Source organism: Acanthochromis polyacanthus, chromosome 2, assembly GCF_021347895.1.
Source record: "Acanthochromis polyacanthus isolate Apoly-LR-REF ecotype Palm Island chromosome 2, KAUST_Apoly_ChrSc, whole genome shotgun sequence".
NCBI classification, from domain to species: domain Eukaryota; kingdom Metazoa; phylum Chordata; class Actinopteri; family Pomacentridae; genus Acanthochromis; species Acanthochromis polyacanthus.
Window position 1 is genome coordinate 28768480 of NC_067114.1, and position 71694 is coordinate 28840173.

The window sequence follows — 71694 nt, forward strand, 5'->3', positions numbered from 1 at the left end:
TTTGTTCTAAGACAGAACCCTGATGATTAACTTTAGTATGCTCAAAAGAGTCACTGTTGACATGAACAAACTGGAACCTATCTGATAAGTAGGATTTAAACCAGTCCAGTGCTGCCCTTTATTGACAATACAATGCTCTAGTTGCTGTAATAAAAGTTTGTGGTCGATGGTGTCAAATATTGAACTAACGTCCAACAGCACATGTATAGAGACCAGCCCATTATCTGACGCTGTGAGAAGGCCATTAGTAACTTTCACCAGAGCTGTTTCTGTGCTATGACGTAGTCTGAAGCCTGTCTGAAATTCTTCAAACAAGCTGTTCCTTTGTAAATGTTTACATAATTGATTTATAATTGTTCTCTCAATTAATAAAGTGAGTACTCATGCTGTGGCCGTCTTCCATCATGGCGATAAATGCTGCTAATTCGTTTGGCATCAACTCAGCAGGTAACACAAACACCGGGGCCCTAGAAGAAGCAGGCAGCCCTACAAGTGCAGCTGCTGCCTCTTCAGACACATGCTATTGAAAAAATCATAGCCTGTGACCGAAGGGAACTGGAATTTATAAAAGATGGCAGCTCTGCTCCCACTGCCCGAATGACTTAGCAATGAGGCTCTGAGCATGTACCTGGATTTATCAAGGAATGGCATTCAAGCCCGAAACAGACCTTAAATGTGCTTCGTGGATATCACATTTCCTTAATGCTTTGCTTAAGTCTTGCAGGGCATTCAAGGTCAGAGAGAAGCTCTGGAACTGCTGCTTTGCATCCTGAGATGAGAGAAAGGTTTATCGGCTTGTAAAATCAGGCTGTAAGGAGGGACGCTGTCATGGTTGCTCTGCACGTCTGGTGTAGTGAATATAATCGAGAACTTCACACCTAAAAAGACCAAAATTCATCACAGGAGTTGATAAACAGCAAAAGGAGAGTGAAAAAGAGTGAAAATGGACTTCTGCCAGGTGGTTAGAAGTTGTATAGACTCACATATCTTATCTGACTCGCAGTATTTGTTGCATTCAAGCCCTAAACAGACCTAAATGTGCTTCGTGGATATCATGACATTTCCTTAATGCTTTGCTTAAGTCTTTAGTTCAGAGAGAAGCTCCAGACCTGCTGCTTTGCATCCTGAGATGAGAGAAAGATTTATCGGCTCGTAAAATCAGGACGTAAGGAGGAACGCTGTCATGGTTGCTCTGCATGTCTGGTGAGGTTTTGCATGATGATGTGACTGACCATCAGAGCTGTGATTGGTGCTGTCGGCCTCTGAAGTGAGCATGACATTAACTACAAACCCAGACTTTCACAGCTTGTTTCCCTGCTGCCGTCGCCTGAGGTAAGTTCTGCTGTAGAAACAGTTCTGCAGAGTCAAGTAAAGCAGGTCGCTGACTACTGGGGCTGCATGAAAGGTAGATGTTACTGGAAGGACTTGCACTAGTCATGTAGCCTGCATCATGGTGAATTTGTTTAATTTCCAATTAAATCTTGGACTGTATTCGAAAGTTAGACCGTCTGCTTCACTACTTGTATGCAAATCAGTTGTTTGCTGCTGGTTTTCAGTTCATTTGGTGTAGATGAAGGTTTAGTCCACAATTCTACAATTTCATTTAGGAGACAGTTTTATCCAAAGTGGCACACATCTGAGAGTCGAAAGAACACCAGCAAGGATCTAGTCAGAAGAAAACAACCCAGATTACAGCCATAAAACGAGTTCAAGTGTCTTTTGCACCATACTTCTTCATAATCCCTAAATATCATCCCATGTCACAGTTTCCAACTGAATTGGTAAAAATCCAGGTAAAAACCTGGTCTGGTTCAGAAAGGAAAGAAGAGACACACCAAAGCTTCATTTGCTTCTAGAGCAGAGTGACGATGGTTGACAGGAATGTAACTGCAGACAGAAATCAATGGCAAATGTTGTTTTTATGTTTAAAGAATGTGTGTGGAGTAAGAGTGTGTGGCGTTTATAAATGACAGTTGTAGTGTTTTAGCTTCATATATGGACTTCAGTCGTGCACTTTAGATGAAAACAGCTGTTTGTGTGATATTTTATTGGAATTAAACAGTAAACTGCTTCAGCTAAAAGTGGTGCAGAATGAAATTTGATCTGCACATGACAGCACATTGGAGGGTTTTTGTTTGTTTTTCAAAGCAGCTGTTAAAGACGATCCAATACAATTTAGAAGCGAGCTGAAAAAATCTTTTTTTGCTCTAATTTGTAACACACGATTGAATTAGGTTTATCCAAATTAAGTTAACAAGAAATTAATGCCAGTGGTTTTAGCTCCGTTCACTTAAATCATTTGATTCCAGTCCAAAGAGCAGCTCAAGTCAACTTGAAGTTTGAATTTTTCCAGTTTGCTTTACTCAGATCTAAAATGTAAAACATGGTTTTGTCATTACACATCTATCATGCCGTCTTTTGCTTGTAGAAGAAAACAGCAGTTCATTTGCAGCAGGGAATTTAGAATGTTGAACCATGCCAAAGGAGTAAACCTCTGCATTGACAATAAAATCAGAATACTCTTTTAAAGAAGTGAATACAATGTGATGAAATATGTAACAATGTTTGGGGCAACATCTAGTGGTTCAAAATTAATTTAACATTTCTGTGCTTGTTCTGACCAAAGTGTCCTCAGATTGCATGACAAAGTCGCAGCAGATGTTCGTCCAGAATTACAAACAAGCTCCATCAGTTGACTCTCATGTATCACTGCTGTATGTTTTGAAATAAACGCTGTACATGCAGGTAGATGTTAATCCTCCTGGAGACTTTATTTAATCCGTGCACATTTCTGAAAACAGGCGCAGATAAACAACACTGTAGTGTCAGCTCATAAAATGTACACGTGGAGTGGTTTCTATGGACAACGCTCTTTAAAAATTAAAGCTGTGAAGAATCCAGTGGTGTCCTGCTTTAACACTCTTTCTAGACCATAATATACAATTCAACATCACCTTACAGAGCATATTACACATCCAGGAGAGTTCCAGATGTTTTTACTTTAAGAGGCTTTTTAGATCTAATTATATACACTTTTTCTATGTTTTGTAGAGTCCTATTTGTTTCATTTTAGACAATATTTTTACAAAATATTTTCTTTCTTGAATTTGGAATTTTATGCTTTTTTTTATCTTACTAAAAATGTATTTATGAATTAAAATATATTGCATTTTGTGTGTGTTTTGGGGTGTTCGATGTTTCCTAACTTGATCATCTGTCCCAGATCATCATCGTTCAGAGATTTGTATGTGCAGGGGGACATTTTTAAATTATACAGTACATGTTTTAGAAGATCTTAAACAAAACACAGCAAATAGGAAAACATAGTGGGAGTGTGTCTTTCTCACTCTGAGGGTTTCTCTCTTTCTGTGTGTCTTTCATGGATGTGAATGTTTAGTTTCTCCTGCATCAGTCCGGCTGCAGAAGACACGATGAAGAAGATGTACATTCTTGTCCTCCTGCTGCTCCTCCTCAGTCCTGGATGTGGGAATGGGCTGAATTATATACTTTACACTGGCAGTAATATGATGAGCTGGGCTGAAGCACAGGACTTCTGCAGGACCCACCACACTGACCTGGTCACAATCAGAGACGCAACTGAGAATGAGAACTATTACTGGGGAGTAGGCTGGATTGGACTGTACCGAGAGGATGCAACAAGTCCATGGAAATGGTCCAGAAGAGACAAGATAGCCACCTTCACCAACTGGGAACAAGGTGAGCAGCACATATCTGACACTTATGTGGTACTGAGATGCAAACTATTGACTCTTGTTTGATATTAACTGCACCAAATTATTACTATTTCAGCAAGCCTTGTATCTATGAGGGGCGATCAAAAAGCTGGACCTGATTTGAATTTGGCTGCCACCCCAAAATGTTTGGTTGCCTTGTGCAATGATGCTGGAGTGTTTGCGTTGCTCCCCAAAAATCCTGTGATCAAAACACATCAAGAACCGTCTCCTAAACTGTGTCCTTCAACTTTAGTTTCCTGGTGCACTCAAACAGTCCCAAAACATTGTGAACACCACTTGTACTGTTACCTGCCGTGCATTTTTCAGACATTGTGAGATGTTTGGGTGCAAGATATAAGCTCTCAGAGTGAAGGGTGAATATTTTGACTTAATTTGAACCATAGACCACAATTTTCACCAACCACTGGCTTCAATGAGTGTATTAAAGCTGCTGTCCGGAGTTTCCGTTTGTTTTCAATTTATGTATCATTTTTTAACAAAGCTTAAATGTGTTAGTCTAGTTCGATACTATTATATAAAGTTATTATAACGCGATATGAAAATTTATTCCTGAGCTCCGCCTTCCTCTCATAGACCCCCATGTTATTCCAAAAAGCGCCGGTCGCTGCCGACCAATCAAGTTCGAGCTTCAGCTTTGTCATGCTGTCAATCAACGGTTACGCGCACAGCAAGCAAGCCCATGCAGAGGTGGGCGAGCTACGCACTACGCAACCGCGCGCACATTTGTTTTGCTTGTGGAGGAGAGAGCATCAGGGCTCAGCAACTTCCAGAAAAGTTACCAATCCCACGGCTTGTCAGGCCAAGAGACTGCAGGACGTTTTTTGGCTCGGGGTGCTCGCGTCGCTCCCCGACCACGGCCTCCATAGCCCGCCTGACGGCTTCGTTTAGATGCCCGACCTCTGGAGGAAGATGTTGGGGCGTCTGGGACATACTCTTCGTCAGAGGAGTCATGCAATTCTGAACTCTAGATAGAAATAAATAAACAATGTAACACATATACACGCGTAAATGCACTAAGTTTGATAAACAACGTCATTGAGAGGGATACACAAGTGTAATCACATATTGAAACTTTACTCGTTCGTCCTAGCAGATTCATGTTATTTTGGTATTAGGACAAGTTAGACTCAATACAGCATTCTAACGTAATTCCTTTATTATTTACTAAATGTACTAAATGTAGAAGAGGGGAAAACAGCAAAACAGGCGAGATGCTGCAGCACTCCGGGCACTTCTCTCATGTACTGCGCGCGTGCACAAATAAAGGGGCGAAATCAGAGGGAGGGACCACCAGTGTTTTGGGAGACGCTGCGATTCAAACTCCGGACAGCAGCTTTAAAGAGTCATAGTAGCCCAGACTATTACTGATTCTGACTCTTTAATGGTTCAAAGTCAGCAAGGATGTCTTGTGACGCACGTGGTGTCACCAACATGCTTCATTTTAGAGGATTTAATTACCTCTAAATCTTATTGATGTATGATTAATAACAAAGCACCTGTGTGATAAATGGCTTTGGGTGCCAGTCAACAGGAAACAATGGCAGGCCTTATTTTGAAACCCATCTAAGCACCTCTGGTATATCTTTACTCCTCCAACTTTTTACAGATCCACTCCCAAATGAAAACTGTGCTTTCAAGGCAAAAGGTTCAGAAAAATGGAAAACCCATGGATGTAATGTCAATCATTCCTTCATGTGTTCTGATGAGAAGATGTTCCTGGTGAAGGAGAGGAAGACATGGGAGGAGGCCTTAGAGTACTGCAGGTCTCTGGAGGCTGTGGACCCAAATGAGGCAACCGCTCCTTACCAGAACCACCTCTATGACCTGGCCACCCTGATCACTCCGGAAGACCACGCTCTCGCTCAAGAGATAGCACAAGAAGCTACCACTAGAGAGGTCAGGCAGTTTTCTACACTGTATTTGTGCTGTGGAGCAATTCACCCGTTGTTCTTACATGTGTCTGTCTGCTAAATGTTGCTAGGTGTGGACCGGTCTGCGTTACCTGGCCGATCAGTGGGTGTGGGTGAGCGGAGAACCGGTGACGTATGAGACGATTCCAAACTGTCCGGGTTCCAAGTCCTGTGGTGTCATGGAAAAGAATGGAAACGCATCTTTCGAGACAAGGAAGTGCCACCAGAGAAGGTACTTTCTTTGTTCTAGGAGGCCTTAAACAGTAGCGGCATGTTTCTAAGTACACTCACTCAAGTACTGACTTTAAGTACAAATTTGAGGTATCTTTCTGATATAAGATTCAGTACTTATCTGCTGCTACATGTCAGAGGCTAATATTAGACTTAATACTCCACTATGTTTGTCTAACTGCTATAGTTACTATGCAAATTAAGTTTTCTTAGACACAAAGCAGTACTCCCACATTCCCTCATTTGGTGTTTTGATGACGGTGGTGGAGAGTGATGTCTGACACATCAGTGACTCCTCAGTAGGTGGAGGTATTGTCATCTTGGAGGAGATCGGTTTAGGATGAAACTTTCCATACGTCTTTGCTTCTTATTTGTTCTCTACATTTTGAATGTTTAGTGTGACGTTTATATAATACTTCGTTGAAAGATTCTCACAAATAGTCACAATAAAGACCCAGTTTCACATCGAAACTTCTAATTATGAGGTATTTCCTTGGTATCTTCATATTTTCTTTAGATTGTTTTGATTTATTCCCTGAATACAGTGTGCTTCCATGCTGACCCACACAGCAAAAAGATTTCCACTAAAACTGTTGCCTAAAAAAAGTTGCAGTAAAAATGACATGATCACCGTACACGTGGTCATTTGTGGACCTGATCCCACCCAATCTGCTGCTTCTTCCTGAGCAGCCCGCATCAGTAGCTCTTTGTTTTGTGAGCTTCCTGGAACGTTACTGCTGATGTTAACTTTGTTTTATTCAAATATCTGTGAACTGTTTGAGACCATCCTTCCTGTAGCAGCTGTTCATTTTACATCATATTCATTATGTAGTGGGTCAGCATCACTCATAGTAACCAATGTCTTTGACTCTATACAAGGGTTTTGTTTTGACACCTAAGAATAGTTTAGTCAATTATGTCCTCTTTTACTCAAGTTTGGTTTTTCAACAAGGTAACTGTGATCATAAGTTGATAGAAAATCCGCTGTAGGTGAAATGATTTGACTTCTGCAGTAGCATATTGTCTTTGTCATTTTGTGTTTAGAATTAGATTTATAAACCTAACGATGGTCCTGAAAACAATAAGTGACATAAAATCAATGATTCTACTGATGCAATAGTTTTACGTGAGTCCTTGTTTCCCCAAATCTCGCAAACAGACGTAGCGAGAGCAAAGTTAGCATCACCAGCAGAGTTCCAAAGCAACATTTGTGGAAAATATGTATTGGAACATTTAAACAGACTGAATGCAATCTTTTAGTTGTGTAAAACTAATTTCCATGCATATAAACTGCTTTATTCCTTCTCTTCATGAACTTGAGATGAAAAAAATATTATGTGCAAATATATACATATTTAGTTATTTATTATTTTGTTTATTTTTTACAATTTGATTTATTTGATTTTATCGTGATAATTACAGAATTTCACCAATCATTTTATTCAGTCATTACGTATTTCTATTCTATCCTAAAGTCAAAAAGTAAAAAAAAAAAAAGACACAAGCACAATGTATTTTTGTTGATATATAACTGCAATGCCTGGCGAAAGGGTGGCATAGCCTGAGGCTAATGTAGCATTAGGCTAATGATGTTTGTGTTGTATTTCATGTCAACAGCTGAAGTGTATTGTGTTACTCTAAAGTGCTACATTTAATAAAGCAGTCAGTGGAGACGCTGAATCACGTTAATGTCATGTACAGAAAACCTAAATGTGATTAAAACAGTAACATTAAAGATCTGTGTTGTCAGTGGTCCTGAATATATGTTAAGACCCTGAAGTAAACTGGATAAAACAGTAAATCTACTCTCTAATCATTACTGTGCTGCTGTACAGCCAGATGTTTAATAACTGGTTCACGTGTTGTACTACTTCTTACTGCAGTGTCATTGGGTTTTATGGAGCCAGCCCCTGTCGGACGGAGAGGGACTGCAAGTTTTTGACACTTCTGGGTAGGCTTCATTTTTGGGCCGGTTGCTACGTCCATCTTTATTATACTTCTGCTCCTTTCTCCACCACGTTTGTTTAGATAACCAGCTGCTTGGAGGTCACACGACCTGGAAGCAGTCTTCTTTCAAAATACAAGCAGGCATCATGAATATAGCGCCTCCTGCTGGTCGGAGTTTTGAGCAACAGCATGTGAAGAAGAGAACCGGATATTGACTGGGCTTCAAAATATAGTCAACAATTTAAAATAAATTACATGAATGATTTTCAGATAGGTGGAAAGTTTTGCAAGCAGTGATGTACTCATATCAAGAGTATTCTCATGGATTCTCATTGGCAGAATGGGCCACTTTCTAAAACTTTGTCTTCTGGAAAAAAAACTGAATCATTTGAAAGCCTCAGCGTCCTCAGACTACAGCACACAGAAGAAACACATAATTTGATTCCATCTCAAATACAAAATGTTTTCGTTCTTTTTTTTTTTTTTTAGACATGTCAAAATAAGGCACACTTTTTTTCTGAAATTAAAAAAAGACAAATACGATGCGTGATGTCAACATTTTACATTTTCATATTACATTTCACATATTTTTGTTTAATTCAGAGACCCCAATCCTGTAGTAAAAATACAAATGACCTTTCATCACCTGTTGACCAGTAACCCATTCATTGCACAAAGCTAATTAGAAGGTAGCAACAGCACGTTTCATTAACCTTTGGTATAATGCTGAATAAAGAGATTTTAAGTAGGTAACTGAAACCAATAAGCCCGATCTCCATATTTTCTCATCTAACCATATCGGATACACTTTAGGTTGTTTTTGAAGAAGTGAAGCTGCAGTTTGTAGATAGTGTCATCCCTTCCAGGCGATCTGAAGCGGCTGTAGCGAGGATCCTTGTTTGCTTTTGTTTTGGGCTGATGGTCAATGGGCACATCACTACATGAGGCAACCAGCAGGGAGCCCAGGCCATCCATAAAAAACTCTAGAGTCAGAGTCAGACATTCATGATTTAAGATGAAAATCTTCAGCTAGGTTTGGACTTAGTGCTTCTGTTGAGGTTTGGACTTACCTGAATGCGCTACCCGCAAGAGCTTTGGATCAAATCCCACCTTTAGGGCTGAATCTGTACGAGCCATGAAGAAGTTGACCACGCCACTGGCCAGAGAGCATTGTGGGAAACCAGGCAGTGGATGCGACTTTGTGTTAGACCTCCGATTCAGGCAGCCACCGTCTATTTCGTCTCCTTCCTCATACTCAAGAACAAAATGAAACTGGCCCCCTTGTACAGAACCACCAACCTGATATGAGCAGAGAGACCAGAGAACAGATTATGTCTACAGTCTCCGTTTTGAAACAGGTAAAGTGATTCGATGCTCATTGTGCACGATACTAGAAATATTATATAGACGTTTGTGTAACATAGGTCTGGTTCTTGATAGCGTGATGTCACATGACTTCCTGTTTAATGACAGCTACTGTTATTCCTACTCTCTATGTACATCCACTGTGTACAGTCCTGGAACTTTAAAATAAAGCCATCCATAAACTGTAGCTAGTAAAAGAAATTAAATATGGGTGGAGTGTCACTGTAGAAGTAAAGGATTAGCATTCATTAGGAAACAAATGGGGTGGGAAACGGAGTGGGCAACCAAAGCCTGGAACGTCCACCAGCAACCAACTTTAGGGTGATGGGCAAATCACTTCATAATGTTCTAAGGCAATTAACACAAGCAGACTCCTTAGACATGAATGGTTTAATTCTCACCACATCCAGTTCAGGGATCGCCTCCATCACCTCCACAAGCTTTTCTAATTTCGTGTTTTTCGTGAACAGGAAGTCATCATCCACCCACACAAAGTACTTGGTGGTTACCTGGGAGATCGCCAGATTCCTGCCAGCAAACCAGCCCTGAAGGAGAAAACAGGTTTTCATATCTTTTGCAATCTTTTCTAAAGGTAATTTGAAAGCAGAGAACTGACAGAGGGAACAAAATAACTTGTCAATAATATGATAGTAGTAGTGTGCTATGATAATCCCTATCCTGAGAGAGAGAGACACAGAGAGTCATGAAATTAACTTTGAGCAGCTACAGATATCACGATCATTTTTGCAAAGGAATGTTTGTACATATAAAGTTCATGGTACAGTTGAGTCATTGCCACAGTCAGGAAGAGAACACAAACTATCACGTGCTGCTGAGAGACAACTAGTCAGGACAGTCAAGAGTCAAACAGGAATCACAATGAACTAGAAGCTTCTGGAACACAGGCGTCAGTGTCCACAGTCAAGTTTGTTTTACAGTCAGTGAACATGCAAGGAGGAAGCCTGTCGTCTACAACCTTAAAGCTTAAGCAAAAATTTAGCTATCTGGCTGCCAGTTAAACTAATGCTTTACACTAAGTAAATTAAATCATGACAGAGGAGGATTACTTCCACATCCTTCATTAAAACCTAAAATTATCATCATCCAGAAGGTTGGGTCTTTGGTGCAGCTGGATGTTTCCACAAGACAATAGCTCCAAACACACATTAAAAATGGTAAAGAAATGGTTAAACCAGGCTGGAATTAAGGGTTTAGACTGGTCTCCCCAAAGTCCTGACTTAAACCCCATCAAGAACCTGTGGACTGTGATGAAGAAACAAGTCTGTGCCAGAAAGCCAACAAACTGCATTAATTCTGTCATGATGAGTGGTCAGAGATACAACTAGAAGCTTGGAGATGGCTACCATAAGTGAGTAGTTGAGGTAAAAATCCCAGGCCCAGGCCGGGATTTGAACCAGGGATCTTCTTGCTGCAAGGCAAAAGTGCTAACCACTACACAACTGCGCAGCCCACTGATTCCCAGAAGACCTTTAAAAAAAACTATAGAAGAAGCAAATACATAATGACTTCTTTGGAACCAAAACACATGAGTTTCAGTGATTCCATCACAGAAAATTCAGAGCTATAGGAGTCACTGGAAACTCAAGACTGCCATGATGCTTACAGTCTTTTTTGGGTATGGAAACTTTTGTTCAGGACATTCAGATTGTAGTAAGAGGGAACCACTCACAAAACTTTATCGATTTAATATGTATTCAATATGATAGAACTGTTGTTATTTTACCCATAGAAAGTTTCTATTTATATCTATGATTCTACCAAACACAAGTTAAATTAACACAGTTAAAATACATAAACCCAATGTCAGAATTTGAAAAAGTCAGGAGTTTTAAATGTGTGTTAGGCTAGTAAATGACAGTGTTTGTGTGTGTGTGTGTGTGTGTGTGTGTGTGTGTGTGTACCTGTGATGGAGGCATGATGTAATGCTGGATGTTTTCTCCAGTAATTTTCTCTGGTTCCAAGCTGTCATCAGCAATAATGACTTTAATGTTTCTGTAGAATTGCCGGATGCTCTTCAACAGAACGTTCAGTTTGTCGTAACGCAGGAAGGTCTTGGTGGTGATGGTGACTTGAGAGCTGATGTCTGACAGACAGAGAGGTCAGCGCAATCATTTAAAGAACCAAGACGGAATGATGAGTTACCATATATGATTATGGAATGAATACTTTAGCATGAATTCTCCACACGGTTTAACATGAGCCTGCGGGCTACTTGTTGTAGTTTAGAATCAGGTGGTTTAATTTGTATAAATTCTCAGTGAAAGAGAAGACAGAAGGGCTGAGGTGATATTACGCCTGCTGGCTTACTATTGCAAGTTTCTTTAATTTAATGAATGTTTCATACAATTTCTTGTCAACTAAAATGTCTGTCTGGCATACTGTTGGGTCATTCTGCCTTAATTCACTGAATGCCCCACGCCTGACTGTCTTCATTTTGACTGATGCTTATTTTAAAGAGGCAAACATTGATTGAGTTGATCATGTGTAAAATCTAGGGTCCTAGGTGACATTGGTTTTTGAGTCTTAAAGAAGGTTGGGTCTCTCTAAATTTTGAATTTAAAGATGTTGAATTTCTAACTTTCAATTTTTTTGCATTGAAATTTATGTATGTGATTATTTTATGCCTGAATTTAGCTCATCATAATGTAATAAACTAATTAAAAATTCACTGCTCACATCCAGGGACGTAAATAATCGATCGTGGCCTGAATCGAACCAACACCCAGCCAATCATGTGACGCTCCTCTGGTCATGTGACGCCGGTTTGTGTCACTGTTGTATGTTTAAATTCAAAACCTGATGAGCCTGATTTGCTTCCATAGCGGGGTCTAGTCAATTTTTGTGTTGGGTTTTTTTTTTTGCGCCAATCTGTGGAGCAATGTCTGAAATGCCTTAACTTGAGAAATAATGCAGCTGGAGTCCTAAAGAAATGAAAACTACATTTTCAGTCTAATAAAAAGAGGAAATCTTCTTCTTGAACAGTTCTTTTTCTTGATGCTTGAACACTTTGACACACAGAACAGAGAAACAGAATCCAACCATAAATAGTTGAAAGTCAATATTGAACCTGTCATGAGGAGAGCGCTCCTACCTGTTCCCATGTCGTACAGGACTGGCAGGTGAGGTTGTCTGATTGCAATCGGAAACACAGCTTTGTGGTCTTCAAACTGGAAGGTTGCTAAGTACCAAAAAAAACAACAGTACGCTTTACTAAAGGTACACTGTAGGGAGACTCTTGTTTAGGCCGTTTCATGCATTTAATGTGTTTAATGAAATATGACTCTTTCTGGCTTACTTCTGATTTCTTGGACACATACCCAGATCTCCAGTGTTTATATGGTAGATGGTGCTGGCGTAGGACACTTTGGCCAGCAGGTCATTGAGGATCACCAGACTGCTGGACTCAAGGATCACTTCCTTCTCACCAGCGCCTGTCATTTACAAGCAGAGACGTTCACAAGAAGCAAACTAAGTCATTTTAGTCATCAACTAACTACGTGGTAATGCAAATAACATGACCAGTTTGTCTCGTGTTTGAGTGGCAAAACTCACCACAACACATTTTCATGTTGTATTAAAATGAAACCAATGGATTCCTGGAAAACAGTACAAACGTTCCAATATCTGAAGCACTGCAAATAGCCAGCAGCTATATTAAGATCACTAGCGTCTAAGAAATAGGCTGAAAATAATTAAAATCACTAGTTTGGCTGAGCATAGCCAAACTAGTCACAACAACTGCTTTGCTTAACCACATCAGGTGGATTCATATCCATCCAGCAGCTGCAGCCGTATGACGTGAATTTAGCTGTAACAGTGGAATCACCTTTCACTGTCACTCCTTCAGGTGGAGTCTCTGTAGTCAGGACGCCTTTGGACACACTCAGGGACACCTAAAGACACACATAAATAAACCACAAAGCAGTCACAGCATCCATAATACAATCATCTGCAGTTAGTTTTACAATCGCAAAAGAAAACTGTGCAACTCCTGCAAGAATCAGGCCACCAATCATCAGAAGATTCGGATCTAATATGCCAGATTAACGTGAATATGCCTCAGCTAGTCAGAAAGGTCAAAGTTTGTTTTAGGCACCAGAGGGGTGTACTACCCAGCAAGTTTGAAATGGTCAGACGTTTTCGTGTACGTTGGTTCGGGAAAAAAAAACACCCCAGTTTGAGATAATAGATATCACGATGGTGGTTCTTATTTGTTTTGTTAACCAGGCTTTTTTCCTCCTTGTTCTCTGTGCTCTCATAAAAGGAGACATTTGATGCTGGAACTGACTCTTTTTTTCTGTACAAAATGGCCAATGGTGTGTTGCTGACTTAGAAAACCATTAATAGTGTGTTAGTACATTAAAATGATGAAAGATATGTTGATATCACTTTAGGTTTTAGCCAAACCAAAGTGAAATTAATGTTACTGATTGAAAATTTCTGGGATAAATACCAACAATATAATACATGTTCTAATGTGTGTTCTATTAGCTGCAGCCCCAGCAGTCTAAAATGGACTTGGCAGACATATTTATGCATCTTCTAAAAACCTGCCCACCAGTGGTACTGATACTGGGAGAAAAATGGTGACTAATACAGATGCTTTTCTTTGTACATTTATAATTTGTTTCTGTACTTGTTTCCTATCTGCTTTGTCTAGGCACAGCCTGCAGTTCAGCTGAAAAGCCCCTGTTTTTGTTGTTGTTGTTGTCGTTTTTTACCACATAGCTTCTGCTTGCAGCTGAATCGCTAATGCTTCACGGTTACATCGATGAGTGTAGAAATGGTTTTTGACAGAATCTGGATTTGTTATTGGTAGTTTTTAAAAATCAGACCTATAGAAAGAAGATATTTTGATGGAATATCACAATTATAAGCTTAGATCTGATTGTGTTTCCAGATGGAACAGCATGTCACAGATGACTAGGTCAAGAAGCATCGGAAAACTGAAAACTTGATTATCCTATTTTGGGATTTTTTTTTTTCCAAGACCAACTTCCTCAACAAGGGTTCAGGAAAGATGTGCCTTTGTGACACTGAAAGCTCTGACTTTAGACCCAGTATTCTCTGCTAACCCACTGATCTTGCTTCACAGCAGACTCCTCACTGGTGCTAATTGGCCTTCAGTTTCTTACACAATTTTTCATTTTTTCATTCCTCAAGCTGAATGATGACCAGCCCCACACCACAGCTACGAAACCAGAAAATCAATGCAAGTCAGGACAGGCCCTGCTGTCAGGGCTTAAAAGAGCAGAATAGCCACTGCAGACCTTATTGTGTGCAGCAATCGATCACAATAAGCTGTGACACCACCGCACCCTCACAGTCACGTTTTACTGAATAGAAGCCCAGTCACACCAGAATGTGGCACACCTACATTCACCTGCATGTCTTTACAAAATACTTGGTTTTAGATGCTTGATGGCATGTTGTACACTTACAGACGTTTTAATCAGCACAAAGTTCTAATTAGGGAGAAAAAAGTTTGCCAATTTATGCAAAACACACATTTGGCACGTTTAAATACCTTGCTGTTGGTCAGTGGTGCAAATTTCCAAGTCAAACTGCACCAAAGTCATTAAACACAGGAAATTTGCACAGGGTTGCTTCTCGCCTGCCAAAGAAGCTCGCTGTTCTTAGTGGTTCTGTTGAAATGAATGGAGTTTGCAAGGAGCTGTGTCCATTTTTAATCGCTGGTGTGACCAGGCCTTCAGAAATGTGGAAAGTCATCACTGATCTTATTACATACGCCTTACCACAGTGGCTGTGTTTGGATGAGTATCTGATCTGAGACATGCATTATTACAACATGTAAAACCAGTAAAAAACAGAATTTCTATCCCATTTACAGTGAAGCTTCTGCCCCTTCCACCAAGGTTAACACCAAGAAGGCTGCTGAACAATGACAGAATATGATGTATCTGCCTGAACAATATTTACACAAAACAAAAAAAGTATTTCTGTGAGAGCATAAATGCAAATTCAGTGTCTTTTTTTTCTCAGAATCTCAACAAGGATTGCAGTCAGCAAAACCCTACAGGGTTACAGTGGTCACATTTAGGACACAAGTTGCACCAGATTAAAATACACTGAAACTTTATTGAAGTGTGTTAAGTTATATATCATACACACTGATCGATCTCTGAATTTAAAAAAATAAATCAGCAGCCATCTTGCATGAGAAACGAAACCTTTCTATCAGAGACATCTGAGTGAGAATGAGTAGTCAATCTGATCTTCAGGATCACACCAACCTTGTAGCTGTTTCTTTCTCCTGCATAGATCCCTAAACCTGAAATTGAAATGATCTAACACTTGCATGATGCAGTTTTATGGAAGTTTCAGGTTTTATTGACCATTAGAACAGATGGAAAGCAACTCACCAAGATAATGAAATAAGTCCTATAAATATTATTTACCTGGTTTGGATTGAGTGAACGCAGGTACATCTGGCTGCCGCTGCTCACTGGCAAATGTTCAAGTGTTTTATGGTTTTATGACTTGTGTAAAGTGTGTGTTTTGCATATTTGTGTGAGCATCTGTTCTCTTATAGAGCTACTCTGGCCTTACCCCTTCCAACCTCTCTGCTGATGATATTCATGTTTCAAACCACTTCCTCCTTACGTTTGACACTGCCCTCTGCCTTTCTGCCATCAAGTCCTCATGTCTCATCACTTTCCGGAACTTAAAGGACACTTATATGGACACACTTCTCTCCAAAATTGACAATATCACGTTCCCAGACTCTCTTTCCATGCCTGATGATCTGGTCTCGCACTATAATGACACTCTCAGCAGCATCCTCACCTCTCTTGCCCCTCTGGAAACCCAATCTGTTTCCTTTACCTCATCTTCCCCCTTGTACACCCATGAACTCTGTTCAGTAAAGGCAAAAGGGCGTCAACTTGAATGTCTCTACAGAAGAACTGGTTTCACTATACACAAAGGCATGTAAACTACTCACTGAACTCATTACAAAGACTCCATAACTCAAACCAGATCCACCTGCTACTTCGGTCTCGTCATCTCCAATGAAGGAAAAACAGTCTCTCTTCTCACTGCTCAATAACACTTTCCAGTCTCCCCACTCCCTGCCTTCCCATTTTTTTTCCTACCGACGCCTGCAATTTCCTGATGTTGTTCTTCAATCAGAAAATCCATAACGTCACAGTGTTTCTTATTTATTCTGCCTTTATACTATTTTTTTCTCCTAGGAGCTGCTGTAACGGTGAACTTTCCCCATTGTGGGATCAATAAAGTTTATCTTATCTTATCCACCAGCTCCTCCTCTCTGATTCTTTCCCTCCCCATACACTTGAATACTTCCCACACACCTGTTTTAAACTCCCAGATTCTTCTGAATTATTGGACATCATACAGAAATCCAAGTCCTCCACATCCCAGTTAGATCCCCTCCCCTCAACCCTTGTAAAATCCTGCCTTTCCCCTCTGCTTCCCCTCATAACTGACATTATTCACTCCTCACTCTCCACAGGTGTTGTTCCCTCACTTTTCAAAATTGCAGCCGTCATCCCGATTGTCAAAAAACCTAGTTCAGATTCCAATGATTTCAATAACCCCATCTCCAATTTACCTTTCCGATCTAAAATCCTTGAAAAAACAGTAGCCACTCAATTCCACTCTCACCTCACCAAAAATAACCTGCACGAGCCGTTTCCATCCGGTTTCCAACCCTTTACTCCGCCGAATCAGCTCCTTGACCTGAGTGCCTTCGACACCATCTCACCTCCATGCTCCTCAGTCCACTCTCCTCACTCGGTATCACGCACACCCTCCTCCTCTGGTTTCAGTCATATCTCAAAGACCGCTCTCACTTTATACAACTCAAGTCCTTCACATCTGATCCCTCCCCAGTCAACTCAGGTGTGCCCCAGGGCTCTGTCCTGGGGCCCCTCCTCTTTATGACATACCTCCTCCCCCTTGGCCGTATTTTCCATAAGTTTAACATTCACTTTGACTGCTTGGCGGATGACACCCAGCTCTACTTTTCCTGCAAACCAAACTCAACATTTCCTCCTCCCTCCCTTTCCGCCTGTCTCTCTGAAATCAATTCCTGGTTCACTTCTAACTTTCTAAAATCAAACCCTAATAACAGAATTCCTCCTCATCGACACCAAATCCATCCTATCTAAAGTTGACAGTTTCTCCCTCACCATTTACAGCTCCTCAGTCTCCCCCTCCCCTCAGGTAAAGAGTCTGGGTGTCATCCTCCATAGCACACTATCATTTCATTCACATGTCAATAACATCAGTCGGTCTGCTTACTTCCATCTATATCAACCGTCTCCACCCCTACCTCACCCCCCACAGCACCTCCATCCTTGCGCACAGCCTCGTCACCTCACATCTGGACTACCATAACTCCCTTCTGTTCGGCCTCCCTCAAAAGTCCCTCCATAAACTTCAAGTCATTCACTACTCTGCCTCCCATATCATAATCCAAACCCCCTCCTGCCACCACATCACCCCCATCCTGTAACAACTACACTGGCTCCCAATCAAGCAAAGAATTCAGTTCTGTGCTGCAGAAGGGTATAGCACTGAAGACTAGATCAATCTTCACTGCATTTTTTTTTTTTTTGGGTGCGACAGTTGTTTGTGCTTACAGGTAACATTTCCTGAAAGTCTAGTTTGTTACTGCATGTTCCTTGACTCTGATAAAGTCAACCTTCTCCAGCTTACTACTGTTTCATTTTGTTTTGTAATGTCAAAATTTGACAACTGATTAATGGCTCTCTAAGCCAGATATAGAGGATAACCTACCTGGTATGAGAGTGGCTGTCAAAGGTCGTACTGTGTAACCCTGGATAGGATACTGCAGAGGGGAGTTTGGCAAAGCAAACAGCAGTCTGGATAGTACAGACGATGTCCTGTTGGGAAGATGCAGAGTGGGTTGGTCGTGCAAATAAGTTGCTCTTGGTTTTAATTGCTGTGCCAACATTTCCTTTTGAGCTAATGTTTGCTTAAAATTGTCAACAGAAGACGTGATGTTCACATTCATTTGGCAGGCAAATATGTTTTGTATGTATCTGATTTGCCTCTCCAGAGTGTCTTATTAGAGGACGTTGCATTGAAGTAAAGTCAAAGATAAACATTGACATTAAGGACATTTGTTTTGCTATGCAGGGCTACTGCTGGTCTAACAACAGTGGAATAATAAGAAAATATCTGGGTAACAACATTGTAGTACTAGAGGTAGAACATGGCAGTACTAATTCTAATGCCTGTAATAGGGAAATCATGAGCTAAAGACCTCAAAATCTAGGGTAACAATGGGCCAATTAATTCACAGTCAGTGCATTTTGTCAAGATAATATTCTTTTAGCAATAACTGGGTTTAAAATCCAATAAATTATCTTTCTTTTTCCCCCATTGGCTATATTTCAAATGTGCATAAAAATACATTTTGAAAACACAGCTCATGAGAACACCCATCCATTCTTCAACCCATCCCTCCGTCCCGTACCTGGCTTTGTATTTTTGGAACTCTTTAGCTCGGCGTTGCAGCAGCTCTTCATACTGGTTCTCGGGTATGGATGTTTTGAGAATTGATGAGCCTTTAGGACACGCGCATGGACCAGGAGAGGGAAGGTGACTGGGGAGTGCTGACCTGAAAGGGTGGGAATATTATGCATGTGATAGGGAGAATGGTTTTAATTCAAAACAGCCACAATGTTTTAGTAGCATGAAGATCACATCCTTGAGAGAATGCAACCCTAAGAACAATTTCCGTGAAATTTTGAGGCCAATGAGATTGTAGCTAGGAAGCCTGATAAGGTCAGCAACATACCAACTCTGAAGCTCTTACTCTCAGTTTAAGGAAATACAAAGGCGAATGTTCATACATGGCTTTATTCTAATCCCAACAGGTCAACAAGTTGGAGGACGTGATCCACCACATTACAGGGTAAGTCACACAGAACGACAGCTTTCATTCCCTGGCACTCCTGCATGTTGGCTTCACCCCACCAATAAAGAGAATAGCTTCATCACAAAAAACCAAGCTGACTAGCTCCAAGACAAGCCTCTTGGTGCAGCTTTGAAGTGGTTCAACTGTAGTCCAAAGACGAAACGCTCTATATCTAAAGAAATTCGTCTTCACCTCAGTATTTACAGATGAAATCAGCCATTTTTCAGCTCAGTCTTGGTTTTATCACCAGCGGGCTGATGGATGGACTGACGGAGGAACAAACCGAAAATTCGCTTCGGTCTGTAACATCAGAGGTAGTAAGTAAACGGAGGAACAAGCCAAATATTCGGCTCGGAGGGCTGGCAAATATTCGGATCTCAGAATTAATATTAATCATGTTAATAATTTTCTGTGTCAAAATTAATGTTTACCATATATAATGCTATTCTGTTGGGTTGTTTATGATATAGGACAGCAGAATCATTGATCTATTTAACACAGAGTGGAAGAAGACATATAGATGAGACTGTAAGTTATTTGAACGGGCGTGGTGCAGAAACAAGTCAAATTTGCATCAACGAATTTACATCTCAAGGCAACCAAACTACATTTCATTGCCACTATGACTATAAAATTTCCTTTGAGACGTTCAGCAAGAAATTGCACAGAGTTAAACGGAACCACCTCCCTGTGCAGTTTGCACACAGACAAATAGTCGGCTCTACCTCTGTCTTGGTCTCGTGGAAGCCTGCTTGTGCTGCTCTCCAGAAACGTCACGAAACATCACAAAATAAGTTGCCAGCAGGACGATGACACACAAAACAGCAACCACCCGAAGCTGTGATGGATGAAGTGCAAACATCTGGAGGCAAACAAACACCCGATCACATTCAGGGACCAGTCAACCTTTTCAAATGCTCACAGGAAGAAATACAAAACCAGTATTAACTCCCCGTACTTCCACTTACGGACTTTTTAGTCATGTTTTCTGATCCACGGCAAGGCTTAAAGGTTTTTATTTTAAACTGATTTGCTCTCAAACGCTCTCTTATAAAAACGTAACATTTGTAAAAGTACAGGTTAAAAACATGAACACAGAATGAAGCGGAGAAATGAGGGCTTAGATTCTGCTTTGTGAGGGTGAGAACTTGTCCAGTGAGCTCTAATATCACAGACTACAGCCAACAAAAATACCTGGATAACAATGGACTCTTATTTTTGGTCAAAAGCAACAGAATGAAAGAAACAAAAAAAAGTTTTAAAACTTCTCAAAGGCATATTAGAAAGTAGAATACAGTTAGTGAAATAAACCATAAGCTTTAAGTAATTTACAATAAACATTCTAACATGACTGATAGCAAAAGTCCTGCTGACAGAAAATAAATGTTGCAACAAATAAATGACGGTAACATTATAGAAAATTTAGAGTTCTTACCTTGTGCTCTCTAAGGTTCCACTCTGGTCCCTTTCATGCCGTATAAAGAACACACAGCTCCGTGACAGATGCCAAGTGAAGCGTTCAGTCTGTGAAATGATGACAGGGCAGAACAAACAGGCAAACTGAGAATATCAGAATATCAGCTCGGTGCTTTTATCCGACTGCCACCAGCAGACGGTGTTGTTTTCCTCACAGAATAGGATCATGGGTCTTTAGAAAACAGCTGCACGTTGAGCAGGAGTCGCTACAGTCACTGTAAAAAATGGCAAAAAGCTGGCAGCAAGGAGTCAGAAAAAATGTAATGGAAAAACAAACTGTGAAATACTGCGGCATTCAAAAACTGTAAGATAATAGTTGTATCTAGGGAGGTCCGATATTGGCTTTATTGCCAATAACCAACATGCCGATATTGTCCAACTCTCAATTTCTGATTCGGATATCAGCTGATACCAATATATGTGGGCTATTTAACTAATTTTATGTAACATCACATATCTCCTGTTGTGGAATTAACTCATCACACCTGATTTTATTGTGGTGCTCCACTGGATGCCAACAAGGCTTTCCAAATGTCTCTCTCCCTTCCTCTATGGGCCAATAAATGGCGGCAAAATCCAAGCATTCATTTATCAGTTTTCATGATAGGCAAAAAAAAACAAAACAAAACAATAAAGATATTTACAGATATTACATTTTTATGCCAATATTGGGCCGATAATATTGACCCACTGATATTAGAGGACATTCATAGTTTTATCCAATGTTTTCTCCAGCCCCCCAAACACCACCTGTGCAGACAGCTCAGATCTGGAGTTCTTCAACTCAGTGGCAGCTGGTGAATTTTTCCCTTGGGGGGGCGCACTTAATTTACCAAACCAAATAGCAGAGTCGGCAACACCGGAATACAAGAATTGATGTCAATTATGTTCACAGCCATTTGATGTGCTACGAGGGTACACCTAAGCACTACTGCTGAGTCAGATAGACAGTTAAATGCATGTAAATGTTAGCAGCTGGAGAATCTGAATTTATCTCCCCAGTGTTTGATATGATTTGCTCCAGATAAGGTACACAAACCCTTAAAATCTCCTTTTCTATAATTAAACAAATTAAGAATGTATAAATATGCAAATCTATTTTTTACTTCAAAAGTAAAAAAAGAAACAATTCATTTTTCCAGCTTCAAAGAGTGCCAAGTGCTTCTTCTGTCCAGCAAAATCTTTGGAACAACATATTTATATTTACATACTCAAATAAACAAAAACAAATCCATACCTGTGAAACCAACAAACATTGGACATTTTGTTAAAAAACCCTAACTATAAGGCTTAAAGCAGACAGTGCTTCTGTGAGCTAACTTTTACATGAACAACCTTACATGACAATGAGAAAACAGCAAATCTGCAGATTTAAGACCAAAGCAATAAAAAAAAAAATACTGGACCCATTAGGCATTATACTATGTATAACTGTGCATGTGACAAATAAAACCTATCTTATCTTATCTTAGGCTTTGAGCCCAAAGTGCTTCTGTCAACTAACATTAAACATTTACAATGAAAATAAAGAAAAACAGTAATTCCTCAGATTTCAGAACATATGAAAATCAACAGGCTTTCAGTCTAAAGTGCCACTTGTGTCAACTAACATTTCTATTTACATTATTAAATGACAAAAAAGTAAATCCTCACATTTTAGAGTTTAAAGCCAGCACCTCTACATCTGTGTTATTTTTTGTACGCAAGTTTTGCTCTTCTGTCTTTAAGACACGCAAATTTCTCAATGACTCTATGGTTAAAATCTGGGGTCTCCCTGACAAGTTTCTTTTCCACAGAGAGCATGGCCTGTGCTTTAAGACGATCCTGCGACATCGTGTTCCTGAGGAAGGTCTTGATTCTTTTCAGTGTTGAGAAGCACCTCTCAGATTCAGCTGTCGTCATTGGAGTCGTGACGAGGATCTTCAGGAGAGACACAGTCTCTGAAAAGGTGTCCTGAAGATTGTTGCTCATGAAGAGCTGGTACAGAGCCACAGCACCATTGCAACTCCTGAACTCTGTGTTGCTGAAGATGAGCGACAGTTCAGCGCCCCGCTGTCTCCTATCTCTTGTATTGAAGAGGAACGAACTGCGCATGTCAAAGTTATAACGAGAGTCAATGGGGAAAGATGAGTGCACCCCGGCCGGATATATCTCCACTATTAGTAATTGTAGACAACGTCGGACGTTTCTAATCTGACTTTTTATTACAAATTATACATTTTAGTAACTCTCTACAGGCTCTATTATCCATTTTGCTTGTTAAAAACATAGGATATACATGTAAATGTAATTTTAAAAACGTTTTATTAAAGGAAGGGCTGTGACTCTACATGATGTGAGACAGAGGGGGCAGCGCCCTAGCGCCCTCTATTGACCAGCCGCCCCTGCTTCAACTCCTACAGGTGCCCTGGTCTCTGGCTGGACTCTTCACTCTCTTTCACTCCTCACATCAACATTCTACAGGCTAAAATCAAAGCCAGACTGGGGTTCCTTTACCACAATAAGGCCTCCTTTATATACTCAGATGAGTCAAACATCTGACATGTTTGTATTTTCCAGCTGTGTGCCTTTTTTATGCCTTCATGAGCTTCTTGTGTCTCTTCCTTGTCACCTCGGTGTTTTAGGAAGGGATCAAAACATGACAAGAGGAGTCATAGAAACAAAATAAACGCGCTCCGCTTTAAACATCCCCCGCCTTATATATAGTGCCTCTAAGTGCAAGAAATAATAATATATACTGGACGATACACCTACAAAATGATACATCTTCACTACAAATCAGGTCAAGGTCATACACCCAAAAAGGCAGATCTACGTTATGCACAGGTGGTGTGGGTGCAGTATGCATGAAATACTTAAGGTAGTTTCTGACATATGCTCCAGAAACAGAATCAAAAAATATTTGCAGTGCCTCACTAAGACCTTGAAAATCAGGTCAAGGTCATGCATCCCAAAAGGCACATCTATACTATATAGAGATGGCCTGGGTGCAATATGAATGAAATCCCTCAAGTAGTTTCTGAGATATGCTCCGGAAACGAAATGCGGACGTACAGACGTACGGACGTGCCCACGCCAATACCCCCCTCCGTGCCTACGGCCGGCGGGGGATAAAAGCGTACTAAGCTCCGACATGGTGAGACTATGTTAATTATTATGAAAAGAAACAACTATAGCTAAATTAAACACTAAAAAAAAACTTGCAACCTCTAAGCTGTTCAATCATTTAACTCATTGTTTTAACTGATGTTTTGAAGTTGCAAAGTGGTCAAAAGAAAAGTGGATATTTAAGTAAGTAGAAGTAAGTTCAATTAAGTAGAAAATAGCAAAAATAAAATCAATGTTTATATTAAGTAAGCTAAAAAAGCTAAGCTCATTCGACTAAATTCCGTTATGTTTTGCAGTGTAATGTTGGATTACCATGGATTAATCCAAACAATGAAACAGGAATCACATTTTTTGTTTAAATCAAGATCTTATAGCCACATATTTATTATTTTTGAAAAATACATAGCAACAAAAACAAAGTATAAATGAATAAAAGCAGGAAGCTGTTTAAAATCCTTTCAGAACGCTGCTCACTAAATGACATCAACTTTACAGAGTGCGGGGCCATGTTCAGTGTGTCTGAATGATACATGAATTATTGCATACAGATGTTATCTTTCAATAGTTTGAATTCAGACCTTGGACAGCAAACACCTGAGCTTTCAGTTTCTCTTTTCAGCTAACCACCATGTTGTCAGACAGATTTCTGAACAAATGTGTTCAACTTAAGATCATTTGTAACCTGGCTGCTTTCAAATCTTGACTCCAGGAAGCTAAGAAATTGAAGTTGTTTGTAGATACTGTATATCTGAGGCCATCAGACGTAAAAGCTGTAATTGTAATGTAAAAAGGGTAATCGCTTCAACTTCATATTTTAAGTTGAATCAACAACTTTGCTTTCGTAATAACAAGATTTTTCAATCATAAATCGATGCCAAGAATACATAAAATACGTAAAACCTACAAAATCCTGCTGGAATCTTGAGTTGTAAAAACACAAAAAGAGAATTTAATTGAACAAAGCATCATTTTGAATTGATTGACAATATTTAGCTGCACAAACAAATTAAAGTTGGTTAAATTAAACATCTTACTGAAACTATTTATCTTTGTATCTTTTGTAAAATATCTTTCTTCTGACACGCCTGCCGTCCCTCTTCTACCTCATCGGTTAACATATTGATCATTAACTGCTAAGGTTCTACAAGAAAACAGCTGATGGACATCTAACCAAGCCTGGCTTCCTGTGCATTCTTGCAGGAAAACACCTTGTTTTTGAGGGGTTTCCTAGTTGAGTCAGGAAGGAAGTCTTAGTTGCCTGTTTGACTCTGAGTGAACTGATTGTTTGGCCAGAGTAAAGCTTCAAATTTCAAATACAGCCAACATTTTAGTTGAACTCAAATCCATTTTTACGCTGTGATGACAACATGTTCACTCCAAGAGCAGCTCTGCTACAGTAATAAATTAGCATTAAAGCTAATCAAACATCCCTGAATTGGACTGTTACACATTTTTGGCTCCCCCCCCCAGAACATTCACCCTGAAATGAAATGATAGATGAGAGATGTCTGAACCCAAGGAAGCAAAAGCATTTTCACCAGCAATTCGTAACACTCATGATTCTGCGCTATATTGTCTGACTGACTGGAGTCTCATCAATCGGACACAAAGACACCGAGGAGTTGCCATATGATGTGGTAAATCCACCATCCCTATACTCCAAGCCAAAGCCAGGGTAGAGAGGCTCAGTGAACCTGCAGTCAAAGGTGTGGATGTGGATCTGAGTGTCAGAGGAGACTTTGTAGAAGGACACAAAGCCAGCCGGCCAGTCCAGATACACTGCTACTCTGTCAGATTTTTCAAAATGCACACTTTTAGCTGTTTCTGTGTTATTGTGCCAAACAGACCGACCCATTAGATAGGAGTACAGACCCCAGGACTTGTCATTCCCTCCAAGCTTGCAGTCATCACCTTCTCCTCTCCTGCTGATTCCTCTGTAAGCCACCGCTACATGAAAGCAATTTTTAATCTTGACTTCCCAGTAGCAGCGACCGGTCAGTCCGTTCCTGCAGAGCAGCTGCTTGAAGGTGTCAAATCTGTCTGGATGAAAGTGATAAGGCTGGTCTTCTTCCACTAATGTCACCTCTCTGTTGTCCTCAGACAGAAGAAGATTCCTGTGAGCTGTGTTTGGGTCCAGTGTGAGTTCACAAGCATCTGATGGAGAGAATCAGACAGAATAAGGCAACAGGAAATACCAATAACGATCAGAATGACACAGTATAGTAACTACATGGTCATACTGTATATTGTACAAACAAATGGCACTAAGAATGCACTCTGAAGGACTTTCATCACCACAGAGACACAAAAACAAATGTTGGTCTGTGTAACAGACAGAGCATGAGTGTGACCTTTAGAGGCTTTATTGATTTTCGGCTGTCCCAGACAAAAGATAACAGTCGTGAGAGAATCGTGGAAATATCTTTGGCTCTAGATCGGTGGTCCTACATCTCACTGTGAGACAGGTTCAAGGACCGTTGTCATGGTGTTGTGACCAAAGACAAACTGTGATAAAATTCTGACAGTGTCAGAAATTTGGGCTCTCACAGTGTTCTGCTGCTGGATCTACGACAACTAACTAACCAATAGAAATGCAGGATGAAATGACGTACTGATCAGCATGACACTGGCGCTAAACCCAAATAGATGATTTCCGGCGACAAAATGCATCACAAGTATGTGGGATTTAAGCAAAGAGGACAGCCTAGTAGAGTTGTGGCAGCAGAAGTCTTTTTGATGTGTCCTCATACCACAGAAAAAAGATGAAGCACGGAAGGATATAGAGGCGGAACTGCAGCTCCCAGGTTAGTAAGCTAACATTAGCGGTTAGCAAACACACACACATACGTAGCACTGAGTTTCTGTTGTTAAATAAAACAAATTAAATCCCTTCATGTTTTGTGATTGTAGGAGCTCCATATATGCTTCAGTTGTTTATTTTTCATGGACGGACACCGCACGCTTTTGTCACGTTCACATCAACTCACGTACATCGTAGGCTGAGATTCAGCTGCGTTTTCATCGTACAATCTGCGCACAGCAAACTTCACGTCGTGCCCAAAGATTATTAGATTCATGTCGTACAGAGCAGCAAGCTGTGAACTTATAAGATTGTTAAAATCGCACCGCATGTAGAAGCCTTTAAAGGGGGAACCAGTCCATGCACACTGGTGGAAGATCTTTGACTTGTACAAATAGAACGATGGAAAAACTCCAGTAGAAGCACTAAAGTACCATTAGCTAAATGTACTCACGTGTGTAACTCTGTCTAAGGTTTAAAAAGTCAAAGTATTTATCACAGTTTTTAATGACTTCATGGTTGAGCCGCGTTGCTACTGGTTACAAGACAGATCTGAGATTAGCAGTTGATTCTTTCTAGGATTATTGTTATGATGGCAGGCTCTTGTCTCTTGTGCTAGAGAAACATCCTCAAACTTGAACTTCTGAATAACTTTGAGGCTCTAATTCTAGGTTCCCTCTTACATACTCAGTGAGAAACCAGAATGTTCTGGATAACGGCCACTAAACAGACAACACGACAGCAGCTACACACCATGAAGACAGTTCAACAGTAAGACGCGGATCATTTTTGCATTGACATTTAAATGGATTCATTTAGCAGGCGGCAGAGCAAAGGAGTGTCTTTACAGAAACCTTTTTAAAATCTATTTTGTATTTTGAAGAATTTGCAAGTTATACAGTTTCTCAGTTTTATATTGGAAAAATATACTTAAACTTTACATTCTGTCTGATAACTTAGAATAATTTGAACAATTTCGACGACATTATGCCTATTTTTACATTTTAGTTTTGACATGAAGTGCACATTCAGCACAGTGATGATACATGTGACAATGTACTCACAAATACTAAACTGAATTATGGAAGTACATTGAAAAACGCATACGACAGAGACCATAAATATGACACGTCTACATCACACTGTGTGTTTATATGTAACGTATAATGTGATGTACTTACACTTCCACAGACCCCGTTTTATCCTCTGCTCTCCGCAATGCTCCATCCTGAACAAACACAGTCAGCAAACACACCAGTTAAACCAAAAACATGTCACAAATGTCAGAAACACAAAGCAAAAGACAACAACTTAGAAAACACAGCAACACATGGAAAAATGCAACAACAAACAACAAATAGAGGATTCCACAACAACATGCTGCATCGTTTCAGAACCTTTTCACGACGCGACACTGTTTTCTGCTCTGTTGTGTCTGTGTTTTTGGTTTTGGTAAAGTTTTGAATGATTGTTGTGTTTTCTGTGTTTTGCATCTTCGGGTCATCGGAATATTCTGGTTGATTGCAGAAATCACAAATATTCATCCTGATAATGTATTTTTTCAATTTTTAAATTAGAACTTGGGTCTTATTGTCGTGGCTTTTGAAGATTTTTCTATAAAGTAGACATCAAGCCTTAAAAAGTGTGAGCTTGGTTGTCCAGAGTTGTCTGGTGGTTTCCAATCTCAAGTGGCTTTTTTTTCTCAACACAACGACTCTACCGCACTGCTCTCCTTTACAGTAAAGACTGGAAGCTCTCAGCTCACTCCAAGCCTTACTTCAGTGTTTCCAGTCTCCACTGTGGATCCTCCAGTCCAGCTGAGAGCAGCTTCACCCCGGAGTCTCCTGGATGGTTGTAGCTCAGGTCCAGCTCTCTCAGATGGGACGGGTTGAAGCTCAGAGCCGATGCCAGAGAGGAACAGCCTTCCTCTGTGACCAGGCAGCCCGACAGTCTGTAAAGAGAGGCCATTCAATGTCGATTAGGTGTTCCAGTAAATCAGCACTGAAGCACATTTAATACTATTCCTCAGGATTATTCTTACAGATTCTTCTGACACGACTTTTAACACCAAACTCATCCTGCAGCTTTCAGAAAACCCAAACTAATTATATATCAGAACGTGCAGTTCAATCAGTAATGATGTGCTGTGACTTTTGGTAGCTATTCATTTACAATATTTATTAAAATCTCCATTACAATGAATGGGACAGCTGTGGTGTATGCTGATGCAGGTATCGTATCGCAACTGGATGTGAATCCATGAGGAGAACTTAAACAGTGACGTCTGTTCCAACCTGAGAGTTTCCAGGATACACTGAGGACTCTGGAGTCCAGCAGAAATCAGCTTCACTCCTGAATCCTGCAGGTCGTTGTTGCTCAGGTCCAACTCTTTCAAACTGGAAGTCTCTGAGCTGAGAGTTGAGGCCAGAGGTTCACAGCTTCCCTCTGACAGCCGACAGTTAGTCAGCCTGAAGAACAGAGTGATGGTGACAGAGAACCTGCATGTGTTACTATTTATACCATTATATTCAGTTCTTGAAGAAGACAACAGTTTTTAAAAATATTAAATATGTCCCTTTGCAGACCTGAGAGCTTCCAGCTTACAGCATGGACTCTCCAGTCCAACAGAAAGAAGCTTCACTCCAGAATCCTGCAGGTTGTTGTTGTTCAACTCCAACACTCTCAAGCTGGAGGTCTGTGAGGCGAGAACTGAGGCCAGAATATCACAGCTCTGTCCTGACAGGTTACAAGAAGTCAGCCTGGAGAAGAATGAAGTGTAGAATAAGCAAACAAAAGAACTGAGAAAAAAAACACGTTAATAAATCTTTGAACTAAAAATGCAAAATATGGGAACCAGCTGACCTGAGTGTCTCCAGTTTACAGCGTGGATTCTCCAGTCCGGTGGTGAACACCTGCACTCCAGAGTCCTGCAGGTTGTTCATACTCAGGTCCAGCTGTCTAACGCTGGAGCTCAGGAAAAAGGCCACAGAGTCACAACCTTTCCACGTCAGTGCACAGTCAGTCAGTCTAAAAAAGAGGAAGTGATGAAGATAAACATCAGCTTTCTAGGTTTCTATGTATTAAACCAGGTGATACCAAAGTCAGGATTTAGGATGTGGATGTCATGAGGACTGCTGACCTGAGGATTTCAAGTCTACATCGTGGACTCTCCAATCCCAGAGAGAGCTGCTGTATTCCTGAGTCCTTCAGGTAGTTGTTACTAAGGTCCAGCTCTTTAAGACTGGAGGACTGACAGCTGAGAACTGAGGACAGAGCTTTACCACTTTCAGATGACAGATTACAGCTACTCAGCCTGAAATATAAAATGATCAAGATGGAAAAAACATGCTAAACATCAATTTTAACTAAATTTCTTCATAGTTACAAATGGTCTTTTTCATTACTCTTTTGTTCACTATGTCCTGTTCATGTCTATAAATGTTAATAAACAGCATGAAACATGCAGGCACAGCGACAACGAGATTGTCAGCATATTGCATTGTATTCCGTGATTTCACATCCTAAAGACTTTGTTTTTCTTCCACAAAAACAGCTGAAAAAAAGTCAGAGTCTGGTGGGACTAAGCAGTCACCTGTGTGCAGAAAAAACGATATGTGGGACCTCTCCATCAATAAACACTAGAGTGCGCCTACTTTTTCCTTCATCCACTGAGAGCTGGCCTTACAGTGGTAGCCGAGAGAAAAAAACTGGCAAGTCGACCATCAAAATTCCTAGTAGCTAGATACACAAACAGCTTGTCATGTTTTATGGGTCAAACTCAAGAGGCACAGATTCATGTAATGCCTGTTTTATTTAATAAAAAATACTCAGTTTGACACATGATACATGTCTACGAGTCTCTGCAATGGACCAGTGGAGTCAATGGTCACATAACAGACGTGGCTGAAATGTACCAGGAAACTCCCAACTTCTATAGAAGAAACTGCTGAGTGTGCAACAGATCAGACACGATGGCACAAATTTACTGAAATGATAGTCAAAGCCAGACGCACTTAAATCAGGAGATTATTGCCAAACATGAGCTTCTGTACTGAATTTCAAGAACCTCTGTCCAGTAGTTGCTGACATATTTCAATTTGCTTCACTAGAAGAATAATCAGGGGACCAAAAAAGACATTAGGATACAATGTTTTTCATTGTACTAAAAAGTCAGTAATGCTGCTTCAGGGAAATGAATCAGATGTTTCTTCAGTGTCTTTTGGCTTCTTTCCTTCAGGATCTTGAACACCTGCATCATATTCCATGGGAATCAATCAAATACTTCTTTTATGTTCAGACGAAACAGGTGGACCAAAAGATTACACAGAAATGGAGATGGAAATCACAAAGCAATCAAAAGTATATTTAAATGAAGCCAGCAGACCTGAGAGTTTCCAGTCTGCATAGTGGATTCTTCAAGCCTCCGATGAGCTCCTGGACGCCTGCATCCTTCACATCGTTGTAGCTCAGGTCCAGTTCTCTCAGTTTACAGGACTGAGAGCTGAGAACTGAGGCCAGAGCTTTACAGCTTCTCTTAGATAGCTTACAGCCCCTCAGCCTGAAAATGTAGCAAAAGAAGAATGAACAAGATCTTAAAAATCTAACATTTAAGGTATTTAACATGCACAGTAGGTTGTACCCACAGAGATACACTGGAGGCTTGAACCAGTGGCAGCAACTGTAGAAGACCTTTTTCTGAAGGACAGAATTTCTTCAGGTCAAACACATCCAGCTCTGAAGACAGTAAGATGGAGACAAGAGCTGACCACTGAGCAGCAGACAGTTTGTTTGAGGACAGACTATCTGAACTCAGGTACTGTTGGATCTCCTCCACTAGAGAATGATCTTTCAGCTCCATCAAACAGTGGAAGAGGATGATGCATCTGTCTGGAGATGGCTTCTCCTGGATCTTCTGTTTGATGTACTGGACTGTCTCCTGATTGGGCTGAAAGCTACTTCCTGATTGGTTTATCAGGTCTTGAAGAAGCACTTGATTGGTCTGCAGTGAGAGGCCAACAAGGAATCGCAGAAACAAGTCCAGGTGTCCATTAGGGCTCTGTAAAGCCTCGTCTACTGCCCTCTGGAAGAGGTGTTTTCCTGCAGGTTGGTCTGGGTTCACTGCAGACTGTTGGGAGGTTGAGTCTTCTTCAGACAAGAGGTTAACACCAGAGTTGATGAATGACACGATGACATGAAGAGCAGACAGAAATTCCTGAAAGCTCAAATGGACGAAACTGAAAAGTTTGCCTTGGTTTGGGCCAAGCTCTTCTTTCAAGATATTTGAGAACACGCCTGGGTAGAATGAGGCAACTCTGGGATGTATGCCACATTCTGCAAGATCTGTTTCACAGAACATCAGGTTTTCTTTCTTCAACTGCTCAAAAGCCAGTTTTCCCAGTGACAGAATCATCTTACTGGTCTCTGTGATCCAACGTGGATGTGTTTCAGCTCCTTCATTTCCCACTTTGCACTGAACCAACAGGAAGTGTGCGTACATCTCAGTCAAGGACTTGGGCAGCTCTCCTGTCTCGCTGGTTTTCAACTTGTCCTCCAGAACTGTCGCAGTGATCCAACAGAAGACTGGGATGCGGCACATGATGTGGAGACTTCTTGATGCTTTGATGTGGGAGATGATTCTGTTGGCCAACTCCTTATTTCTGAATCTCTTCCTGAGGTACTCATCCTTCTTTGCATCAGTGAACCCTCTCACCTCTGTCACCATGTGAACGTACCCTGGAGGGATTTGACCGGCTGCCTCGGGTGTTGTGGTGATCCAGACACGAGCAGTAGGGAACACTTTCCCTGTGATGAGGTTTGTGAGCAAAGCGTCTACTGAGGCTGATTCAGTAACATCAGTCAAGATCTCGTTGTTGTGCAAGTCCAGAGGAAGCCGACACTCGTCCAGACCATCGAGGATAAACACAGTGTGGAGCTTATCAAAGCCGCAGTTTCCTGCTTCTTTGATATCAGCAAAGAAGTGATGAAGAAGTTGTATCCAGCTGCATTCTCTGTCCTTCAGCAAGTTCAACTCTCGGAAAGTGAGCGGAAACACAAATTGTATGTCTTTAAACATTTTGTCTTCAGCCCAATCCAAAGCAAACTTTTGTGTCAAGACAGTTTTCCCAACACCAGACCCCGCTTTGGTCATCAGTGTTCTCATTGGTGCATGTTGACTAGGTGTGGTTTTGAAGAAGTCTTCCATGTTGATAGTTTGCTCAGTTTTGCTGGATCCTGTTTCATTTTTTCTTGTCTCTGTGATATACAGCTCATTGTAGATGTCATTTATCAGCATCTGATTTCCAGATTTAGAGGCTTTTTCAAACAAATGCTGAAATCTCTTCTGCACATTGGATTTGAGTGTTTTTTGGCAGGCAGTGAGAGTTTCTGAAAGTATAAAAAGCACATAACATTAACAAGAATATGCTGATGTGAGTGAAATGATGCGCATATCTCCAGATAAATGAACAGAGTGAGCATCTATGTTGCAAGTTCAGCATGTTGTTGGATGGAGTAGCACTTCAGCTATTTTCATGCTACCAGCTTAAAGCTGCTGTCCGGAGTTTCCGTTTGTTTTCAATTTATGTATCATTTTTTAACAAAGCTTAAATGTGTTAGTCTAGTTCGATACTATAATATAAAGTTAGTATAACGCGATATGAAAATTTATTCCTGAGCTCCGCCTTCCTCTCATAGACCCGCATGTTATTCCAAAAAGCGCCGGTTGCTGCCGACCAATCAAGTTCGAGCTTCAGCTTTGTAATGCTGTCAATCAACGGTTACGCGCACAGCAAGCAAGCCCATGCAGAGGTGGGCGAGCTACGCACTACGCAACTGCGCGCACATTTGTTTTGCTTGTGGAGGAGAGAGCATCAGGGATCAGCAACTTCCAGAAAAGTTACCAATCCCACGGCTTGTCAGGCCAAGAGACTGCAGGACGTTTTTTGGCTCGGGGTGCTCGCGTCGCTCCCCGACCACGGCCTCCATAGCCCGCCTGACAGCTTCGTTTAGATGCTGTGGTCGGGGTGCTCGCCTCGCTCCCCGACCACGGCCTCCATAGCCCGCCTGACGGCTTCGTTTAGATGCCCGACCTCTGGAGGAAGATGTTGGGGCGTCTGGGACATACTCTTCATCAGAGGAGTCATGCAATTCTGAACTCTAGATAGAAATAAATAAACAATGTAACACATATACACACGTAAATGCACTAAGTTTGATAAACAACGTCATCGAGAGGGATACACGAGTGTAATCACATATTGAAACTTTACTCGTTCGTCCTAGCAGATTCATGTTATTTTGGTATTAGGACAAGTTAGACTCAATACAGCATTCTAACGTAATTCCTTTATTATTTACTAAATGTACTAAATGCAGAAGAGGGGAAAACAGCAAAACAGGCAAGATGCTGCAGCACTCCGGCCACTTCTCTCATGTACTGCACACGTGCACAAATAAAGGGGCGAAATCAGAGGGAGGGACCAACAGTGTTTTGGGAGACGCTGCGATTCAAACTCCGGACAGCAGCTTTAAGCCCCTAAACGTACATTAAGAGAGTTTTTGGCTTCATGGGTCTAATAGAACTGTGAACACAACACTGACATAAAGTATATTTCCTTTTAAACTAATATGGTGAACTGCTTATTTACACATCCATGAGTAACAGGGCAATGGTAGTATTTAAAGAGGAACTTGTTTTTTTTTCAACCTGGGGTCTGTTTCCATATGTAATTTCATACATGTGAGTGATGGAGAAATGAATTTTCAACATAGCTCCAGTATTTAGCCAGGCAGGCAGCTTAGCAGCTCAGCTAGCGAAAAGTATGGGGCAATTTTCGCTAGCTGAGCTGCTAAGCTGCCTGCCTGGCTAAATACTGGAGCTATGTAGAAAATTCATTTCTCCATCACTCACATGTATGAAATGACATATGAAAACAGACCTCAGGTTAAAAAAAAAACGAAGTTCCCCTTTCACTGGAGTCATGTTTGCAATTGTTCAGCAAATCTGGCTTCAAAATTCATTCACTTTGCCTCCCTCCAGTGTTTGAACTTGGCTTTACAAATTCTTTGGGCTGAATAGATGGACATAGCTTGTCAAAGTGCTTTAAATCTGCATTCTTTTTAATGGGCAGCACGGGGAGACAAAAGAAGAAGTCAGACTGCACTTAAGTATACAAGAAACTCACACTGAGCTTTCCACCTGCTCACCTTTTGATGTTGAGTTCAAGATTAATAAGCGCTGCACCAAGTCGTTCTTCTGGATCAGCCTCAAAACTTTAACAGTCACTTCCACAGCGTTTTTGTGGTGGGCGTCTGTGATCTCATCCACCGTGTCCGTCCTGTCAGCCTTCTGCAGCTGGCTCTTTGGGATTGCTGGGAAGCCGTCCAAGACCTCAGCCTGCTGCAGGAACCATTTGAACTTTTTAAATTCTGCATCATCCAGATTCTCCAATATTCCCAGCAGGTCGTTGGGTGTAGCCATGGTTTCTTCTTGCTAAAGCAAAATTAAATCTAAAAGATCAAATTTTAAAAAATGGTCAGTGCACCAAATATGTAATATAGTATTAAACAACATGTAAATTTGCAAATGCAAAAAGGGGCAGATTAGCCCACACTTAATCATGTAACAAAACAGTATATTATATAAATGCATTTTTTAGTTTTTATTGATCATATGTTTGTTTGCACGGGCTGCACAGTGGTGTACTGGTTAGCGCTTTCGCCTTGCAGCAAGACGATCCCCGGTTCAAATCCCGGCCTGGGTCTGGGATCTTTCTGCATGGAGTTTGCATGTTCTCCCTGTGCATGCGTGGGTTTTCTCCGGGTACTCCCTCCCACAGTCCAAAAATATGCTGAGGTTAATTGGTTACTCTAAACTGTCCGTAGGTGTGAATGTGAGTGTGATTGTGTGTCTGTATATGTAGCCCTGTGACAGACTGGTGACCTGTCCAGGGTGTCCCCTGCCTTCACCCGAGTCAGCTGAGATAGGCTCCAGCACCCCCCATGACCCTAGTGAGGATAAAGCAGTGTACAGAGAATGGATGCATGGATGGACAACACCTCGCAAGTGTTACACAGAGATTAATGTGTAAACCACCACAGTGTGAGAGGGACGTCGGACAGACTAAGTACAGTGGGTACGGAAAGTATTCAGACCCCTTGACATTTTTCACTCTGTGTCATTGCAGCCATTTGCCAAAATCAAAAAAAGTTCATTTTATTTCTCAATAATGTACACTCAGCACCCCATCTTGACAGAAAAAAACAGAAATGTAGAAACTTTTGCAAATTTATTAAAAAAGAAAAACTGAAATATCACATGGTTAGAAGTATTCAGACCCTTTGCAGCAACATTCATATTTAACTCACATACGGTACATTTGTTCTGATCCTCCTCGAGATGGTTCTGCTTCTTTATTGGAGTCCAGTTGTGTTTATCCAGTTGTGTTTAATTAAACTGATTGGACTTGATTAGGAAAGGCACACACCTGTCTATATAAGACCTTACAGCTCACAGTGCATGTCAGAGCAAATGAGAATCATGAGGTGGAAGGAACTGCCCAAGGAGCTCAGAGACAGAACTGTGGCAAGGCACAGATCTGGACAAGGTTACAAAAGAATTTCTGCAGCACTCAGGTTCCTCAGAGCACAGTGGCCTCCATAATCCTCAAATGGAAGAAGTTTGGGACGACCACAACTCTTCCTAGACCTGGCCGTCCAGCCAAACTGAGCAATGGTGGGAGAAGAGCCTTGGTGAGAGAGGTAAAGAAGAACCCAAAGATCACTGTGGCTGAGCTCCAGAGATGCAGTCAGGAGATAGGAGAAAGTTCCACAAAGTCAACTATCACTGCAGCCCTCCACCAGTCGGGGCTTTATGGCAGAGTGGCCCGACGGAAGCCTCTCCTCAGTGCAAGACACAGAAAGCATAGAGTTTGAAAAAACACATGAAGGACTCCCAGACTATGAGAAATAAGATTCTCTGGTCTGATGAGACCAAGATTGAACTTTTTGGTGTTAATTCTAAGCGGTATGTGTGGAGAAAAGCAGGCACTGCTCATCACCTGCCCAATACAATCCCTACAGTGAAACATGGTGGTGGAGCATCATGCTGTGGGGGGGGTGTTTTTCAGCTGCAGGGACAGGACGACTGGTTGCAATTGAAGGAAGGATGAATGCGGCCAAGTACAGAGATATCCTGGAGGAAAACCTCTTCCAGAGTGATCAGGACCTCAGACTGGGCTGAAGGTTCACCTTTCAACAGGACAATGACCCTAAGCACTCAGCTAAAATAACAAAGGAGTGGCTTCAGAACAACTCTGTGACCGTTCTTGACTGGCCCAGCCAGAGCCCTGACCTAAACCCAATTGAGCATCTCTGGAGAGACCTCAGAATGTCTGTCCACCAACGTTCACCATCCAACCTGACAGAACTGGAGAGGATCTGCAAGGAAGAATGGCAGAGGATCCCCAAATCCAGGTGTGAAAAACTTGTTGCGTCATTCCCAAGAAGACTCATGGCTGTACTAGCTGAAAAGGAGCTTCTACTAAATACTGAGCACAGGGTCTGAATACTTCTGACCATGTGATATATCAGTTTTTCTTTTTTAATACATTTGTAAAAAAAAAATTCTGCATTTCTGTTTTTTTTCTGTCAAGATGGGGTGCTGAGTGTACATTAATGAGAAATAAAGTGAACTTTTTTGATTTTGGCAAATGGCTGCAATGACACAGAGTGAAACATTTCATGAGGTCTGAATACTTTCCGTACCCACTGTACTTAGCAGCTTTTATTCTGAAAATACTCTTATTTGTTCTGAAACTTCCTAACAAGACTGTCAAGACTGACTGACAAGATGATCAACACGCTCTTCATGCGCTTCCTATAACCATATTTGGAACTGTGCACGCACTCCTCACAGGCCAAGATTTCCCCAGCATTATAGTTCCCCTTTTTTGTAAGTGTGCAATTTAGAATGGGTTACTTCTCCCCATACACAGAGTTTTTACTTATAATCACTTCTTTTAATCATTACATCTTAGCATGATCATATTACTCATTTTAAATCATTCTATTCTATAGCAGTCATCATTTCAGAATATATATCAGCCTTTGAAAATCATTCTTGCATCAAGAATAAGCATAATCATGTGGTTAACTTATATAGTTTCTCATTTTAGCTTTTCATTGGTCTGCTTAAAGCTTTTATTTTGGTAGTGGTTGCCCCTGGGATCTCAAATAACTCGGCCCCACTTGACACTCTCCACTCGGTTACCGGTCAGATTTTGTTCCCTTTGAATAGAGCCTTAGTAGGCTCTACTCAAGAGTCTCTGCGTTCACAATCTAAACAGAAACATTAGCATCTTCATTTTACAGTGTTATTAACCCTTTAAGCTTCAGTTAATTCCAGCCGTTTTCAGTACAAAAAATCGCTAATATTCTATTTTTAAATAAAAAAAATTACGAAAAATACGGGGAATATTGGACGGGCATCACGAGGTGCATTTCCTTGAAAATGACCGATTCGGGGATTTTATACCGACTTCAGGACATGTTTTGGACAAAATAGTTTACTGGCTTGTGTTGTCTGGATGTAAAAGGTTGGATTATGGCCGTTTTTTATGGAATCTTTTTTTGTGTGTGTAATAATAAACCCGGAAATGTGAGTCGCGCTGTGTGCGTTGAAGCCGTGTATAGAGAACGGATGGATGAATATTTGTTTTTGTCGGACAAATGTGTTTTTCTCACCCGCTGTGGTAATCGCATCTGAAAGTGGTTTATACCGGCGGATTCATGAGAATCTAAGCTTTCCATCAGCGTATAGTGTTTGTATAATCGTGTTTGCAGCCGTCGGACATTCTTGAAATTCCTATGCAAATTAGTAGGTGTACCGCCGGCGGTACACTGAAGCTTACTGGCTGAAATAATATATCTATATCACTGATACAGACTCAACATTAAATGAGTTTTCAGTGCTTTTTACAAAAAAGTGACAGTACCACTAATTCACACACAAGTAGAGCCTTTTTCAGATGTGTGCTCCGTTCTAATAATGTGCCTGCAATTTAAATAGTGAGGCCCACAGAGTACTTTATTGATAGCCTAATTAAAATTGCAGCATGGCAGCAGCAGTTTACGTATCACAAAACACACATAAGTTACAATGAGACGACACGAGGCAGGTAAGAACACACAATTTTTAAAAAATACACTACCTGTCAAAACTTTGGATACACCTTCAATTCTTTTTGTTTTGTTGTATTCTTGTAATACTGAAGATCAACACGTTTTTGTTTTCAACATAATTCCATTTGAAATCTTTTATACTTTTGATGTCTTCAGTATTGATTTACATTGTAGAAAAAAATGAAACAAAAACCACTGAAGGAGAAGGTGTGTTCAAACTGTTGACTGGTAGTGTATATGCACATAAAAACTACTGCAGTAGATTAAAAATAATCCAAAAAGATTTAGATGGAACTCTCACAGTGCAAACTAAAGCTGAATGAGCAAGGACAAAATGGACAAAAGCCCCTTGATGTGCAGCATGATGTCTTCTTCTTCTTTTTTTTTTTTGTATTTAGCGTTACTTTGAGGATGTAGATACCAGAGTTGTGACACACGACACACTCAGCTTCACCCAAATATCAAGACAAAAAATAGCAACCACTAAAGCAGCCATTTATCCGTTATCTATACACCGCTTCATCCTCATTAGGGCCGCATGGACGCTGGAGTCTATCCCAGCTGACATGGACAGGTAACAGTCCATTACAGGGCTACATATAGAGACAAACAAGTACACTCATATTCACACCTACGGACAATTTAGAATCACCAGTTAACCTCAGCATGTTTTTGGATTGTGGGACTAAAACAGAAAACGAATACGTCTCATGGTATGATATGTTGTGGCATCTGCCAGGCTTGTTAAGTGACGGTAGTTTTCAACAAAATGCTCAGTGATTTCAAGCTCAGCCTCATACGAACAAAGGTAAAAAGGATATGGAAATACTTCCACTGTGCAAACACGATTCATCATTCTGCCCATCATCTTACCTCAGTTTTCACGTCAAACACAAATCCCATCGATGTCAAGGCTCCGAAATCCGGACTGAAGAGGAAACTCGTCTGCTCAGAAGAAGACAAACCAGCACAACCCTGAAGCAAACTATTAGATTCTTCTGTTAATGCAGCAGTAAACAAAACAGAAGCTCCTTCTCAAGGTTAAGGACTTGGATCTGTGCTGCTATAACCAGCCAGCTGAAATGACACAGAAGAAGAGAAACAATGTGGTTCTCCTATCAGCTTTTTTACATGAAGTATCACTTCCTTATATTTTTAAAGCAAATACGATGTACTTTTGGTGTCTACTTCTTATTTGGTAATACATGAAACTGAAAATCCTTTTGAAGGAATGAGAAGTAACTTAGACGTTGACGTGAACATGATTTACAGGAATTTGTGCTTCTTGAATTCTGAAATGGTGTAAAGACTCTCGTAGAACAACTCTGTACAAAATCCCTTCTTTGTCAAATGATTCCAAATCAGATCTTAATAATTGTATTCCAAGTATATAAGTTGGCAAGTAGAGACACTGTATTGAAAATAAAGGCCCCAAACTAGAAACAGAAGTGAATACACCTGCGATCACTGACCCACAAGCTAAAAAACTGGCTATCATCAAACATACCAAGTTTCTCATGTCATCCTTATTTACTCGAGTGATTCAAATCAAGTTTTATGTTGTGTATTCTTTTGATTTGTCTTCTACACTCAACAAAAATACAAACGTAACACTTTTGTTTTTGCTCCCATTTTTCATGAGATGAACTCAAAGATCTAAAACTTTTTCCACATACACAATATCACCATTTCTCTCAAATATTGTTCACAAATCTGTGATAGTGAGCACTTCTCCTTTGCTGAGATAATCCATCCCACCTCACAGGTGTGCCATATCAAGATGCTGATTAGACACCATGATTAGTGCACAGGTGTGCCTTAGACTGCCCACAATGAAAGGACACTCTGAAAGGTGCAGTTTTATCACAGCACAATGCCACAGATGTGGCAAGATTTGAGGGAGCGTGGAATTGGCATGCTGACAGCTTGTGATGGTGAAATTGAAGCTTCATGAAGCAATGAACCACTTTGACACATCTGCTTCAAGAATGACACATTGCTTCGAAGCATTTGACACAACCAGAAGAGTGACATCTGCTGGTCATGTGTCAGAACTGCATCCAAGTGGGAAAAAATGAAAAACCCTCAGGACTGCTTGTCTCACACTGCTTTGTACTTGCAATAAATGTTTTTAAATGGTATATATGTATGTTTGTGTGCATATATGTATAGTGTGTTTCTATGAATGAATGTGTGTGTGTGTGTATGAGTGAATCTATGCGTATGTATCTGTGTGTTATTTAATGTATGAAATGCAACTAGATATATCTAAACCAAATTCTAACTAAATGTATACTCTCCCTAACTTCTCTCAAAATGACAAATGGAAAATGCACTGGCGTGATCTCCTCCTCTCAAAAACCCACAATTTGAGGAGTGAATCAGACCCCTTTGCCTTTTAAGACCTGGACAGATTGAAATGTCCAACCCCTTCAAAGTTCGCGCGAAGCACCGCGACACGCGATGTGACGTAACGAGGCCTCGTTCTCGATAGTCACGTGATTGTGGGCGTGCTGAAGCAGGGATCGAAACACCTTTTTGGAACACTTTCGCTTCAAAAGCTTGGCACTGTGCCGAGCAAACTGGCTCGAGCGTAACATCACTACTGACAGCAGGAATGTCAACCAGAGCTGCTGCTCGTGTATTGAATGTTCATTTCTCTACCATAAGCCGTCTCCAGAGGCGTTTCAGAGAATTTGGCAGTACGTCCAACCAGCCTCACAACCGCAGACCACGTGTAACCACACCAGCCCAGGACCTCCACATCCAGCTTGTTCACCTCCAAGATGGTCTGAGACCAGCCACTGGGACAGCTGCTGAAACAATCGGTTTGCAGAACCAAAGAGTTTCTGCACAAACTGTCAGAAAGCGTCTCAGGGAAGCTCATCTGCATGTCTAAGGCACACCTGTGCACTAATCATGGTGTCTAATCAGCATCTTGATGTGGCACACCTGTGAGGTGGGATGGATTATCTCAGCAAAGGAGAAGTGCTCACTATCACAGATTTAGACAGATTTGTGAACAATACTTGAGAGAAATGGTGATATTGTGTCTGTGGAAAAAGTTTTAGATCTTTGAGTTCATCTCATAAAAAATGGGAGCAAAAACAAAAGTGTTGCGTTTATGTTTTTGTTGAGTGTATATTAGTTAAGGGTGCATTTTTTGAGTTCTTAATATGTTGTCCGTATTTACAGACTAATAAGGATTGCATGCTTTAAATTTTTAATCCTTGTTTTACCTTGTGGTACTTTTTATTTGTGTTTCTCTGATCATGTGCTCATGATAATGCTGTTTTTTGTGGCGTGTTCCGTTGCTGTGATTGCTTTTCATGTGGTTCCATTCTGTGAGTTTGTGATTAAATAAAGAGAGTTTAAACCTTGAAGTCAAAGCAGGCAGGGCTCCCTCCACATGGCAGCTGGAGGTTGATCTGAATCATCTTATATAATTAGATCATATAACCTTCCAGTTTAATGTGTAATATTTCATTATCACGTGAAACAATACATTTTCTTTTGTGAAATTTTCATTTCATGTGTAATATTTCACTTTCTTATACAACACTGTCAGTGTAATGGACAACATGTCATTTTCATCTCATTTCTCCAGGTGCAATGTTTCATCATCACGTGTGATATTACCTCAGTATAAATTCCAGCATTGTTTTTTACGGTCCTAGCTTTATTTTAGTTTATTTTAATTAAGTAATGTATCCTACTTATGTCTTATTACTTTTCCACTTTTTTAGGTATTGCTTGAATTACGTCATGCCATTATGTTGTTATTTTGGCACTAGGATTTCCTTTGGGATAAATAAAATTTTATCTTATCTTCGGTCTAAATGGTCAAGGACAGTCGCTGCACAACCTCATATCCTACCCGATGCTTTCAGTTTCACCAACTTGTTTTTTCCAGTTACACAACAGATCACCAACACTTCATAAAACAATTACTGGAAGATGACACAGGTGTATATTGTATCATAAGAGGAGGTGTATGTGTTTGTGTTTGGATTTTAACTTTTAAAACTGAAAGAAATTAGAATGTAGTTGGAGTACAATTAGCCGCTGTGTGCTTTGGGTCGCTGCGTAAACCATCGTGAACTGATGAGTGGATGTTCTCCAGGTGGACTTTCTGATCAGAGCAGAATTCTTGTCTCCATCAGTTATGAGAAGCCGTCCATGTCCTCAAACCATCTCATCTCCACGTCTCACTGCTGGTATCATGATCTTCTTGCAGGATGCAGTATTAGCTTTACACCCCATGTAACAGGACCCATGTCTTCCAAAAAGCTCCACCTTTGACTTATCAATCCACAGGATGTTACTCCAAAAGTCTTGGGGCTCAACTGGACATTTTTTTTGCAAATGTAAGATTTGCCTTTTTGTTCTTTTTGGTCAGGAACTCTTTCATAGATGCCATTTGCTCCAAGAGTCTTCCTGGTTGTGGAATCATGTACACTGACCTTAACTGAGGTCAGTAAGGTCTGCAGTCCTTTGGATGTTCGTTTAGGTTGTTTTGTGACCTCCTGGATTAGATATCAACACGCTCTTGGAGAAACGCTGGCATGCCGACCACTCCTGGGAAGGGTACTGTTCCGTGTTTGTCCATTTGTGGATAATGGCTCTCACTGTGGTTCTCTGGAGTACCAGAGCCTCAGCGATGACTTTGTGTCGCATCTGCTTTTGAATCTCTCTAAAACGTGGCACCATGTGCTGCTCTTTGAGACCCTTTAGGTGCTTCCCAACACCAGACATGTTCTATTTATGAAATGAATTTGTTAGAGTGTAGAATCCAAGCAGCAGGCAGACAGGTGGATGATTTATGGAGAGGTTTTAATAATAAATAAACAGGGAATATTCAACAGAAGGCACGAGAAATAAACAGAGCAACAACTAACAAACAGGTAAGCTAAACTAACAAAAGGCGACGGCCTAGGACCGCAATGAAAAATAAACTAAAACTAAACAGGGAGAGGTGGCTTACTGAATGTCCAGGAGACGAGGTGGGGCAGAGTTGAGGGAGCTGATGGCAAGAATATGGCGGAGACTGAGGAGAGAGTAGACCAAGGGCAAACGCCGGAGCGGAGGATGGGAGACGAACAGATGAGGGTTCCGGGGTGAGGGGGGAGACGGAGCAGACGAAGAATATCCAGGGTTTGATAAGTCCAGACAGCAGTGTAATCCGTACGGGGAATCTCAGTCAATGGCCCAGCAAGGCATAGTGGAAAGAGTGTCGTTGTTTCTCTCTCTGGTGTCCATGATGTGCAGGTGAAGGAGAAAATGTCCGTGACACTGACTTTCTTTATAAGTATTTTATTAAAAGAAAAAGCAGCATCAGTACAGACAGAACCTGCCTGGAAGGAGCCGGCCAATTGAATCCTCCTTGCTTGACAATGACCAGCAATCAGGTTTTATAGGTTTTCAACATATAGGAGGGGTTAAAACAAATGGTTCTTTATTGCCTACCATATGGGGAAAGCAGAGAGCATCCCCAAACAAACCCCCTTGTCTACAACAGCTGAAGAATCCCTAAATCAGTATTTTAGACAGAAGAACCCTCATAAAAACACCTCCAACGGGGCTCTGTAAACAGGAGAACACTTTCCCATGGCATGGGTTGAATATAATGCAGATTCCATCTGTGGTCAGAGACATCAGAGCAAACACTACATATAACAAGCAACTCATATCAAATACTAGAACAAACAAAACAGATTCTATACTACTAACTTAATAAGTAATACATGTAACAGATCAGATACCACAAGAGCCAGGCTTTTATGCAGCCTTGATTGATAATCTGCAAATATGCAAAAATAGAAGATATGGATCAACATAAATTAACAAAGAAACAGCAGTGCATATGAAAAAGAACGAAACAGCTTCCAGTATTTCCAACATTCAAATGTACATGTAGTGAACAAAGGCATGAAAACGAGCATGAACAGGCAGGCTCAGGTATCTCAAAGTGTTCGATGTCAAAGTGTCCAGAGTTTGCACATAAATTAAACTGTAAGTGTTTGGGTGGGGTGGAAAGGATGTTTGGAAGTGTGCCTCCAGACTGTCCAGTCTAACAACAGAGCTGGCCTCTTTCACCAGCTTGTTTAGTCTGTCCATCTCCACAGTCTTGACGGAGCCTAGCTCCTCCAGACCAGAATACGAACCGAGGTTTAGGCGAGAGGAAGGTTTTGGCCTCGAAGTCAGGAATCAAAAGTCCCCTAGAGAGTCGTATTATAATGCATTTTCACAGAACACAGAAATGGACAAGTTCAGATTTGAAGTCGCTGCCTTCTGGTTTCTTACTTATCCTTTAGTGACTCCCTGTGGCCAAAATGTATACTGCTGGAATCCCATTATATGTATATACAGTATATAGTATATACACACACTCACCACAAATCAGGAATGCAAACATTTATGACGTAAATGAATAAAAAGCAGAACATTGTATGGAGAGAAAACCAGCCACAGCTAAGTGGATCCAGGAGAAAACACTGGAAGATGTTTGCTTTTCTACCTTTTACATCCCCAGTAAAACAAGGGAATAGAAATGCAGAGTTGGGTTAAATTGGACTAAGCCTTAAAGCTTCCTCTTTATGACACAATATAAGTTGAACAGGCTTGTTCTACTCACAGGACAAAGTGAAGATGTGACATTTATCACCGGTGGATTCAAAATGGGGTTTTCAAACGAACAGAACTAAACCAAGATATAGCGACAAAATAATCCCGCAACCCACCTGCATCGATCAAACAAAACTCCTCAGTGACAAACTGAACAAAAGAGGACATACATAAATATATACTGGCTGATCAGACCATATGAACATAAAACACCAACACTTAATCTAACCAGAAAAGAGCACAAAACAGCACAGTGAGTCCACTTAATCAAAAACAACAAATGCACCCCCTGTCAAAGGTTTTAGGACACTTTCTCATTCAAATAAAGTAGAACCTGTCCTACAACTTTTGACAGGGGGTGTATCTACCACATTTGGTACACATGTGCAGCACATCAGACTGAACAAAAAAGTCAGTGACAGCCACATTCCAAACCCAACAGGAAGTGAGCTATTTTGCCTTGAAGGTCAGATTTTGCCCATTTTTCATTTTTTCTAGAGTGAACTCCTTTTAGGGGGAAACTCCAATTCACCTCAAATTGGACCAGTACATACAGGAGGCCTTAATGATCCAAAGGTATTAAAATCTTTTTCCAAAGTCAAAGGGCGTGTCCGTGGCGGCCTCTGGAATTTTGATCCGTCACCATGAAATTTCAAATGCTGTGTAAATGCCCTGAACATGCTCCAATCTGCCTGAAACTTTACATGTATGATCAGAGTCCTGCCCTGATCACATCCGTGTGATGAAATACACCCCCTGTCAAAAGTTGTAGGACAGGTTCTACTTTATTTGGATGAGACCGTGTCCTAAAACTTTTGACAGGGGGTGTATATCTAAATACCCAACACAAGTCAAATGAATAATGCAATATTTAAATAAAAAAAAACAAGTCTAAACCTAAAAGTGGCAGCACTTGGTATGATCTGATTGACAGCTCTGGTATAAAAACCCCTGGTGCAAAAAAAACCCTGAACCAAAACCTGCCAGATGAGCACAGCAGCAGAAGCGTGGATACACCAATGAAAAGATTAGTACAATTTATGAACATGCAAAAGTTAAAATAAAACTTAAGTACTTCAGCAACTGCCAAATAGACCATGAGTGTGCTATTTCAAATGACGAAATGTGTGTTGTTTTGTTTTTGTGGGTGTAATATGAGTAGCAAAAGCATTTTAAGTTAATAGTGGTTTAAATAATAATAATAATGGTTTATAGGGTTACCAATTTTCATTGTTAGATGACTGAAAGTGCTGCGATACGAATTCTGTAGTTAAGATTATTTGTTTTTCAACTGCAGCGCTCCTTTTATAGTGTTTCTTCAACACGTTTACAGAGTCGTCACTATTCTTTCTCCTGGTGTGTTTGTTTGTCTAACAGCTTTGAAATCTCGTAGATAGTCGTCTGAAAACTGATGCATATGCTGCATGCTGCAAAAGAAAGTTCTGAAATGTTGAACCCTGAGTTTGAAAAGGCCAGATCTTTATTTTGTAATGTTTGTGGATTTGCATTCATATTTCAGCTTCTTCTTTCACCCACTTTGCAGAGCTCCACCACACAGCTTGTGAGTCATGTGATTTCTGGCAGCTTTGGTCTGCAACTCCCAAAGCAACCATTGAAAGAAAGAAAAGAAAAATATAAAAGCTAATTTCCGCATTTGCTCTTTAGCTTTTTACTTGCATTTAACTGATTAGGTAATGGAGATGATGATTGGTTCTCTGTCCTGTCTGACTGTCCCTAAGCAGCGTCTGTGGGAGGCAAGGACGGTGAATAAAGTAACTGATGAAGAAGCTACTCAATGTAGAAAAACCACACAGGGATGTGATAGCACACTGAAAGCTTACATGCTTCAAAAACTAAATGCAGTCACACCCGAAATAAATAATTGAAGCAATTACAGTGTGTCGGCATCGTCATCCAAGTTGTTCCGCACTAACTATGTATCTAAACTTCAATTATCTCGACAATTTAATTGCAGGGTTTTCCCAAAGTTTCTGGATGGCCGAGGTGCTGAGGCTGCAGCGGTGAGGAGGTGGAGGTTCTCCCAGTCAGGGTGTAGCTACACCACCGTGGGTGTAAATATAAGCTGCATTTACCTATGTTTTTAATTGATGCTCTTATTGGTTATATTACTTGAAAAGATTAAACATCAGTACAGAATTAGAATGAAATAAAACAGAATTTTTATCTTCAGCAGCAAGATCAGCATGTACAGCAAAAAACTGAATATGTCACCAGAAAAAAAAACGACAATAAGCTAAATATTAATCCTGGCCTAAAACGCTGAGTGAAGTTTAGGAAAAAAATGAAGAACAGTCATCAGTGGCTGTCAGTCATCTCGTTCTTCTCGCTCTGCTGCTAATGTGGATTCACTGCCAGCAGGTATCGCTGCCAGAAAATGGGGTGGCTGCTGTCTCCGCCTGTAGCTAAGCTCACAGGAATTTGTGATATTTGAAGGTGCTTGGTGTGATCTGTACATCCATACATCTGTTTTGTTTCAGTTACCCAGGGTCGGGTCACAGAAGTTCTACAGGTTGCTTCTCCCTGCAGTGCTTCCCAGTTCTTCCTGTGGCATCCTGAGGCGTTCCCAGACTAGATGAGATACAAAATCCATCCAGAGAGTTCTGGGTCTACCATGTGGTCCCCTCCTGGAAAACCTCCAAAGGGAGTCTCCAAATCAGATGTCCAAACCACCTCAACTGACTCCTTTAGACACCAAGGAGCTGTGATTCTACTCTGAGCTTCCTCTGGATGTTTAAGTTCCTCAACCTATCTCTCAGTCTAACCTCAGCCACCGTACAGAGGAAGCTCATTTCAGCTGCTTCTATGCTCGATCTTGTTCTTTTAGTCACTACCTAGAGCTCATGACCATAAGGGGGTCGGAATGTAGATGGACTGGTAAACCGAGGGCTTCGTCTTCTGGCTCAGCACCCTCTTGACCACAATGGTCTGGTACAACATCCACTTTACTGCTGACGCTGCACCAAGCTGCCTGTCCATCTCATGCTCTATTTTCCCAATACTCAACAGGATCCCGAGATGCTTAAACAACCTCTTCTGGCAGAGATCAACAGTGTGATCTGGTCATCTGGTTTTCAGTGGCTAATGTCTATCGCAGTGAAGACATCAGCTTCCTGTCTTTTTACTTCACTTCTCCTTTTTTTTCTTGGACGGAAGAACATTAAGCTATTTCCCAATCCTTCCACTTCACTTCTCTACTTTCTGCTCCTTAACTTCTTCAGACCCACACTTTGCTCATGTATCATCCTCTCAATCACAACAATAATGAATGCATATCCTATATCCTTTTTTGGGACTCTTAAGTTTTGAGTACATGGGATAGTACAGCGGTGCAGGGGCTAGCAGTGTCGGCTCACATCTGGAAGAATGGCACCTTTCAGTGTTGGCCAAAGACATGCATAGGTAAACTGGTGATTCTCAACTGGCTTTAGGCTGTTTTGAACCTCCAGGGTGTCTGTTGTGCTTCAAAGTGTCCCTTTGGACATTTACCACAAGTCAGTTGGAATAGGCTCTAGCAACCCAGCTATTCTCTATTGGATTAAGCATAGTGCATAGAAGTAGATGGTGTCCAAAAAGAACAGATGAACAGGAAAGTTTTGAAGTGATTCAGGAGCAATGGCAGTTCCCAAATGGTCTTGGAACTTTGGATGGGAAACATATTACTGTCATGCGGTCACCATCATCTGGCTTAACATACTAGAACTACAAGCACACCTTGTGAGACGCTGATCTGTAGGATTGTAGAGCTTTCAGGGCATCAACACTCCAGGAGTCTCTAGAGCAGAAGACCACCAAACCCCATTTACCCGGCCGTGATGATGCAGATTAGACATTCTTGCTGAAGAAAGACATCAGCCACTACTCAAGCCAGGATCTTCTGGACTCATGCCTACCTGCTGCAAGAGGCTGTAGACAAGACCTGGCCTACTGCACACTGGAAAACTTCCTGAGTGTGGCGACGCCTACATGCAGGTCCCTGTGATTAAGAGTACCGGTCCTGTCTTTCCCCAAACTGCACAGCTATGAAGGACCAATGCAGCCCACTGTTCTAATAACATAATGGATATTAGCCATATGATACACCGATCAGCTACAACACTAAAACCACTGACAGGCGAAGTGAACTGATCATATTGGTACTAATGTGCTGTTCTGCTGGGAAACCTTGGAGTTTGGCATCCACATTGGTGAGACTTAGACGCATAAATAAACATTGTCCCAGAACAAGCACACTCCTTCATGCAAATCCTAAATGTTACCGGCCCACCCCAACAGGAAAATGTACCCCACCACATCGCAAAAACAATCAGGAACATCTTGGGGATCATGACAGTTACCCAAGATGTTGATTTGTCCAAACTTCCAAGATCCCTTTCTGAGCAAACACCAACAGGATGCAGTGGAACAAGTTTGATTGACAGAGGCTCCACTGAACAACCCAGAGAACCCAAAGGATCCACTGCCAACGTTGTGGTCCATGCCCAGCGGTTCAGAGCATTTTTACCACATAAGAGGGACCAACACAATATTATTCAGGTGGTCATAATGTTATGCCTGATCTGTGTATTTCCACTGGGAACATTCTGTAAGTGTTAAAACTCCAACCACCTATATTTACAAAAAATACTTTAATCAATTTAGTTGAACATTTATGACTATTTTTAAATGCTTAAACTGATGGACTACTACAAAATGTAAATCTAGATAATTCCTACCTTACTAACCACTGATTTGCTTGCCTGAGGTCAATTAGCCTCACAGCAGTCTTTATTACATTGCTCATGTATCAGAAAAACCCAACAATGCTCTCTGGTTGAGTATTAAACAGTGAGAGACTCCACCTGGTGGCAAAAGCAGGTACTACAGCTAATCTTACTTGAAGTGTGTATTATGTAAAACAACTGTGTCAGACGTCAGCAGATACTGAGTATTTAATGACCTGCTTCTTCCTAGCTGTTAGTTTCAATGCAAGATTAAAAAGGAGCATGCCATTGATATTTTATTCTACAAGCAGATCATTCAAACAAATGTATTAACCAGATATGGTGAACAAGTATAGCTGGCTTCACTGCGCTTATTAGTTCACTTATAATATTAATAGCAAAGATCTTTCATACTTTGACTTGTGCATATCTGCTGATAACTATTAGCCCTTAACCTTAGCACCTTTAGTTGACACAACAGATCTTAACGTCTTATCTTTTTTTCCCACAAGACTCACCTGACATTGGTGACAACAGATAATATGATGCAACGTTAAACTAAACTTGGGCATAATATGCAAATCAAACTTGGTGGTCAATAAATCAAAGAGCTGATTGCATTTTTAAAAATAAAAAAGCAATTTAAATGTTTTACTGCTAGGTTTAGGTACCTATTTTGCACCATTTTAATGGACAGAAACAGAATTAAAAACACTACCCACAAACATAGCTGTTGTGCCAATAAACTGTATATAAAAGACCAATGAGGTCATCATGATGTCACCAGATGGTTTGTGGACTGTTGTTGTGAATCACTGAGTTTGGCATTTGACCTTCAACATCTTGCTTTTTTGATGAACAAAGGGGTGGACCTGTCTGGAAAAACTCGAGGACACGATACACACTTCAACTTCACCACCTGTCAGTCACAACATAGCCCCTCCCTAAAACACACCATGCTTTATCTTCTTTTTTACCTCTGTATGAGACGTCACTATGGAGACTACAAACCTTTTAGGGAAATGTTTACTGAGGAAACACATCAAGTGAAATACAGGATAATTTTGTCACAGACGTCTATACAATCTGTTTTCACAACCAAGTGAGTCGCCCCCTGCTGGCTGTTAGAAAGAATGCAGGTTTCAGTGTCTTGTACTGTGAAAACAGGTGATTTACTTTAGGTTCTAAAACCAGCCAATGGTGACTGGCTGAGTCGCAGGCAGCAACATCAGATGGCCAAAACAGAGCTGAGCTAACTCACTGAAACTTTTACCCACAACATCCTCTAAGGATTTAGTCCTGTTATGAATCTTTGGTCTAAACAGGACTTTAGTCGATGCCAGCCGGCGGAGGACTTCGCCCCTGGGTTGCACCCTGTGTTTCTACCTTGACTTTAGGATGATTGCATACACACAGTTGCAGTCTGTTGCCAGCAGAAGCAGATCTGGGTGTGGTGGAGCATCCTGCCAGGCAGCAGAGTCACTGCTACCCTTCGTGGGCTGTACACTCCACTCTTGACACCCGTTGTGCACTTTGCTGGTGCAGAGACAGGCACGAAATACTCGTAGATCTCTGGGCAGATAAGTTCAGCAACGCCTCGATGTGTTTTTACAGTCAGCTCCTGTTTGAAGCAAACTCTGACATCAACACATACAGTCGGTATTTCTCTGTACACGGCTTATTTTCACATAATGTCTCACTGTACTCCCTCTGCTGTTGTCCTCTGTTTGGTTTAGTGGACATCACAGCCATTTTGTCTCTCATTTTACACCCTGTGAATCTGTTTTTGTAACAACACAGTAACAATGATTGAATCTGCTGTTGTTTGACTTTCTCATGACTTTAGCATAAGTCCTCCTTACGCACTTTGTCTCCGTATTTCTGTTGTGAAAATTTACAGTCTCATCACTAAAAATGCTCAAACTAGCAGCTGTCAAATTCTATTACAAAAAACAACAGGTTAAAGACCAGGCTTTGATACGGGCTTCATTACTCAGCCTCATAGTTGTGGATGGAACATGACATGAACAAGTTGAAACCTTTCTCTTGTTTGCTCGTGGGTAAAAGTGAAACAGCAGAAAAAAAGCTTTGGGTCATGATAGAAACTGGAAGTCAGAGGAAAGCAGTTAAACACAGCGCTTAACACGGTAAGGGATCAGAATCACAACTCAAAGTAACTTTACAAAGAAACAGTGAGAGTTTTGACGGGGTTTTTTTTGCATGGAACAGAGAAAACACTGGACTTTTGAAATATTTTGTTTCTACTGGGAGCTGACATTGTTGAGAGAAAATAGTTAATGACTGTAAATGCCTGAAATTGAATTGTGAGAACACAAAGTTTCAGAGCAAAGTTTCAATTTTATGATATTCCAATCATTTTCAAACAAATTCAATTTCAAACCACACTGATCAGATTCAGTTTTCAACACAGAACAAATTAAAATATTGTGATCTCAATTTCGTCTTTTCCATGCATTCTTTTAAGTTGATCAACTCAAATAAGTCAGATTTGATTGAAATGACATGTTTCTGACCATAATCATGTTCTTATATCGTCCCCTGTGACAGTTCTAAACACCTAAAGTTTATTGTAGGTTCACTGCGCGGTTTTTCTTCCCCCCGGCATGGGAGAAGCCTGGGCCCCAAGTCGACACATGTAAAGAAGAAAAAGCCCTTAAAAGAAAACAAGCCTTGATAAACTGTAGCCTAAATTACTCCCAACATGGATCTACAACAGCACCTGGCTCTGCATTTGCATGTGAATGGCAGGCAGCACCTCAAGCTACTGCGTAAACACTCCTTATCTCTACAGCTTTACGCACAGCAGGTTGGTTGGTGAAGTCTTTATCTGCTCTGCTGAGGATCGTTTTTATGTTAATTCTTCAATATATGTCGAGGAAGTTAAAAAAGAGGACTTTAAACTAAGTCTCGCCAACTGTTTATGTGCTCTGGTGCCTGCCCGAGAAGAGGCTTACTGGAGGTTTTTGCGGGGAGAAGAAGGGAGCCAGACAGGCGACAGTCAGCGCTGTCTTGGCCTCAGGGCAGAGGCAGGGAGCGAGCAGGCGAGCCAATGAGAAGGAGACATCCACTCCTCTCTGTCCTGCCCGGCTTGGCTCAGCTCGGCGCGCCCTGTAATTAGGAGCTCTAGTTGGGTTGGGCGCCGCCACGGTGGACAGCCTGGCTGCTGCGTCAAGGGAGTTTGGGAACGCCAGCTCCAGACTGCGCGTGAATTTCTGAGCACTCCTGCTTCAGAGGTCAGAGCAGACACCAGAAAGACTTTTTCTTCAAAATAAAAAGCAACCTGAAAATGAACGGGCAGCTTTCACCTGCCTTTGAGGAGAAGAAACCCTCCCTCCCCGTGGCTGGGAGCTCCATCTCGGCAACCAAGGATTCCCCGACGCTGCCGGAGTCCTCCTCCACAGACATGGGCTTCTACAGCAGCCAGAGTGCGCTCCACGGCTCGCAGGATTTCTACTCGGCGCAGCAGTCCTACTCCGCTCAGCACATGAACCCGTACGCGTACCACCACTACAACCTGAACGGGATGGGAGCCGGCGGCGCGTACCCTGTCGGAAAGGCCGAGTACCCTTACCCGCATGCAGCGTACAGAGAGCACGGTGCGTTCAGCAGGGAGGTGCAGTCAACGCTCCAGGACGGTGGTGAGTTAACCTAAACCCAGATCAGATGACTGCCTATACTGGAGAAGTTTGGGTCAATTTAATGACTAAATTCAACCTAAATGTCTCCAAACTGAACACACGGACGCACCGCTGCCTCCCTCTAACTAACAGTGCTGTGTAAGAGCGTCTCCATCTTTTTCCAAAGCCACTTTGACCACCTGAGGCTGATGCATGGCAACAGCTCATGTCTAGCCATACTAACCCAATAATTGTGCATGACTTTTACGCACTGGGGATTTGACGTTATTTTTTATTTTCCAGTTTTTCCCTGAGTCTAAACTCTCTTAACATCTCATCTCATGCATGTTTTGGATCATTAAGCTGTTTCTCTCTAAATTTTGAACTTATAAATCTCCATCATTAGAAAATGAACACTAAGGAGCAAAAAAAAAAAAAAAAAATCACAGTTAACAGACCTGAGACATTAATGCACTAACTTCTTATTCATATAAACACAGCCTGTTTTCCTGATTTAAAACATTAACATATAAAGCTAAAAAGCTATAAAAAAAATGGAGTGGCCAGCAAGTAAAGCTACATGCAAAAATGAACAGTTCAACCATGTTAAAGTGCAGCTGCAGAAGTATTTATTTTTCATTGAAAACAACAAAATTCTTTTATTTTCTTTAGTTTGCAAAAGAGTAAACTTTTTAATAAAAAACAGTAAGAATAGAAGTAAATGAAAGTTTGGGGGGGATGTCAGCAGCGGTACAGATCTATTTGTGAGGTTGTATAAGGATTCACCAACACAGCCAGGTGAAGGGCCCGCCTTCATCGGCATTTTTGTCACAATAAAAGTAAGCTGTCTGTAAACTAACCTGTTTATCATTTTGTTTCAGATTTTTTTTTGTCTGGAAGTTGGAGATCAGCCTAAAGGGCTTTGGATGGAAGCCACGGCTTGTTAGAATCAGCGGCTTTTCAGCTTAACCCATATCTGTCCTCAACAACTAGTTCATTAAGACACAACTGGTTTGTGTTCATTAGATAAACTAAACAGTCGGTGCCAACATAAATAAGCTAACAGCGCAAGCATGATGTTATTTAGGAGTATCAGCGTGTTCCACTGGTGCTCATTCTAAACTCAACACACTCAGATTACAGAGCATCAAGTTCAACATTTTGAACAACCAGCATAATTTTGGTCCTCTGACTTCCCCTTTGAGAGCAGCCAGCGTGCATTCACAAGCATTTGCTTTTGGCTCTGCTCGCAGCTCTCGGTGCAAACTACAGAGGAAGAACAAACTCAACAGACTGGTGTTCTGTTTTTGACATTCCAGTTGGGAGTTGACTCCTGGAAACGGCCCCGGGGGACTTTGGCCCGCAGCCACGCACATCAGGTGTCACGACATGTCAGTCAGCCTCGGCCTTTGACTCATCCGACAAGGACGGTTCCTTATCACGCAAGGCCCGCGGCCACGCCCAGACAAATAAACAAACAAACAATACGTCAATAGGTGTAGCGTTTCATTTGCAATCAATATTTCATAAAAGAAAACAGCAATCAAATGAAACTGGGTATCTAATGTGAAAAAATGAATAAAATAACAAATATTCAAAGAGATCACAGTGAAAACTTCATGCTGCTACTTTGAGAACAAATTGTTAAGTTTTCATACGCTCTTTGAGTAACTTAATTACAAAACATAAATTTCTAAACGCTGTTTCGATCCCTCACTGAAATTCTGATTTCTACATATAAAGGATTTAGTTTCTTTTAATGTGTGTTTATATACAAAGTCCAAAATACTGAACTCAAGCTTTAAAACAGTCACTGTAGTTTCATGGTGTAAAATAATCCCAGAAAAATACAAAGTACAGTATTTATATGTAACGTTGAGAGTCTTTTTTTCAAACGCACACACATAAAAAGCGATTTAAATGTTTGTTATTTATATTTTTCATGAATTGTACTTGTTTTGAACAGCTGAAGTCAGATTTGTTCAGTATAAATGAAAAGATGTAAATAGTCAGCCACACTTAAAATAAGTAAATCAGTATAAACGTGTAGAAATGTTCTGGTTTTTGGGCTATGAAGGATATAAACAACAAATGTGTTGATCAAATGTCAACAAATATATTTAAGACAGATTGGTTGTGTATTTATGGAAAAACAAAAAATAAATCAATCAGATGCAGGAATAGCAGCACGAATGGGGAGCGATGTATACAAGCAGGCCTCCAGGCGACATCAAAGACACCTATAAATCTCTGTCTCCCTCCCCAGCTGTGGGAGACACTCTGACCAAAATTATAAGTTCAGAGTGCTGGCGGAATTTCTTTGAAATTTCGGGGTTGCAGCAGCCACGGCTATTTTTGTGCTACAACTTCTCTGCACAGAGCTGCCCTGGAGAGAACTAATACAAGTTCATGGGATTGTTTCAAGAGAGAAAAGTGTGAGAAGTCTCACACAGGTTGTTTAACATTTCACACGATCAAAGGGAAGGAAGGTGGCAGTGATGGGAGGCTGTCACTCCAAGCAACAATGTTACATAATTTCTCCTGTTTCCTCTCTAAAGTGAAAGAAGAACCAGACGTGGAAGTTCGGATGGTCAACGGGAAGCCCAAGAAGGTGCGCAAGCCCCGGACCATCTACTCCAGCTACCAGCTGGCCGTCCTGCAGAGGAGGTTCCAGTCGGCCCAGTACCTGGCCCTGCCGGAGAGGGCCGAGCTCGCCGCTCAGCTGGGCCTCACACAGACACAGGTGAGGCAGCAGGAAGCAACCGGGGCAGCTCGCTAAAGAGCAGAGAGTGTTTCTGAAGGAACTATGACGGTGTAAACGGTGAAAATGGGCCTTAAAATGCATCTGAGGATAGATAGATAGACAGACAGACAGACAGACAGACAGACAGACAGACAGATAGATAATCTGTAGTTGAAGTTGAAGTGCTGAAAGGATCAGACGCATCATTTAAAGTGGAATCAATTAAACCATCAAATATTTTAAATTTCAGCCTTCAGTTTGCCGTAAACTAAAATTTAAACATCGAGGCCCTTGATTATACTCCCACACGTACACTAGCAGTCAAAAGTTTGGACACACCTTCTCATTTAATGTTTATTTTTTATTTTCATGACTATTTACATCATGGATTCTCACTAAAGGCATGGAAACTATGAACGAACACGTATGAATTTATGTAGCAAACAAAAAAGTGTGAAATAAGTCTTAACATGTTTTATATTTTAGATTGAATCATAGAAGGATTGAATTTGAATTAAAAATTCCCAATAATGACTCAGAATTTGTCCAAATAACTTGTAAAACAAGTTGAAAGTAGTCCAAAATGACTGGAAACCGGTTCAAAGCTACTCAGAATTTCCCAAAACGTGTTAAAAATTTGTACAAAATCAGTCAAAATATGTACAAAATTTGTTAAATCCTTTTGTAAATGACCCAAAAGAAGTCCCGCATAACTCCAAACAAGTTTAAAAAAAAATCCCAATTTTTCTCAAAATAGTCAAATCTTTCCCAAAGAACTGAAAATTGTCAATCATGACTCAAAATCTGTCTAAAATAACTTGGTAATAAATTGAAATTTGCCCATAATTGTAGTAACTGGCTTTCAATTTTTCGATAATGAATTGACATTAATGTTCAGTGACTTGAAATGTCCTAAATTACTCAAGAATCATCCAAAGTGACTCAAACTTTATTCATTAGGAGGAAATATTTGTCCACAATGGCTTGAAACCTGTTCAAAATACTCAAAACCTCTGAAAACAAGTTAAAAATGGTCCAAAATCTGTTAAATCTTGTCTCAAACGACTCAAAAGAAGTCCCAGATAACCCTGAACAAGTCCCAAGAAACTCAAAGTTTGTTAAAAATGATTCAGTTTGAGTTAAAAATTGCCAATAAAGTCTCACACAGGTCTGTTTCTGTTCTGTGAGGTTCTTTGAGTACTGCTTTGCACACTCGCAGCATTCTCTCCATGAGCTTCACGAGCTAGTCACCTGAAATGGTTCTCTAACAGTCTTGAAGGAGTTCTAGAGATGCTGAGCATTTGTTGATCCTTCTACCTTCACTCTGAGGTCCATCTCATCCCAAACCATCTGGTGCTGACTGGGCGTGAATGTGCACATATCTAGTTGGCGTTTTTACTTTCTACTCCACTTGAAGTCTGTTTGGAGGCCTCTGTTCCATACAGGAGCAGCAGGTAGACATCTGTGCATCCTACACATGCACAGTTCAGCTGAGCATGCTCACTGTGGAGCTAGTAGTGTAGCCGCGGATGCAAATTTTGGTCTGCATGCAGATATCTGCAGAGATGCCTCTCGCAATCTTGGAAAGATGAGAGAAGTTTCGTCATGTGGTACTCAGAAAGCTAAGGCTAAGCTAAAAACAGTGAAGTGTAAAGCCAGTGTTGTACTCTCTAATCGTGACATGAACTGCTGTGCGACTGAGCTGCAAATGCAACCGTGCGTACATGCTCGGCTGTAGTGTGCATGGGTGGAATACGTAAGAACGCTCTACTGTAGGGCTGCAACTAACGACGCGTTGACGAGTCGTCTGAACACGATACGTCATCAAAAGCAGAAGTGAGCGCGCAATACAACAGAAATCACCATCCGACCGGAGCGCGGAACACGGACGGACATCGGCGCTGCATCGTGCATGTATTATGTATGCACGATGCAGCGCGGATGTCCGCGTTTAGATACAGCTGTATAGTAAACGCTGACATCCATGTTTACGATATAACTCGGACATCCGCGCTGCATCGTGCATACATAATACATGTACGATGCAGCGCCGACGTCCATCTGTGTTCCGCGCTCCGGTCAGAAGGTGATTTCTGTTGCATTGCGCGCTCACTTCCGCTTTTGATGACGTATCGTGCTCAGACGACTCGTCGACGCATCGTTACTTGCAGCCCTACTCTACTGTGCATGTGTTGGAAAAGTAGTGTATTAACAATGACTACACATCCATTAGTGTCTGTATAATCGATCTTAAAAGCAACAGAAGCACCAGCAAGGATGACAGTAATGTGAATTTTAACTGAAGCTGAATTCTCAGAGGTGGTTTACAGTTTTTTTCGATTGCTAACACGCATTGGTCGAGACTGAAGGCACATGTTCAAAACTCTTAACTCAGTCTGCAAAACAGAAGTCCATGTTCCCCAAACTACAAATCACTTTCCATTGCTTTCACACAAAATGCATTCAGAGACCACAGTCACCAAAATTCATGAACTCTTCTCAGTTTCTAGTTCACCACCTGCAGAACACTAGACTTTTGCAGCACAGTTTTCAAATGCTAACACACTGTGTTCAAAACAGTTAAAAACACAATCAGAAGAGAATGATGGGGGGGGAAACAGGTTGAATTTCTGTTGCAGCCACATTGAAATTTATTGAAAATCATTTCAAAATATTGAAAACAAGAGCAATCCGAGATTTCTGACCTCCGCCAAGGGAAGATGATACGAAGTTGGAAAATCTAAATCCGGATCCAGAATCCAGATCCTTATCTGGATCAACACAAAATTTGAATGGAGTCTTCCCTGGGCCAAGATCCACCTCTGGTGAAAATTTCATGAAGATCCGACAAGTAGTTTCCGATAAATCCTGTCCACAGACGCACACAGACAGACAAATAAATAACGGACCCGATCGCATAACCTCCTTGGCGGAGGTAATTAAAATAAATGAAAAGATTAGATAATTCCAAACACAGCAGAGTGTAGTTGTCAGCTGAAACCCGATTCAGGTGATCTGTGTTTGGCCTCATCAGAAACCATAAAAAGGAGACACTCAGAAAGGTTCTACCCACAATGCATCTCCAGAGAAGACATCAGATGTAATGGATGGAAACATGAGGCCAAATGCAGACGACAGGTTCTGAATGTTACAGTTTACATGTGTTGTTGGTTTTTGACTTTTATCTCTTGATTTCTATTCTGCCCTCTGAATTCTGAGATTCTACATTTTATTTTTGTTTACAGTAAACTTTATTTTTTGTCAGGTCCCAAAGTACCGATGCAAACGCACAGAGAAAATACGTCAGTGTTGCTGGAGTAAACTGCTGCATTCCTGATTCATTCTTGTTGCGAAATATTACAATAATTTAGAACACTGAAAGTGCAAAGATCTTATTTTATAATAAAATACAGATTTATCTTCAAAGAAATCATTGAAACTTGAAAGATCTCAATTTATTTCATGTACTGCTCTCTGTTGTTGTTGGTATTTTGTAGTTCAGCGTGCTCAGAGTGACAGCGTTTGTTTCCAAAGTGAGACTATTTTCTAGTGCTGTGGTTGAATGAGCTTATTTTGAGACATGTATGAAGTGTTTTGTTGGTGAGAAACAGTTTTGGGGATGAGATTTACTGTTTAGCTGAGATGCGTGATGGAAATGCAGGCTGTGTGAAGAGTTTTGAACATGAGACTTCAGTTTGGACCAATGCTTGTTAGCAATTGAAAAAAACTGTAATTGCACTCAAAATAGTGTCAGATGATCTGCAAGATTACAAAATTTAGTTTGGATATTTGTGCTGTAAGCCGAAAAGTAAAAATAAGCTGTTGTCAGTTAATGTTAAAAGGCTAAAAGTAGGTGTATGTGTGCATGAACTGAACTGAGAAAGGTGTAGTTACTATAAGTAATGCCACATCAGCCTCTAATAAGATAAATAAATCTTTGTAAAATCAGAGTAAAAAGCAGTAGAACACTAATAGATGTGTGTGAATGTCAGAAGTTCGTTGGCAGAGCTGTGAGTTGTTACTGTTGCATCGGTCTAGATCTCGCCGTCACAACCTTCATGCCATAATGATTTACTGCCGCATGAGTTATCTGAGTGATAAAAGACAAAACTTGAGGCGCAGGTTGTTTTATCACGGCTGCTGTAAATCATTGTTCAGCGTCATGCTTGAGCAACATTCACAAGCTGTAAAAACAAACGCAGCAGTGATTTCATTTGGTTTGGATTACAATGTTTTTTTTGCAGATAACACCATTAAAGGAGCTCTTACACGGCGTTAAATGAGCTGTAAATAGACTGTCTAAATTCAGCTTATGTACAATGACAACAACAAAAAAAGGATGAATATGGTCCCTGTTAGTCCACATCAAGTTACCAAAGCGAAACAACAGGCCTTCATAATGTTGTTTAAAGCTGCACTTGTTGACAACAGATCATGCTAAAAAGACTAGGGCTGCAGCTAACGAAGCCTCGAGCAATCGTCTGAGCACGATACGTCATCAAAAGTGGAAGTGAGCGCGCAATGCAACAGAAATCACCATCCGACCGGAGCGCGGAACACAGACGGACGTCGGCACTGCATCGTGCATGTATTATGTATGCACGATGCAGCACGGATGTCCGCGTTTAGATACAGCTGTAAAGTAAACGCTGACATCCGTGTTTACGATACATCACGGATGTCCGTGCTGTATCGTGCATACACAATACATGCACGATGTCCGTGTTCCGCGCTCCGGTCGGACGCTGATTTCTGTTGCATTGCGCGCTCACTTCCGCTTTTAAAGACGTATCGTGCTCAGACTCGAGGCTTCGTTAGCTGCAGCCCTAAAAAAGACAACACTGAATCTGAATCTCTATCCCTAAACCTAAACAAAAAAAACCCAACAAAAACAATAGATTGACTAGAAAAATGAAGAGAATATTTGGCTGAACTGCAGGCTGTGTTCACAGAGCAGAGAGACGAGTACAGAAAGAAACTAAAGCTCTAAGTCCGGGGCGTCCAAACTTTTTGCAAAGAGAAAGTTGGAAATGTTTCGGGACCAACCATCCACCCTGACATTCTTTGAACCATCAACATCAAATATAAACTAAGTGTTTAATGATGGAATACTTTGCATGTCTTCACATACAACACATTTAAATCTGAAGTTTTTACCCAAATCGCTCTACTTTTCCAAATTGATACCACATGGAATGAAGAAAAAGTTTGACTAGAAAATAAACTTTCAGGAAGATTAAACAGATGTACACTCATTTGAAACATTCCATATTTCTCTATTAAATGCTCGCTGTAAACTTCTAAATTCAAAAAATGTGAACAGGAAAATACCACCAACAGTTCCTGCAATAATCAAAGAAATCTCACTTTTATTAGTTATTTATTTATTATTTATTGAACTTTTATGTATGTGAGCTTTACTTGTAGCTTTATTTTGGGGTTTTTTCTGTATTATGTCCTGTTTGTTTTAGATGCTTTCTGTTGTTTTATTTGACTTTTAGCTGCCTGGATCTTTGGTGTGATGTCGTCTCTCTAATTCTTTAATTCTCAAATTTTTTGACTTTTAATTTTAACCCCCAATCGTATTCTTTCATTTTCAAACTGCCACATTCCCCTGTTTGATTTGAGTGCTAATCGAGCTAATTATTCATTGAATTTATCATCATTTTTACAATTTATTTTAACTGCCCGCTCTGACTTGTCTCCTATATCTTTCCTGATTGACTGTGTTGCACAGTTTAACTGCCAACGCACTTTGTGAACACTGTTCTTAAGGCTGCTATATAAATAAAACTATCATTATTATTATTTCCTGCTGATGATATATGTCATTATAAATGTTTAATGCTGCACAAAAGTGAATTCTCTGTACTTGTAGCCATGACTGTGCCATTTCTATAGCTACACTATCGTTCAAAAGTCTGGGGTCATCCAGACAATTTCATATTTTCCATGAAAACTCCCACTTTTATTCATGTGCTAACAGAACTGCACAAGGGTTTTCTACTCATCAATGAGCCCTTCAGCACCATTAGCTAACATGATTGGACAGTAGCAAAAAAGTCCAGGAACTGCTTAAATATGGTTACAATATGTCCAGGTGGTCTTTACTGGTTGTTTTGTTGCCCCCAAGTGGCCAAAAACCCATTAAGCTGCTTCAACATTTCGTCCTCCTCTTCCATTCAGGTCAAAATTTGGTTCCAGAACCGTCGCTCAAAGTTCAAGAAGCTCTACAAGAACGGAGAGTTTCCACTCGGGGACATTCCTCTTGAACACAGTCCAGATGCCAGCGACTCCATGGCCTGCAACTCTCCTCCATCCCCGAGTGTGTGGGAAAACAACAGCAACAACAACGACAGCAACAACAGCAGCAGCAACAACAACAACAACAACAACGCAAACAGCAGCAGCAGCGTCAAGAATACTGCGATGCTGGATCCTACCAGCAGGGGGCAGGCTCCCTATCCGCCTCCAGTGGAGTCCTCGCCCGCCTTCATGGGGGAGTACACGCACCAGAACTGGTACGAGCAGCAGGGTGTGCATTTAGGCCTGCCGCAGTCGAGCCAGACGCACCATGCAACGCCGAGCGCACCGTCGGCCACACAGAGCATGGGAGCCGTCTACTGATGACAAACACGGGACTCTCCGCGGCGTTTCCACCGGAGCCCTGAGCTCTAACTCCAGGTGATGATTCGGAGCTCTGCTGTGACCAGAAACACCTGACAGAGATCATCAGACACGAGTCATGACTGTAAAAAACCTGACACACATGTTGTAAAACAGGCTGCAGATGTGGATTGAAAACAAATGTCGTCCTCAGTTACCCTCGCTGCTCCCAAGTTGAACTCATAACTACGCAGAGGTGACTGAAGTGGGTTTTTCCACTGCTGAGACTGATAATGATACTTTTATGTGAAATCACTGATAACAGATGATATTTTGTATATTTAATGTTTGAATTCTGACCGTATTTATTCCAAAAAAACATAGAATTATTTAGTTCTTCTTTTAAAATGTTCACTAAAAGCGCCTCTGACATGAAAACTGAATACTACTGAAAGTCTCCCGCCAACGTTAGCAGTGCAAAACGTTAGAAGACATCAGCCCAACGGAGGAGACAGATTCTGTAGTCTTGCAGTAGAAGTTACAAAATACGTATCCATATTTATTTAATTCAAATTCAAGTTCCACTGAGGAAAGGAGGACAGTTGCCTGTTTTGGAGGTTTGATGCCGGATTAAGCCACTGTTTAGCTATTTATGTTGCACAGATAAAACAAAGTGCTTTCAACCAAAGAATTTAGACTAATATTACAAATTTACTCAACTAATAGAGTTCTGCTAGGTTCTTCTGGTTAAGACCCTACAATGTTAAAGATTCTGTAGTCTTGCAGTAGAATTTAAAAAATACATATCCATTTTTAGTTAATTAAAATTCACTTTCCACTGGGGAAGAACGCTGAGCAACACTAGCAAACAGGTGGTTTTAGTTTTCTTTTAGTAGCAGCTGGAGCAGGTAAAAGTAGAATTGTTTGTGCAAGAGAACAGATCAAGGTTGTATTCTTGGCTTAGAGGTAAGGCTGGGATTAGAAATGGAATTTATAAACTTTGGATGGAGCCACGCTGGCTGTGTTTCCCTGCTTGCAGTCTTTGTGCTAAGCTAAGCTAAGCAAAGCTAAATGGTGTTCAAACCTTTCACAAAAATCCTCCCATCTTTGCTTTTGGTCACATTAGCTGCTACTAGCATAAACGCCTGCCAAACTGTTAGTAGTTTAGTTGCATTATGGGTAATGTAGTCGAATGCAAGGAGTGAAAAGGACAAATCTCATGTTCTGCAGCATTACAGCATAATTTTAAACATTTTTCTTAATGGAACAAACTCTGTTATAGGTATGCAATGCTGAAACTATTGATAACTGGAGACTTTTATATAGAAAACTGCATTTAAGTTAAATTTCAAAACATGCAACTGACAAGTCAGTGATGTCAGAATTCTTCCTAATGTCTGCATTCGAAGCAGTTTGGTCATAGAATAGCGTTGCTTTTTAACAGACTACTAAGTAAGGAAAAGATGGTTTTTGCCTTGCTGACATGTTTCAACTACATCTGCAGTCTTCATCACAGCGTCATCTCTGACGAAGACTTCTGAGGAAGACTGTAGGCATAGTCGAAACATGTCAGCAAGGCAAAAACCATCTTTTCCTTACTTAGTTGTCGGTTAAAAATAGCACCACTCTAAAGTAAGAAACAACAAAATGAACATAATCCAAGTTTTGGTCATTTTTTGACGTGAAGGACAAAAAGAAGTATGGAAGGAAACCAACACAGCTGTCCTGTTTAGGTTAATTATCTCCAGCGTTGGAGGCTGAACAGTTAATCGATCTACTGAGCAAATCTAACTGTTGTGTCCATGGTTTTACAAACTCATGCCATCCGCGTTGTGATGGTATCCCATGTTGCAATGTTCCATAAGGATATTAGTTACATCCTCCAATATTATCTTCCGTAGATATTTGCAGGTTCGAGCATCAGTTTGTAATTGAGCCTGATGATACGATATGTGACCAAAAGTTAGGCGAAATGCATCAAACAGGAGACTCACAAGACTTTATTCTGTTAATCCTCCAAGAATTAAAGTCTGGCGACATTGAGGGCCAAGCATGAGTCTGCATTCTACAGTTTCCATAATGCACCTTTCAATCGAACTCATTTCCTGCTACTTTGAATCCCTCCCTGATGCCTTCTGGTATATATTTGGAAGATAAACTGATAACATCAACAGAGTTATTTCCTCACTCAACAAAGCTTCTCCAGGAACCATTATACAATTCTCAGCAGTTCTCCTCATGGCTTTAAACTGTTCGAGTGGCCCTTTAATTCCAGCTCGGAGACTCTACAAGAGCTCGATAAAGGAACCGTCAAGAGCAAAGTCGGCGAGTTGGTGCTAAAACATTTGAAAGTTGTACATAGATCTATTTTAGTAACACATGTGCTGTACTCAGGTTTCTTATTTATAGTATAGATATAAAGTAGCACAGCTGTTTGTGCCTTTTGGAAATGAGTACAAAAAAAACTAATAAAATGTATTTTATGTATTTCAACCGGCTTCTAATTCCTGCTCGTGTTTACGTGTAAATGCAGCACAGAAAACACGCAGACAAAGGCGTTGTGCTGACGCTGCTTCCCTGGCGTGCCTGGTCCACAGTGAGTCAGACAGCAGATACAGGTTGCACCCATCCACACTGTATATTTTACACACACATGCAGAGTGGCGTGTAAAGGAGGTTGTGGGAGGTGACGGCACTGCAGACACTCTGGAGTCTCTGGATGCTAATAACACACCGCTGACACTGAGAGACGGGCGTACGCTGCTTTCATGTGGCTCACAGTTGAAAAAGGGGAGGAGAGATGTGTGTGTGTATGTGTGTGTGTGTGTGTGTTTGTGTGTGTGTGTCTATGACAAACAAGCTGCTCGCCAAGCTCTCAACCAACCAAACCCACAGGTTAGCCGACAGAAAGAGGGCGTGACGAGGTAGGCACACTTTCAAACAATGTTACTGGGGCTTTAGAATGCCTAACATATTCCTTTGTGTCCTTGGAGGAAATTTCATAACGCGGCTCGGCGTTTTGGGGAACCATGTTGGTGAGAGTTTGATGAGAAGGTTGACATTACACGGTCAAATGATAAATATAACGCTGGCAATTGGCACAAAAAATCAGTCGGCTGCTGCAACTGGAAATCTTTCTGTGGATCTTCCACTGACAATATGTGACAGTCTGTGCTGTTGTCAATGCTAGTTGTTTTTTTTTTTGTCCATTTATTGTTACTAAATATCTAATGTGCACAGACTAACATAAGTACATGTAGCTATTTTGGTTGTTTGGGTGACATCTGTTTAAAATAATGATATTGAAGCGTCTATATTTATGTAACTAAAATCAAGTTATTCAACTATCTGCACTCATATTTCAGTTACTGAGTAGAGAGTCAATGTCACTGATGAAAAAAATTGCAGAAAAATGTTTCAATTTTAGTAACCCGATCCGACTTTTACACTAAAATAATATCCAGCTGCGACAGATTCAGCCGTGAAATGTGTGATTTATCTGCAGCTTTACCCCGTGTGTGACAACTGAAAAAGGTGCACTCATTTAACGACAGATTGGGAGGAATTCTGTCTCCATGTAGGGGACCATTCATAATTAAAAGTATTTATGAAGTTAGTGTTGTTATTCCTCATGCAGAGCTGCAAACAGCTTTCTTCCTCACGTGGATCCTGCAGCAGGTATTTAATAAACTCAGAGGAAAGACTCCTACAAACAACCGGAAGAAATAAACTTCAGCTCCAGTTGATGCTTTATCAAAACCTGGATTACATTTATTATTATTATTCTTAAAATCTAACCTGTCTTCATCACCTGTTAAGTTTTTAAAATCATTTCTCTGTGTAATTGTTGTGAAACTGAAAAACAAAATGATTGAGGCAAAAGCCAATACACATAAAGGCCTCAATCCTCCTGACAGAACTTCACAAAATTTTCTTTTTTTGTAACATTATTTAATTTTGGGACATTTCAGATTTTATTTAAGTGCAGTTGAGGAGAGACTAGAAAGGCGTGGAGTAGAGAAGAGGACTAACATGCAGCAAATCATGACAGAAATCGATATTGATCCATGGCCACTACAGATCAACTGGTTCAGCCACTGAGTAGCCACCATCTCCAACATTTTATATTTGTCTTTCCAAAATCAATGAAGTGCAGATGGTAATACTCTGATATGAAAGTTTGCCCTCTAGTGGTTGCAGACAGGTTCTTTTCTCTTGTTTCATTCTCAAGTGGTTTCTCATGACTTTATTATATAAGTTCTGCCTTTATCCTGCAATAAAGAGCACCTGGAAAGTAGCACAGACTAAAAGACTTTAAAGTAAAAATGGCTGTCCTAGTCCTAGATTTTAGCTTAAAAAACAGACAAATATTAAAATAAAGTCCATCAAAAAGTGTTGTGTGGTAAAAAGTGACTTATGCATGCTACAGTATGTCATGTTCAGCTGAATCCACAGACGTGCCGGTGGTGGAAATGAAAGCACAGATCCACTAAGACTCCGTCCATGTTTGCTGAGGCTCCTACCTTCCTGTGCTGAGCCCTCAGCTTCCAGGTGTCAGAGAAGAATGCATCCCAACATCACAGGAAGACAGACGGTGAGGGCAGACAGGGGCTTGTAGCGACCTGTGGCTGGTTCTCCACAGTGGGAAAAAAAAAAAACCTTCTCACTAAAGCCATTGTGGGTTTCTGACTGACAGATTACAGTTTTAACAAACCATCAGCAGCTAATACCCATGCAACCAAAGACAAACACACCAATTGGAGTTGTGTAGCTTTTTTTTACATTCATGAACAGTCAGGGTGTTTCCTCATATCACAAGAAAGTGAATGCCTTATCACCTCCAGCGTCGTAACAGCACGATCCGAAGGTGAGCTGAGGTGACAGTTTTATATCTGTGCTCTTTGGCATTCGTGATCGGGCCGGGGAGGGTGAGACGAGGTGATGACATCAGCCGCCGAGAGCTGAGCTGAGAGAAAAACTCAGCAGCGGAAAGAAAGTTTATAAGAGCGTCATGAAAGACTGGGAGCTGACGTTACTTTCCTTTCCCTGCCTCCAGGTATAATGCAAACGCCTCACTTGGACCGATATGTGGTTTTCAGAGCCGATACTAAAGTCAGCTCCTGTAGGGGATATTTTCTGCCAATAAGAATCATGTCTGATTTGAGGATCTCTTAAAATTACCTCAACTGGCATGTAGACCTTTGTGAGGCACCCAAAAACTCTGACAAATGTAAAGATTGAAGCCAGCCCACACAATCAGATCACAGTCATATCTGAAATGCAGTGAAATCCTCCACATATACTCCAACCAGCACAACTTAAATTCCTCATAACATTCACAGACTATAGGTTAACTGTAGGTTAATGAGGTTCATATGAAAAAGCTTTAGATCTAGCTGAACAACTAAAACCTGTCTAATTTTTCTATAGGAACTGTAGAATCAAGACTTTCAAGCAAGATCTGAAGAAAGTCTGGAGTCTACAGTCCTGCGTTTGTAGCCAACAGCTAAAGCAAAGTGGTTCATTTGATCTAAATGGTCATATTTGCTAAAATGAGAAAAAATCTGCACAAAGTCTTCTCCAGAACATCCAAAAGATTCTCAGTGGGGCTGAGGTCTGGACTCTATGGAGGACAATCCATGTCATGCTCCCTGATCCACTCATTCTCAATGTGAGCCCCATGAATCCTGGATTCATCATTTTGGAGCATGAAGAAAACCTCCATTGATGGAAAGACCTGGTTGTTCAGTATCTTCAGGTATCAGCTGACCTCATTCTTTGGGAACATAACGTTGGTGAACCTGACCAACAGATCATAACCCTAACCCCCACAGGCTGGTAGACACTAGCCATGATGAGTTCATCACTTCATCCACCTCTCTTCTCACCCTGATGCCCCCATCACTCTGGAACGGTAAATCTGGACTCATCAGACCACATGACCTTCTTCCATAACTCCAGAGTCCAATCGTTATGCTACCTAGCAAATTAGCCTCACTGATCAGTGGTTTTCTTATGGCTACAGTTGTTTATTCCAAATCCTTTGAGTTCTCTTCATGTGGAAATGCTCCTACTTTCACTATTAAACAGCCCTGAGTTCTACTGTTGGTTTCCTACCATCATCTAAGAGTTTGTTCCTGAAGATGATGGTTCTCCACTATCCTTCAGGTTTTAATGATGCATTGGACGGTTCTTAACCTGATTTTAGTCGTTTCATCTCCGTAGTTGTTTTCTTTGCTTGATGCAGGCCAATAATTTGACCCTTCCAAGACAGATTAGCATCCTTTCCATGAGCACAGGATATGTCTTCCAACATGGTTGTTTAAGAAATGAGAAGCTCCTCACTGCATCAGCCAGGGTTAAAGAAGTTATTGTCATCATTGTAGTAATTATCCAATGGAAAGATCTTACCTATTTGCTCAGTTAAATCCAGGGAAAGACTTTTTTGGGCCAGGCAGTGTAGAATAGACTGCATTGTGGCACTGTTTGCAGAACGTGTAAAAAGAGAAATGTGAAAAAATTAAAACTTCCGTCCGTATTCATGACTTTTTCTGAAAACACCAATGAAAGACTCCTAGTGCTGGGCTATGCCTGCTAATAAAGAGAGAAGAGAAGATTTCAACACGGGCTAAGTGGACATATGCAGGTGAGTTAAAAGACAACATGACTGACTATTATCGGCCAAATATCGGTATAATTCTGATTCACTGTGCATTATATAAACCTTGATGTGTGCAGACACAATGTGATGGCTCTCTCTCTCTCACACACACACACACTCACACACACACACACACACACACACACACACACACACGCAGGCTCAGCTCTGCAGTATCTCAGTTTCACTTAAAAACTAAGCGTGTATGTGTTTTTGCGCCGCATGGGTCAAGTTTAACAAGCAAATATAAAGTGACCCCTGCTGTTTATGACTTGTTTTAATTGTGTTTTTTTCCTCCACTCTCTCTCTTTCTGTCTCATTCATGCCTCGCTCTCTCTGCTTTCTACTCTTTAGGGGGTCAGATGCTGTCATCTGCCCAGTAGCAACGTCTTTCGGTTTAATGGTTCTTACATTTTTTGTCCTCACACAAACTCGTGAGTTGTGCTCTTCTATTTCCCTCTCATCTTGCACTTACTTCATGTTTACTTTTCTAGCTAACCCTCGAATAGTATTTCTCATGTCTCCTCTCATCTTTATCCTTCTCAGTATAAGAAAGTGTAGCTGCAGAAACACAATGTTTGACCATTGTGGATCGGTTTGTGTCTTTGCATCTGACACTTATTACAGGATTAAGTCAAATAATACGCCTTGCTGTGGACTGAGATGACAGGCGAATGTGCTCTTGCTTGTCTCCACGTTGGGACACAAAAAACTTTTTTCTAGAAATAGACACAATCCATAAAAAGAGGAGATGAATACATCATAACATAAAACCAGTGTGCGGCTCATGGGCCGTATTTAAGACCACTGAGGGACCCACTGTAAACGATAGAGCCACGGACTGATATAGCTGCTGATAAGCTGGTGATGAAAACCAAGAGTCTGGCAGGATCTGTTCCAGACCGAGTGAATCACCCACTCACCGAGTTTGACTGTTCATGCAGCACGCCAAGAAATTCACACACCTCTCGATACGTATCTGACTTTGCCTGTCGGTAGCATCCTAAGCTAGCAGATAACAAGCTAACTGCTCTTCTGTAGGTCTGTTCTTATTATAGCGGACTCAGTACTTCCATTTTATACCCAGACAAATGCCTTATGCTCGTTCCAGTTAGGTACTTATTTAGTGAGCTGCTGAGTCAACGGGTGAATCATTCCACGAAGGCCAGATCAGATATGAGACTTCTGGTTCTACTCTGGGGTTTCCTCCTAGTTGGATGTGCCGGGAAAACCAACCAAACTAGGTCTCCAAAGGAGGAATCCTAATCATTGTCTTCATACTCTATCCCATAGTGAAAGAATAGCCACCCTGTAGTTGCATGTACTAGTACAGTCACAAATACTAGAATGTACTGCCAGAAAATACATATATTGTAAATTTGACAGGTTATTATACCTGAAACTTCACATCTTGTTCCATTGGGACTACAAGGATGTACTTGTACATACTGTATTAGTACAAAAACTTACGCTAATGTTTTGTTAATTACTCTGTACATCACACTCTGTACTCTGGAGAATTAAGACTTTTTGTCCTCACATCCACATGCCTTAGCTTTTCATTGTATTTTCACAAATACATTTTTATTCTATTGTGAGTATTTAATAAATCTGGACACTGAATTTGATTTGGAATTTAAAAAGACCGTCAAACAGTGTAATAATTAGGGGTGTATCGAAATGGTCAACTCACGAAATGATACGAAATACGAAACAGGGCTCACGATACGAAATACTCACGATACGAAATGAAGATTAAAGAAAATCCCCAACAGTAGGAAGTTATGCAAAAATCTCATTTTCTTTATTTTCTTCCTTATGCAGACATACAAAAAAATAATGCTGCATCAGCACAAAATAGATGCTCTTTGAAAAAAACAAAATTGTAGTTTTTTCCCCTTATTTAGACTACAGTGCAAAACATAAAATCTCCATTAAAAAGTGCTTTGTTGTTGTAACAATCAGGATAACTACATT

The 71694-nt window shown here is 40.9% G+C and overlaps 3 protein-coding genes and 1 long non-coding RNA gene across 6 annotated transcripts; 2 read left to right on the top strand and 2 right to left on the bottom strand.

Moving 5' to 3' along the window:
* The first annotated feature begins 2982 nt into the window (after positions 1-2982).
* LOC127537731 (uncharacterized) lies at positions 2983-5865 on the top strand. Its single transcript, XR_007947555.1, has 3 exons — positions 2983-3717; positions 5362-5651; positions 5737-5865. It is a non-coding gene; the product is annotated as an uncharacterized LOC127537731 (long non-coding RNA).
* A 2525-nt stretch (positions 5866-8390) lies between these two features.
* Positions 8391-20693, bottom strand: LOC110957418 (beta-1,4 N-acetylgalactosaminyltransferase 1-like). The gene is made up of 12 exons (XM_051960707.1): positions 20596-20693; positions 19886-20022; positions 18717-18860; positions 18014-18120; positions 15484-15521; positions 13056-13122; positions 12547-12660; positions 12321-12407; positions 11131-11312; positions 9610-9753; positions 8914-9142; positions 8391-8826 (listed from the first exon to the last, which is right to left on the bottom strand). The coding sequence occupies exons 2-12, from the start codon at positions 20020-20022 to the stop codon at positions 8633-8635; spliced, it is 1443 nt and encodes a 480-aa protein (XP_051816667.1). The 5' UTR covers positions 20596-20693; the 3' UTR covers positions 8391-8632.
* A 4536-nt stretch (positions 20694-25229) lies between these two features.
* Positions 25230-39803, bottom strand: LOC110957413 (NACHT, LRR and PYD domains-containing protein 12-like). Of its 3 annotated transcripts, XM_051960642.1 has the most exons (11): positions 39598-39803; positions 34750-35052; positions 31188-32928; positions 30929-31102; positions 29684-29857; positions 29407-29571; positions 29130-29303; positions 28839-29012; positions 28322-28495; positions 27726-27772; positions 25230-25898 (listed from the first exon to the last, which is right to left on the bottom strand). In XM_051960642.1, the coding sequence occupies exons 2-11, from the start codon at positions 35021-35023 to the stop codon at positions 25312-25314; spliced, it is 3684 nt and encodes a 1227-aa protein (XP_051816602.1). In that variant the 5' UTR covers positions 35024-35052; positions 39598-39803; the 3' UTR covers positions 25230-25311. The 3 variants fall into 3 exon arrangements, with proteins under 3 accessions (XP_051816602.1, XP_051816610.1, XP_051816606.1); XM_051960646.1 differs by lacking the exon at positions 27726-27772 and having other exon boundaries at positions 25782-25898; XM_051960650.1 differs by lacking the exons at positions 28839-29012; positions 29130-29303; positions 29407-29571; positions 29684-29857.
* Positions 39804-53242: 13439 nt separating this feature from the next.
* LOC110957420 (homeobox protein Dlx3b-like) lies at positions 53243-64466 on the top strand. The gene is made up of 3 exons (XM_022203416.2): positions 53243-53728; positions 56266-56450; positions 62637-64466. Exons 1-3 carry the CDS (start codon positions 53377-53379, stop codon positions 63075-63077), a joined length of 978 nt encoding a protein of 325 aa, XP_022059108.1. The 5' UTR covers positions 53243-53376; the 3' UTR covers positions 63078-64466.
* The last annotated feature ends 7228 nt before the right edge of the window (positions 64467-71694 follow it).

Bases quoted from the DNA above. Each gene is read 5' to 3' on its own strand.
- LOC110957418 (XM_051960707.1), bottom strand. From the start codon at position 20,022: ATGTTTGCACTTCATCCATCACAGCTTCGGGTGGTTGCTGTTTTGTGT. The intron at 11,313-12,320 runs GTAGGAGCGCTC...TCTGTCTGTCAG, and splicing joins CCTGTACGACATGGGAACAG to ACATCAGCTCTCAAGTCACC. The intron at 9,143-9,609 runs GTGAGAATTAAA...TGCTCATATCAG, and splicing joins CGATCCCTGAACTGGATGTG to GTTGGTGGTTCTGTACAAGG.
- LOC110957413 (XM_051960642.1), bottom strand. From the start codon at position 35,023: ATGGCTACACCCAACGACCTGCTGGGAATATTGGAGAATCTGGATGAT. The intron at 31,103-31,187 runs GTGGGTACAACC...CTACATTTTCAG, and splicing joins CAAGCCTCCAGTGTATCTCT to GCTGAGGGGCTGTAAGCTAT. The intron at 25,899-27,725 runs GTAAGTACATCA...TCTCTCCATCAG, and splicing joins AAAACGGGGTCTGTGGAAGT to ATGCTTGTGAACTCACACTG.
- LOC110957420 (XM_022203416.2), top strand. From the start codon at position 53,377: ATGAACGGGCAGCTTTCACCTGCCTTTGAGGAGAAGAAACCCTCCCTC. The intron at 53,729-56,265 runs GTGAGTTAACCT...TCCTCTCTAAAG, and splicing joins GTCAACGCTCCAGGACGGTG to TGAAAGAAGAACCAGACGTG. The intron at 56,451-62,636 runs GTGAGGCAGCAG...TCTTCCATTCAG, and splicing joins TGGGCCTCACACAGACACAG to GTCAAAATTTGGTTCCAGAA.